At 35.6% G+C, this 72,089-nt stretch overlaps 4 protein-coding genes and 1 pseudogene across 11 annotated transcripts; 3 read left to right on the top strand and 2 right to left on the bottom strand.

Moving 5' to 3' along the window:
• Positions 1 to 45,068: 45,068 nt before the first annotated feature.
• LOC140864756 (2-hydroxyisoflavanone dehydratase-like) lies at positions 45,069 to 47,842 on the bottom strand. Of its 6 annotated transcripts, none has more exons than XR_012144339.1 (3): positions 46,844 to 47,842; positions 45,563 to 45,646; positions 45,069 to 45,344 (listed from the first exon to the last, which is right to left on the bottom strand). XR_012144339.1 is itself a non-coding variant. In XM_073269101.1 (2 exons), the coding sequence occupies exon 1, from the start codon at positions 47,775 to 47,777 to the stop codon at positions 46,857 to 46,859; it is 921 nt and encodes a 306-aa protein (XP_073125202.1). In that variant the 5' UTR covers positions 47,778 to 47,842; the 3' UTR covers positions 45,069 to 45,344; positions 46,844 to 46,856. The 6 variants fall into 6 exon arrangements, 2 of the variants coding, with proteins under 2 accessions (XP_073125202.1, XP_073125203.1); XR_012144341.1 differs by having other exon boundaries at positions 45,069 to 45,260; XR_012144338.1 differs by having other exon boundaries at positions 45,563 to 45,639.
• A 994-nt stretch (positions 47,843 to 48,836) lies between these two features.
• On the top strand, positions 48,837 to 52,841 carry LOC140864010 (uncharacterized). Of its 2 annotated transcripts, none has more exons than XM_073267872.1 (6): positions 48,837 to 49,203; positions 49,734 to 49,969; positions 50,059 to 50,317; positions 51,491 to 51,670; positions 51,909 to 52,064; positions 52,186 to 52,348. In XM_073267872.1, exons 1-6 carry the CDS (start codon positions 49,174 to 49,176, stop codon positions 52,201 to 52,203), a joined length of 879 nt encoding a protein of 292 aa, XP_073123973.1. In that variant the 5' UTR covers positions 48,837 to 49,173; the 3' UTR covers positions 52,204 to 52,348. The 2 variants fall into 2 exon arrangements, with proteins under 2 accessions (XP_073123973.1, XP_073123972.1); XM_073267871.1 differs by having other exon boundaries at positions 48,838 to 49,203; positions 52,176 to 52,841.
• Positions 52,842 to 54,157: 1,316 nt separating this feature from the next.
• Positions 54,158 to 58,372, top strand: LOC140863681 (polyadenylate-binding protein RBP47-like). Of its 2 annotated transcripts, none has more exons than XM_073267275.1 (6): positions 54,158 to 54,613; positions 55,564 to 56,041; positions 56,444 to 56,523; positions 56,601 to 56,731; positions 57,397 to 57,493; positions 58,047 to 58,372. In XM_073267275.1, the coding sequence occupies exons 1-6, from the start codon at positions 54,254 to 54,256 to the stop codon at positions 58,185 to 58,187; spliced, it is 1,287 nt and encodes a 428-aa protein (XP_073123376.1). In that variant the 5' UTR covers positions 54,158 to 54,253; the 3' UTR covers positions 58,188 to 58,372. The 2 variants fall into 2 exon arrangements, with proteins under 2 accessions (XP_073123376.1, XP_073123377.1); XM_073267276.1 differs by having other exon boundaries at positions 54,159 to 54,613; positions 58,050 to 58,372.
• Positions 58,373 to 61,010: 2,638 nt separating this feature from the next.
• On the top strand, positions 61,011 to 63,402 carry LOC140863682 (serine carboxypeptidase 1-like). The gene is made up of 8 exons (XM_073267277.1): positions 61,011 to 61,503; positions 61,597 to 61,704; positions 61,889 to 62,154; positions 62,268 to 62,510; positions 62,625 to 62,743; positions 62,849 to 62,944; positions 63,038 to 63,143; positions 63,239 to 63,402. The coding sequence occupies exons 1-8, from the start codon at positions 61,134 to 61,136 to the stop codon at positions 63,380 to 63,382; spliced, it is 1,452 nt and encodes a 483-aa protein (XP_073123378.1). The 5' UTR covers positions 61,011 to 61,133; the 3' UTR covers positions 63,383 to 63,402.
• A 2,618-nt stretch (positions 63,403 to 66,020) lies between these two features.
• LOC140860070 (uncharacterized) lies at positions 66,021 to 69,816 on the bottom strand (annotated as a pseudogene).
• Between the last annotated feature and the right edge of the window lie 2,273 nt (positions 69,817 to 72,089).

Raw genomic sequence — 72,089 nt, 5'->3', positions numbered from 1 at the left:
TTTGATCACGTTTTTCTCATGTGGCTCGGGTCCAGGCTGTTGGCTGTGGTTAGGATCATGTCCTAGGTTCTGTAGGAATGAGTGAGGCAGGGGGTTTGTGCCAAGAAGGGCCGGAACCGAAGCCAAAGAAGTTGGGTGCAGCAGATCGCGCAGATTGCGCAGCGTTGGGAGATTGGCTCATTCTCGGTCCACAGGGCGTGTTTTAGGTTGATTCCAGTGGGGTTATAACCCCAAGACCTTGGGGAAGATATTACAGGTGGTTCTCCGGCCGGTGCTTGCCAGAGATGGGCGGCTGAACGGCCTGAAGTTTCTGGTCACGTTCTGCGCGTGAGCAGAAACTAGGGGTAGGTTGTTTTGGTTCGTTCTCCTTCTACAAAGCTCCGTTTGAGGTAAGATTTGTTGGGTTAGAACTGTCTGGATGTTGGCTAAGTATGGGCAGTGGTTTCATGGCCAAAGAGTGCCGGAGTAGGCGGCACGATCAGTTTTTCCAAAGTTGCTCAGGGCTGCCGTGAGTTAGGATTAAGGAAAGAAAGGCTAAGGTTGTGTCTAGGCTTTAGGCGGGCCGGGCTTGGTGTTTTGGGTACGGGTCGGGTTCGTTGGGTCACGGTCATGTTAGTCGGGTCCGGGTCTGGGTTATATTAGTTGGGCTCGAGTATTTTTTATTTTTAAGTTAATTATTAAGTTGTGCTGTAAATGGGCCTAGGCTAGTTCAATTAATTAATTGGGCCACATGTGAATTAAGTTATTGGGATTTAGTAATTATTTAAGTGAGTCTATTAATTTTTATGGGCCTTGGGGCCCATGGAAATTATTGGGCCAGTCTTTAGGTTTTTGGGTCATTGGGTCAGACTAAGTAATTAATGGGCTTGGGTTTTGTTATTGGGCCAGATATGTCATATTGGGCTTGAATAAATTATTTGGGTTTAAATGTAAGTTAATGGGCTTAAGTTGAATTATTGGGCCAGTCTTAGAATTTAAGGGTTTAAGTCTAAGGGACCAGCAGTCTGACCAACCCGTAAAAATTAACTAAGTCCGGAATATATATTTAATTCTTTTTTATTGCATGAAGTTTATTTTAAGTATAAGTATATTTATTATTAAAATTAATTAAATATATATTACGGACATATTTTAAGTGCATGTATACATGAAATATTTTATGATGTGTTTATGATTAAGAATTGAGCATGAAAAATATTTTTATGGAAATTGAAGTGATGTGACAGCACAGAGGTGGTTTACCACCTGCACAGAGGTAGTTCTACTACCGGCATAGAAGTGGTTTTATTACTGGCACAGAGGTAGTTTACTACCAGCATAGAGGTGGATTTATCCACCGCCACGTACGATGGTTCTTAGACTGATCAGTCGCTCATTATTACGAGCCACACTCATGGATATGACCTACACAGTTTTTATGATTATGACATGCTCAATTTATTCTATGTATGATTAGTTATGATGTATGTATGATGATCATAATTATGGCTAGCAAGAATTCATGGTGCATTATTTTACGAGCATGCATGCATATTCATGATGATTATATGTATTAGTATGATTATGTGATGCATTATTTTAACCATTGTTACAAAGGTTTAGACATGTTGAGCCTCTAGGCTCACTATGCTTATATGGTGCAGGTGAGTACGATAATTCATTTGTAGCTCCTACCGATGGTGAGGATGTATGAGCAAGCATGGCAGTGGCCCCGTGAAAGTCGCATGGAAGAGTTATTATTATATTTAGATACTTTATTAGGGTCTTTAAAACATATTTCAAAGTTTTATTTATGTTTATTTTCGCATGCATGAGTTTGAATTTTTGGGTTACGGATTTTTATTAATATTGCGTGTTTCAAGATTTTTATTTATTTAAGTTATCATTAAAAGAATTTATTTGTTAGTATTATTTTTAATGTTTATGCATATATGTATGGGCATATATGTATAGTATATTTTTATAAAAAAAAAAAAAGTTTTTCCGCATTTATTAGTAGTAGATATTTCAATTGGTATCAGAGGACGGTCCTTGGAGGGGTCTATCTGCCACGTAAAGCTCAGAAATCCTACCACCGGTCTGTAAGTTTTAAATGTTTTATTATGATTTATCAGGAGCATATGTTATGACTTAAGACTTTATGTTAGCAAAGTTTTAAAATACTTAGTTATGCATTGCGATTACGTGACTTTGGGATACTGAAACTTTAGAACTAGATAAGTAATCGTGGAGTTAGTAAACTAGAATTTTGAGGGACTTCGTTATTAGAATTTTATCATTCGAATTTCGAGGACGAAATTCAATTTAAGGGGGGGAGAATTGTAACACCCGGAAATTTTAATACGTAAATTCGCATTGCATAATTAGGAAAAATAATTATTTAAAAATTTATATTTGGGTTAAAAGAAATTTATGTGTTATTATGTGAATTATATGCATGATTTAAATTTATTTTAGCATTTAACCCGTGATTTTAGAATTTCTAAATTTTTCAGAATTTTATTGATTTGATCGCGTAGACGGGACCGTGGACGGATGAGATATCAACTTTTGAGCCAAAAATAATTTATGAGATTTTATGAGCCTTAAAAAAATAATATTTTATGGTATTTTATCAAGAAAATTTTAGTATTTAATTATATATTTATTTAAGGGTTGATGTTTAGCCAAAATAAGTCATTTTAATGACTTTTAATAATTTTTAAAAATAGGCTATTTATTTATTTCGGGATTTTGGTCTATTTATCAGATTGGTAGGTATTTTAAGAGTTTAAAATTTTAAGTTTATGGTATATTATCTTTCTAAATAAATTATATTAGTTATTATCCTAATCTACCCAACATTACACCCAAATTCTCTCCCTACCCTACACTCAAACCCCATCAGCCGCCAACCCCATCTCCTCCACCTCCTCCCTCACGTTTTTCAGCAGATAGCAGCCTCCTTAGCCGAGTTCTTCAAGGATTATTCATGTTTTTGGCCCGTTCGTCGTCCCGGAGCCCCGTATACACATAAATCTTCGTTCTAATTAACAAGGCATGTTTAATTCCTTTCCTTTACCACCATATAAGCTACTACTCACGTTTTTCATCAGACTATATGGATTTGACATGATATTTATTGAACTTCTTCTGAAAAATCTCATAGACTCCTTCACGTGCATGAGTTTTCTTGTTTTCTTCAAGGTTTGATCACGTTTTTCTCATGTGGCTCGGGTCCAGGCTGTTGGCTATGGTTAGGATCGTGTCCTAGGTTCTGTAGGATTGAGTAAGGCAGGGGGTTTGTGCCAAGAAGGGCCGGAACCAAAGCCAAAGAAATTGGGTGCAGCAGATCGCGCAGATTGCGCAGCGTTGGGAGATTGGCTCTTTCTCGGTCCACAGGGCGTGTTTTAGGTTGATTCTAGTGGGGTTAGAACCCCAAGACCTTGGGAAAGATATTACAGGTGGTGCTCCGGTCGTTGGTTGCCGGAGATGTGCGGCCGAATGGCCTGAAGTTTCTGGTCGCGTTCTGCGCGTGAGCAGAAACTAGGGGTAGATTTTTTTGGTTTGTTCTCCTTCTACAGAGCTCCGTTTGAGGTAAGATTTGTTGGGTTAGAACTGTCTGGATGTTGGCTAAGTATGGGCAATGGTTTCACGGCCAAAGGTTGCCGTAGTAGGCGTCACAGTCAGTTTTTCCAAAGTCGCTCAGGGCTGCCGTGAGTTACAATTAATGAAAGAAAGGTTAAGGTTGTGTCTAGGCTTTAGGCGGGCCGGGCTTGGTGTTTTGGGCACGGGTCGGGTCCGTTGGGCCACGGGTCATGTTAGTCGGGTCCGGGTCTGGGTTATATTAGTTGAGCTCGAGTATTTTTTATTTTTAAGTTAATTATTAAGTTGGGCTGTAAATGGGCCAAGGCTAGTTCAATTAATTAATTGGGCCACATGTGAATTAAGTTATTGGGCTTTAGTAATTATTTAAGTGAGACTATTATTTTTTATGGGCCTTGGGGCCCATGGAAATTATTGGACCAGTCTTTAGGTTTTTGGGTCATTGGGCCAGATTAAGTAATTAATGGGCTTGAGTTTTGTTATTGGGCCAGATATGTCATATTGGGCTTGAATAAATTATTTGGGTTTAAATGTAAGTTAATGGGCTTAAGTTGAATTATTGGGCCAGTCTTAGAATTTATGGGTTTAAGTCTAAGGGACCAGCAGTCTGACCAACCCGTAAAAATTAACTAAGTTCGGAATATATATTTAATTCTTTTTTATTGCATGAAGTTTATTTTAAGTATAAATATATTTATTATTAAAATTAATTAAATATATATTACGGACATATTTTAAGTGCATGCATACATTAAATATTTTATGATGTGTTTATGATTAAGAATTGAGCATGAAAAATATTTTTATGGAAATTGAAGTGATGTGGCAGCACAGAGGTGGTTTACCACCGGCACAGAGGTAGTTCTACTACCGGCATAGAGGTGGATTTATCCACCGCCACGTACGATGGTTCTTAGACTGATCAGTCGCTCATGATTACGAGCCACACTCATGGATATGACCTACACAATTTTTATGATTATGACATGCTCAATTTATGCTATGTATGATTAGTTATGATGTATGTATGATGATCATAATTATGGCTAGCAAGAATTCATGGTGCATTATTTTACGAGCATGCATGCATATTCATGATGATTATATGTATTAGTATGATTATGTGATGCATTATTTTAACCATTGTTACAAAGGTTTAGACATGTTGAGCCTCTAGGCTCACTATGCTTATATGGTGCAAGTGAGTACGATAATTCATTTGTAGCTCCTACCGGTGGTGAGGATGTATGAGCAAGCATGGCAGTGACCCCGTGACCGTCGCATGGAAGAGTTATTATTATATTGAGATACTTTATTAGGGTCTTTAAAACATATTTCAAAGTTTTATTTATGTTTATTTTCGCATGCATGAGTTTGAATTTTTGGGTTACGGATTTTTATTAATATTGCGTGTTTCAAGATTTTTATTTATTTAAGTTATCATTAAAATAATTTATTTGTTAGTATTATTTTTAATGTTTATACATATATGTATGGGCATATATGTATAGTATATTTTTATAAAAAAAAAAGTTTTTCCGCATTTATTAGTAGTAGATATTTCAATTGGTATCAGAGGACGGTCCTTGGAGGGGTCTATCTGCCACGTAAAGCTCAGAAATCCTACCACCGGTCTGTAAGTTTTAAATGTTTTATTATGATTTATCAGGAGCATATGTTATGACTTAAGACTTTATGTTAGCAAAGTTTTAAAATACTTAGTTATGCATTGCGATTACGTGACTTTGGGATACTGAAACTTGAGAACTAGATAATTAATCGTGGAGTTAGTAAACTAGAATTTTGAGGGACTTCGTTATTAGAATCTGATCAGTCGAATTTCGAGGACGAAATTCAATTTAAGGGGGGGGGGGGGGGGAGAATTGTAACACCCGGAAATTTTAATACGTAAATTCGCATTGCATAATTAGGAAAAATAATTATTTAAAAATTTATATTTGGGTTAAATGAAATTTATGTGTTATTATGTGAATTATATGCATGATTTAAATTTATTTTAGCATTTAACCCGTGATTTTAAAATTTCTAAATTTTTCAGAATTTTATTGATTTGATCGCGTAGACGGGACCGTGGACGGATGAGATATCAACTTTTGAGCCAAAAATATTTTATGAGATTTTATGAGCCTTAAAAAAATAATATTTTATGGTATTTTGTTAAGAAAATTTTAGTATTTAATTATATATTTATTTAAGGGTTGATTTTTAGCCAAAATAAGTCATTTTAATAACTTTTATTAATTTTTAAAAATAGGCTATTTATTTATTTCGGGATTTTGGTCTATTTATCAGATTGATAGATATTTTAAGAGTTTAAAATTTTAAGTTTATGGTGTATTATCTTTCTAAATAAATTATATTAGTTATTATCCTAATCTACCCAATATTACACCCAAAATCTCTCCCTACCCTACGCTCAAACCCCATCAGCCGCCAACCCCATCTCCTCCACCTCCTCCCTCACGTTTTTCAGCAGATAGCAGCCTCCTTAGCCGAGTTCTTCAAGGATTATTCAAGTTTTTGGCCCGTTCGTCGTCCGGAGCCCCGTATACACATAAATCTTCGTTATAATTAACAAGACACGTTTAATTCATTTCCTTTACCACCATATAAGCTACTACTCACGTTTTTCATCAGACTATATGGATTTGACATGATATTTATTGAACTTCTTCTGAAAAATCTCATAGACTCCTTCACGTGCATGAGTTTTCTTGTTTTCTTCAAGGTTTGATCACGTTTTTCTCATGTGGCTCGGGTCCAGGCTGTTGGCTGTGGTTAGGATCGTGTCCTAGGTTCTGTAGGATTAAGTGAGGCAGGGGGTTTGTGCCAAAAAGGGCCGGAACCGAAGCCAAAGAAGTTGGGTGCAGCAGATTGCGCAGATTGCGCAGCGTTGGGAGATTGGCTCGTTCTCGGTCCACAGGGCGTGTTTTAGGTTGATTCTAGTGGGGTTAGAACCCCAAGACCTTGGGAAAGATATTACAGGTGGTGCTCCGGCAGTTGGTTGCCGGAGATGTGCGGCCGAATGGCCTGAAGTTTCTGGTCGCGTTGTGCGCGTGAGCAGAAGCTAGGGGTAGATTTTTTTGGTTCGTTCTCCTTCTACAGAGCTCCGTTTGAGGTAAGATTTGTTGGGTTAGAACTTTCTGGATGTTGGCTAAGTATGGGCAGTGGTTTCACGGCCAAAGGTTGCCGGAGTAGGCGGCACGGTCAGTTTTTCCAAAGTCACTCAGGGCTGCCGTGAGTTACGATTAAGGAAAGAAAGGCTAAGGTTGTGTCTAGGCTTTAGGCGGGCCGGGCTTGGTGTTTTGGGTACGGGTCGGGTCCGTTGGGCCACGTGTCATGTTAGTCGGGTCCGGGTCTGGGTTATATTAGTTGGGCTCGAGTATTTTTTTATTTTTAAGTTAATTATTAAGTTGGGCTGTAAATGGGCCAATGCTAGTTCAATTAATTAATTGGGCCACATTGAATTAAGTTATTGGGCTTTAGTAATTATTTAAGTGAGTTTATTAATTTTTATGGGCCTTGGGGCCCATAGAAATTATTGGGCAAGTCTTTAGGTTTTTGGGTCATTGGGCCAGACTAAGTAATTAATGGGCTTGGGTTTTGTTATTGGGCCAGATATGTCATATTGGGCTTGAATAAATTATTTGGGCTTAAATGTAAGTTAATGGGCTTAATTTGAATTATTTGGCCAGTCTTAGAATTTATGGGTTTAAGTCTAAGGGACCAGCAGTCTGACCAACCCGTAAAAATTAACTAAGTCCGGAATATATATTTAATTCTTTTTTATTACATGAAGTTTATTTTAAGTATAAGTATATTTATTATTAAAATTAATTAAATATATATTACGGACATATTTTAAGTGCATGCATACATTAAATATTTTATGATGTGTTTATGATTAAGAATTGAGCATGAAAAATATTTTTATGGAAATTGAAGTGATGTGGCAGCACAGAGGTGGTTTACCACCGGCACAGAGGTAGTTCTACTACCGACATAGAGGTGGATTTATCCACCGCCACGTACGATGGTTCTTAGACTGATCAGTCGCTCATGATTACGAGCCACACTCATGGATATGACCTACACAGTTTTTATGATTATGACATGCTCAATTTATGCTATGTATGATTAGTTATGATGTATGTATGATGATCATAATTATGGCTAGCAAGAATTCATGGTGCATTATTTTACGAGCATGCATGCATATTCATGATGATTATATGTATTAGTATGATTATGTGATGCATTATTTTAATCATTGTTACAAAGGTTTAGACATGTTGAGCCTCTAGGCTCACTATGCTTATATGGTGCAAGTGAGTACGATAATTCATTTGTAGCTCCTACCGGTGGTGAGGATGTATGAGCAAGCATGGCAGTGGCCCCGTGACCGTCGCATGGAAGAGTTATTATTATATTGAGATACTTTATTAGGGTCTTTAAAAAATATTTCAAAGTTTTATTTATGTTTATTTTCGCATGCATGAGTTTGAATTTTTGGGTTACGGATTTTTATTAATATTGCGTGTTTCAAGATTTTTATTTATTTAAGTTATCATTAAAATAATTTATTTGTTAGTATTATTTTTAATGTTTATACATATATGTATGGGCATATATGTATAGTATATTTTTATAAAAAAAAAAGTTTTTCCGCATTTATTATTAGTAGATATTTCAATTGGTATCAGAGGACGGTCATTGGAGGGGTCTATCTGCCACGTAAAGCTCAGAAATCCTACCACCGGTCTGTAAGTTTTAAATGTTTTATTATGATTTATCAGGAGCATATGTTATGACTTAAGACTTTATGTTAGCAAAGTTTTAAAATACTTAGTTATGCATTGCGATTACGTGACTTTGGGATACTGAAACTTGAGAACTAGATAAGTAATCGTGGAGTTAGTAAACATGAATTTTGAGGGACTTCGTTATTAGAATTTGATCAGTCGAATTTCGAGGACGAAATTCAATTTAGGGGGGGGGGGGGGGAGAATTGTAACACTCGAAAATTTTAATACGTAAATTCGCATTGCATAATTAGGAAAAATAATTATTTAAAAATTTATATTTGGGTTAAATGAAATTTATGTGTTATTATGTGAATTATATGCATGATTTAAATTTATTTTAGCATTTAACCCGTGATTTTAAAATTTCTAAATTTTTCAAAATTTTATTGATTTGATCGCGTAGACGGGACCGTTGACGGATGAGATATCAACTTTTGAGCCAAAAATATTTTATGAGATTTTATGAGCCTTAAAAAAAATAATATTTTATGATATTTTGTCAAGAAAATTTTAGTATTTAATTATATATTTATTTAAGGGTTGATTTTTAGCCAAAATAAGTCATTTTAATGACTTTTATTAATTTTTAAAAATAGGCTATTTATTTATTTCGGGATTTTGGTCTACTTATCAGATTGGTAGGTATAAAATTTTAAGTTTATGGTATATTATCTTTCTAAATAAATTATATTAGTTATTATCCTAATCTACCCAACATTACACCCAAAATCTCTCCCTACCCTACGCTCAAACCCCATCAGCCGCCAACCCCATCTCCTCCACATCCTCCCTCACGTTTTTCAGCAGATAGCAGCCTCCTTAGCCGAGTTCTTCAAGGATTATTCAAGTTTTTGGCCCGTTCGTCGTCCCGGAGCCCCGTATACACATAAATCTTCGTTATAATTAACAAGGCATGTTTAATTCCTTTCCTTTACCACCATATAAGCTACTACTCACGTTTTTCATCAGACTATATGGATTTGACATGATATTTATTGAACTTCTTCTGAAAAATCTCATAGACTCCTTCACGTGCATGAGTTTTCTTGTTTTCTTCAAGGTTTGATCACGTTTTTCTCATGTGGCTCGGGTCCAGGCTGTTGGCTGTGGTTAGGATCGTGTCCTAGGTTTTGTAGGATTGAGTGAGGCAGGGGGTTTGTGCCAAGAAGGGCCGGAACCGAAGCCAAAGAAGTTGGGTGCAGCAGATCGCGCAGATTGCGCAGCGTTGGGAGATTGGCTCGTTCTCGGTCCACAGGGCGTTTTTTAGGTTGATTCCAGTGGGGTTAGAACCCCAAGACCTTGGGGAAGATATTACAGGTGGTGTTCCAGCCGGTGGTTGCCGGATATGGGCGGCCGAATGGCCTGAAGTTTCTGGTCGCGTTCTGCTCGTGAGCAGAAACTAAGGGTAGATTGTTTTGGTTCGTTCTCCTTCTACAAAGCTCCGTTTGAGGTAAGATTTGTTGGGTTAGAACTGTCTGGATGTTGGCTAAGTATGGGCAGTGGTTTCACGGCCAAAGGTCGCCGGCGTAGGCGGCACGGTCAGTTTTTCCAAAGTCGCTCAGGGCTGCTGTGAGTTACGATTAAGGAAAAAAAGGCTAAGGTTGTGTCTAGGCTTTAGGCGGGCCGGGCTTGGTGTTTTGGGTACGGGTCGGGTCCGTTGGGCCACAGGTCATGTTAGTCGGGTCCGGGTCTGGGTTATATTAGTTGGGCTCGAGTATTTTTTATTTTTAAGTTAATTATTAAGTTGGGCTGTAAATGGGCCAAGGCTAGTTCAATTAATTAATTGGGCCACATGTGAATTAAGTTATTGGGCTTTAGTAATTATTTAAGTGAGTCTATTAATTTTTATGGGCCTTGGGGCCCATGGAAATTATTGGGCCAGTCTTTAGGTTTTTGGGTCATTGGGCCAGACTAAGTGATTAATGGGCTTGAGTTTTGTTATTGGGCCAGATATGTCATATTGGGCTTGAATAAATTATTTGGGCTTAAATGTAAGTTAATGGGCTTAAGTTGAATTATTGGGCCAGTCTTAGAATTTATGGGTTTAAGTCTAAGGGACCAGCAGTCTGACCAACCCGTAAAAATTAACTAAGTCCGAAATATATATTTAATTCTTTTTTATTGCATGAAGTTTATTTAAGTATAAGTATATTTATTATTAAAATTAATTAAATATATATTACGGACATATTTTAAGTGTTTGCATACATGAAATATTTTATGATGTGTTTATGATTAAGAATTGAGCATGAAAAATATTTTTATGGAAATTGAAGTGATGTGGCAGCACAGAGTTGGTTTACCACCGGCACAGAGGTAGTTCTACTACCGGCATAGAAGTGGTTTTATCACTGGCACAGAGGTAGTTTACTACCAGCATAGAAGTGGATTTATCCACCGCCACGTACGATGGTTCTTAGACTGATCAGTCGCTCATGATTACGAGCCACACTCATGGATATGACCTACACAGTTTTTATGATTATGACATGCTCAATTTATGCTATGTATGATTAGTTATGATGTATGTATGATGATCATAATTATGGCTAGCAAGAATTCATGGTGCATTATTTTACGAGCATGCATGCATATTCATGATGATTATATGTATTAGTATGATTATGTGATGCATTATTTTAACCATTGTTACAAAGGTTTAGACATGTTGAGCCTCTAGGCTCACTATGCTTATATGGTGCAGGTGAGTACGATAATTCATTTGTAGCTCCTACCGATGGCGAGGATGTATGAGCAAGCATGACAGTGGCCCCGTGACCGTCGAATGGAAGAGTTATTATTATATTGAGATACTTTATTAGGGTCTTTAAAACATATTTCAAAGTTTTATTTATGTTTATTTTCGCATGCATGAGTTTGAATTTTTGGGTTACGGATTTTTATTAATATTTCGTGTTTCAAGATTTTTATTTATTTAAGTTATCATTAAAAGAATTTATTTGTTAGTATTATTTTTAATGTTTATACATATATGTATGGGCATATATGTATAGTATATTTTTATAAAAAAAAAAGTTTTTCCGCATTTATTAGTAGTAGATATTTCACTATCACTCTTGATCCTGTCTATCCCAGTATGTTTCTCATTTTGCATATGTTTGAAAATTTTTATCAGGTGAGTAGCAGTTTGATTTTTGGATGATAAGAAAATTACCCAAGTAAACCGAGAGTAATCATCCACAATCACTAAAGTATATCTCATTCCCCCTAAGCTCCTGATCGGTATAGGACCAAACAGATCCATATGTAACAGATCCAAGCATTTGGAAGAAGATGAGAATCATTTGTTTTTAAAAGAGGCTCTCACCTGTTTTCCCTGCTGACAAGCGGAACAAACTCTATCTATTTTAAAATCACCTTTGGGCAAGCCAAGAACCAACTCATGTTTACTCAGATGCTTAATGGACTTGAAATTTAAATGGTTGAGCCAGTTATGCCATAACCACTGCTTATCATTCTGAGAAACAAAACAAGTAGGAACTATCGGTTGTTTACTTTGCCAATTCAGCCTATACGTGTTTTGTTCTCTTAGTCCGGTTAGCATAATATCGTCGTTGCTAGATTTGATCATGCAAAAATGTTTAAGAAATTCAACAATATAACCATTGTCACATAGTTGACTTATGTTGATCAGATTATAACATAAGTTATCAACGAGCAATACACCATTAATGATAAAGTTACCATGAGTAATCTTACCCTTACCCACGGTCTTACCCTTCGAGTTATCGCCAAAAATAATCTTAGGCCTTTTGTAATGTATGATATTGGATAGTAATTCTTTGTTTCCAGTCATGTGTCTGGAGCATCCGCTATCAAGATACCACGTTGACCTTTCTGTTGCACTATTCTTCTCGACTGATTTTACTGATAGTACCTGTAAGAAGAATGTACAACCATGGTACCCTTTTCTATTTGGGTCCAAATTGGATTAGACCTTTTGGAACCCACACCTGAATTACTCTAACGATTTTACCCGTGTGAGTGTTTACAAAGTGAGTCGGTCGAGGTACACGATGTGAATTTGTGTGTGATCTAGGATTTTACAGTGTACTATTTGAACTTCTGATTTGTGTTATTCAGTCTATATCGTTTTTGAATAGGTTTACAATTGAAGTGTTGGTTATGTGTCACCCGATGATTCCTGTACTTGAGTTGACTTGGTTCAAACCTTGATTGTTTGAACTTAGTTTGGTTTCCCATTCTTTGTTTATTTAATCTTGGTTTATTCCATGTCTCTTCTTTCCTTGGGATCTTAGGTTTCACATATCCTAGTCCTTCATGCTTACCTTTACCATAGCGACTTGGCTGTTTAACATCTATATCTGGTTCAGCGTGTTCATATATCGTACTAGATCGAACAAATCTCATCACATTGGGATTGTTCCCACTAGAGTACGATTGAGTATTTTCTTTTGAGCCAGTACATTCATTTGATCCATATCCAAGACCGATTTTATCACCTGCTTGTTTCTGGTTCTCATGTCCACGCATTGATTATTTTAAGCAACTTTTGATTTTCAAATAGAGTAGCTTGGAATACTCATTTTATACTATCATTCTCAGTAGCTAACAGATTTAGCTTAGTTTTTAGACCATCAAGTTCTTTTTGCTGTAAACAGCTAGATTCCCTTGATTTATCAATGAGATATGCTTTTTCTGTTTTTGCTTCCTCGAATGATATAGAAAGCTTCTTATACTCAGTGACCATATTATTCAGTGCCTGAATGAGTTCCTCTTGTGTAAAGTCAGATGAGTTGAAGTCAAATACCTCAGTGTCATCTTCTTCATGTATGGAGTTAGCCATGAGACATTGAACTCGCTCTTCCTCGCTTTCCTCGGATGAGTTATCTGTATCGGTTGAGTCGGATTCTGTTTCAGCCCATTTGCTTTTCCCTTCGTCTGCAACTAGTACCTTTTGCTCCTTCTTCTTTTGATATGTTATTCTTCCTTCTTTACCTTTCTTCTTCTCATAGTGCTGTTTTCTTTCTTCATTCTTGGGTTTAGTACAATCTGCAATAAAATGGCCTTGCTTGCCACAGTTAAAGCATGCGGAACCATCCTCTGTATGGTCTTGTTTGTAGTAAGGTTTAAATTTTTTATTATTACGCATAAATTTCCCAAACCTTTTGATAAAGAGAGACATAGCTTCTCCAATCATTTGTTCGGCTGTCTTCTTTGTTGTATCCTCGATCGGTTGAGATAGGATAGTTGTCGTTAGTGCCTTGGTGGGGTTTGAAACTGATGGTTCTTCCTCTGTTCGGATTCCAAGTTCAAACTCATATGCTTTGAGATCTGCAAACAGATCATGAAGCTCTAGCTTGTTCAGATCTTTTGATTCCCTCATGGCTATGGTCTTGACATCCCATTCTCTGGGTAGTGCTCGCATAACCTTCAAAGCAATTTCACGATTAGTGTATATCTTTCCAAGAGCAATTAATTCACAAATAATATTGCTGAATCTTTCGTCAAACTCAGTCATTGTTTCTCCTGGTTTCATCTTGACGTTGTCAAACATCTGTATTGCTACAGTGAGTTTGTTTTCTTTGGTTTGGTCGTTTCCTTCGCACAGTTGAGTGAGTTTCTCCCAAATTTCTTTGGTAGTTGAGCACGCCTTGATTTTGCTAAACATATTTTTGTCCAGCATTTTGTAAAGCATGTCTTTGGCTACGTTATCAAGATTTGCTTTCTTTTTATCCTCATTAGTCCACTCCATTCTGGGTTTCTCGACCATCTGTGATTCTCCTCCAGTTATGGCTACAACATTGTTGACATTGAGAATCTTCATGGGTCCGTCAGTGATAACGTACCACATATCATCATCTTGAGCAGAAAGATGTGTCTGCATACGAATTTTCCAGTCATCATAATCTTCTTTAGAGAACATAAGAATTTTATTTAAAGAAGTCATGATGAATATCAGTAGCTAAATAGAAAAACCCTCTCTGATACCACTTGTTGGGGATCGATATACTGTGTAGAGGGGGGGTGAATACACAATATTGATAGTCTTTAAAATCTAATGCAATATGGTTGAGTAAATGTTAGTTCACTCGACCGGTTTTCTTTTAGTCTGCTAGAAATATAAGAGCAACTATGATTAGTGCGGAAATAGCTCTCAATATGCTAGATGATATCCATGGAATGATGCAATGCAATAACATAAGTAGACACAGATATGTTTTTTGGATGTTCGGAGCTTAATCTCCTACGTCACCTGTGAGGACTCGGGCACCAATCGCTCAAATCATAACGATTAATCCAAGATCAAGTAATAACATATAATCCAATACATGAATTAAGATCAAGCAATCAAAGGCTAAATTTTTTTTTTTTAACAAATATTGGGCCGCGCTCGAGCGGCTAAAAAGCACCGCTCAAGCGCACCCTGTATTTTCCCAAACAGAACGCACAGCTCAGGGCTGCGCTCGGGCTGCTCTTTTTTGCAGCTCGGGCGCTGCCCTGGGCAGAAACTGACTTCTATTTTTCCACTCCTTATCTGAGTCTTGAAGTCACTACAAACATCTCATAAGTCAAGCCTATGCTAACATAATCATATCCCAGAGAATATAAACAAGTTCATGCTAACTCCACCAAGATATATCAAAGCTAAATGCATAAATTGAACAAGTATTTTTATAACCAAGAGAGCATGATGATACAAGAAGTAGAGTTCCAACTCTTGACATAAACAATCTCAAGTTTACATGTAGAACCTACAAAAAGTAACTCAACTAGATTTCAAGGTAGTAACATCATAAACATCTAGATTAAAGTCTATTCTCAAACCTTTAATACAAACATCAAACATGAAAGGATAAACTAAACCAATGAATTTAACATATCAACATTGGATTCTAATCTAACATGCTTGACATTACAAAAGAACATAGACTTCTATCACCCGAGTCTCCACTCTAATCTCTCAATCTCTCGCTTCCATGTCAAGTCCGACTCGCTACTCTTCAAACTGATGCAATGCACACATACAAGCAAAACAACAGCCGGATAACTTCGGTGAGAATAAATCTCAGTATGAAAGACATCTATATAAATCCAGTAGATATAATTCAAATAAGAAATCACTATCACAATCATCATTTCCTTATACCCTTACCTGTCGAATATATTTCAAAGAAAATTCATTCAATAACATAAAGACTCAAAGACAAGTCGAGGGTTAAAGGATTCAAGTCTCACAGAATCGATATTTTTAAAAATCATTTCGTTGGGATCCCGGGAATATAATAAGGCCAAAAATCAAGCCTTCCACCTACGCTCCCGCTCGAGGTGGTCAATCTCGTATTCCCTGGACTGTGAACACTATACTGAGAACCGTGGCAAAAGAAATCAAGTCAGATATCTAGCCTCTCATATAAAAGTTCACCACGTCCAATATTTTCTTTTCGATTCTGTTTTCAAGGTTTCGAAAGAATTATGGCTCAAGAGGTTTACTCTCAATTCTATAACCAATCTACCATAACTCAACAATTCAGAATAATCTAAACTCATCAATCTCAAATAAATATTCAATCATCAATATCAACAAGTAATCATATTTAAATCAAACAACTCATATATCAACCAAATCAACTAAGTCAAGTAATTCATTTAGATCATATAAGATTAAGTAAAACAACTAATCATGCATGTATGTGATTTAATAAAATCGAAAACCACCACGTTCTCGAGTTATTCTACCTGTAAAGGTTAATGTCGAATCATACCTTGATCTTGATCTTTACTTCTCAAAACTCTTGTAACTTCTAAACAACAACAACAAGCTTCTCAAAATTCTGCTCACTTCACTTCTTGTTCATTCTTCTTTAGTTGTGTCCAACTTGAAGCTCATTTCAAATCAATTCCGGACTCGTCGACTCGACTTCGATACTTTCCAACTTAAATCTGAATTACATTGTTTAAAACTCAACATCAGCTTCAAAACATCATTACAATTCATCAAGCAGCCACGACAATTCTTGATCGATTGACTGGAATTTAAACCGACGGCGCAACGATTCAAATTCGATAAATCCAAAGGCTTACACATCATCTAAAAATTGATCTAAATCTAATATCAACCTCAATATATAAGTCATAATTCGAAAATAGCATCCCAATAATTTCAGAATTTCATATCAATTCAAAATCTTCTACCGACGGCACAACGGACCGGAATCGGAAATTTTAAAAGCATTAACATCATCTTCTCAATCATCTAAACACATATTCATATCAATTCCCATCAGCCATACACGAATTCAGCAGCATAATATTTCCAGAAATTCAGAAAATATTCAAAAATTGATAAACATGCCCGAACGACGATCTTTTCACGATTCGACTTAGATATGCTATCGTCGTATATACTAGAACACGTTTATACAATCAAATCTTAATTCTAACAACATCTTAAAATTCAAACACGGTAGAATTGAGCCAAAATTACGTCAAAATGTAGCACTCGAAGCCGTGATTGCAAATATACGATCTATTTGAAATTCTACCGGGCGGATTGATTTCTATAGAAATTGGAATATTGAAATCAGCTTTGGAACCCTCTTTCTCAACTTCTCTGTTGCAATTGCTAAATATTACATGAATGAATACATGAAATATTATATAAGAAGCCCACGTGTGATTCCACTTAGCATTAGGAAAATTGCACTTTGGTCCTTAATTTCCTTTGAAATTGAAATTTAATATTAAATCAATCCTCAACCTTGGAGCTGAAATTCTGATACCTTTTCACCATTATACACGTATATATATCTATATACATGCCACCTTTCCAATAAAATAAGGTATGTAGTAGCCCGTAACCAAAATCAGTAATTAAAAAATTAATCATAATTACTTGAATAGAGTTCGGAGGCTCCGAAGGTAGGTTCGGAAGTTTTGAACAGGATCGGAAGCTCCGATGCAGGATCGGAAGCTCCGATCATATTATGTCAGGCATGAAGATTGGCTAGATCGGAAGCTCCGATCAGGATCGGAAGCTTCGATCACCCCTATCCGAAGTCAACCAGTGATATTTTGACATGTGGCAGATCAGGATCTTCGGAAGCTTCGATGGCAGGATCGGACGTTCCGATCGAGGTTCGGACGTTCCGATCGAGGTTCGGACGTTTCGATCGAGGATCGGAAGTTCCGATCGTTGTCTATAAATAGAGGGCCGGGGCTTCAATTCCAATTGCCAATTCCGAGTATTTTCCTCTCCTTTCTAGTCTATTCGAGTTGTTCTAGCCTTCCTAGGCTTGACCCAGCGGTCGGCGAGGCGTTCGGAAGTCGTAGCAGAGTTGTGCCCAAGTTCTGGAGGCATCGACATCAAAAGGCTAACGACGGACGAAGGTATAGCTTTTGCTTCCTATAAATATTTAGGAGTATGCAATAGCTTAGTTAAGGCTTTTAGAGCACTTTAATGATAGTAGTATCATTTGGCAGTGTAGAGCATACTATAGGCATGGACCTAGAGTTGGTAGAGCTTGCACTGTTTTGAGGTACGAAAGTACTGTTCGAGATATCCTGACTGAGTATGCATGTATTGTATGACTGCATGATTTATATGTCATTGATTTATGCTGCATTCATTTGCATACTGAGCTATCTCCTTCGAGATGTCTGTTAGTAGGGTTTTTCCCTATCCTTTTAGTGGTTGGACTTCCATCGATTTGGGTCCGGCATTTCCACTGGTATTATGGTATGGGAGCCACCTCCTGAAGCAACGGCACAGCGTGCTACATACCAGGGCCCGGTCTGTCTCTGTTATCTGATCCTTGACCTCGAGTTTATAGGGAGTTCATTTTGCATGCATGTATACTCATACTCTCGTACTGAGCATTTTATGCTCACGTCTCGTACTCTGTGTTTCTGGACACCCTATTCCATGGGGCAGGTTTTCGATTGGACGAGGCGGGTGGATCCAAGAGGGGCTAGGCAGTGGTTGGTCAGCTGGAGCTTCGTCTAGGTTTTATTTCTGTTGTTTTGAGGTTGATACAGCTATTCGATTTGGTTGTATATTATTTGGATAAATTACAGATTCCTTTACTTGGGATTGTATAATGTTTATGGTTTCCGCAGTTTATTCTGATATCTGTTTTATTAAGTTAATTGCATGCCTAAGTTCTGTTAGTAGGTGATCCGGGTAAGGGTCACTACATTTATGGTATCAGAGCATGCATAGTATTCTTGGGATTTAGACTCTGCGTAAGGTAACTGTGAGGTACTTTTGTAGATGGCAGATCGTGACGACCGGAGTTCTCATGTCAGTATTGGTGGGCGTTGGGGTGATGCCGACCGGGAGCCTCATCGAGAATGGCGTCATCGTCATCATTACGACGAGCGTTTCACTGTGCATCGATTCTTAGCTATGGGTCCTAAGCCCTTAGTTGGAGGTGAGTCTCCGAAGGATGCGGAGAATTGGTTAGACCGCATGGAGACGACTTTTCATACTTTCCAATGCACCGAGGAGCAGAAGATGGAGACCCTGGGTTATCTTCTGGATGGACGTGCGCGCAGGTGGTGGAGGTTTACTTCTGCACCTTTTGTTGCGGCGAGAGGAGTGGCCACCTGGGCCGAGTTCTGCACAGCTTTTCAGAAGCTGTATTTTCCTCCTGCACTCCGTCAGTCGAAGGCAGGCGAGCTTCTGAGTCTGCGACAGGGAGCCATGTCTATTGATGAGTATCAGCAGAAGTTCTTTGATCTCCTATCCTATTGCCCCGAGATTGCTGACAGCTCTGGGATGAAGTATAATCTGTTCCTTCAGGGCCTTAACCCTGAGATCCATGACCGTGTGGAGGTTGGCGACGACATGTCCTACGAGGGTTTGGTGAGCCGTTTTCACCAGGCGGAGGACAACATTTGGCGGAACAGGTCTTTTCCTCAGTCGAGGCCTGCTAGTTCTTTGGGTCCCTGATAAGTGCAGTTAGTATGCATTATTTTATAGCATTTTGTGTTTAGTTTGCATGCATTTAAGTTATTTTTCGTTAGTTTTATTAGTGTTTTATGTTATGTGTTTGAATTAGACTCACCTGGTTGAATTTTTTAAGTTAAATCCGCGCGCGCGCGAGCCTCTTTCTTGCGCGTGCGCAGAAGGGATGACCAGAGAGCTTACAGGGAAGCCGCGCGCGCGCGCGCGAGTTGATTGAGAATTCGCTGTTTTTTAATACTACGCGCGCGCAAGATGTCCTAGGCGCGCGCGCGCGTGTCCGCATGACCTAAGTTTCGAGATTTTTAGTTTGAATTGGATTCCAATTGGCGCGGCCTTATAAATAGAATTTTTATGCTCTTTTTCCGGACTTTTGGATCTTTTGGGAGCACAGGCGGCGGCTAGGAGGGAGTTCTTCAGATTTTCTGCTATTCTAGTATTTTTATTTTATGTTTTTAATTTTGGATTATTGAATTATGTTTATTAGTGAGTAGTTTCTTTATTTCGATCAAGGCCACGTGATTGGGCCAGACAGTTTATGTAAAAACTTGATTTATTTATTTGAGATTTTCAGACTTAATTGAGTTTATTGATTATCAGATTTATCTTTGCCTTACAAATTTCTTGGCCAGTTATTTGTTTGCTTGTTAATCGATTCCAATTTGTACAGAGGAGGTTTCGAATTCGATCACTTTGGTTTTCAACATAGTGTAAAACTGACTAGAAATAGAATCCGGTTTCATTATGCGGTTTAGGTGTTTACTGAATTTTCATAGTGTTTATGCATTTGGATTTGATTAGAATTATGAAATATTAATCCGTCAAATTTGAATAGGTTTGATTGTTCTAGAAATAGTCTTTCGAACAATTTAGGAAAATTCCCGTAAATTATAATTAAGTCTGATATCTTAGATAGATTGCTTGTTGTGTGAATTTTCTGGTACCTACGTGTGTCCTTGATCGAAGTTTTTCCCAAATTTTAAGTAATAAAAAATATTCCAGCTTTATTTTAATTAATTTGAGTTTTATTGCAATTTTAGTTATTAGTTTAAAAACCTGAAATCGCTCTTTTTAATTATCCTAGATTAAGTAGAAATAAATATATTTTGGTAATCATATTTTTACAGTCCCTGTGGGTTCGACATCTAGACCGTTGTCCACTTTATTATAATTTGACCTGGTTCGCTTGCCAGTAGAATTTTATTCATACCGAAATAGCCGGTCAGTCCCCGTGCCCAATCTTTCAAGAAGTCTGGATCTACTTCTTCCTCTGGTTCTGGAGGTGTTGTCTGTTTCGGTAAGAAGGACAAGTGTGATCACTGTGGGAAGAACCATCCATCCGACAAGTGTCGTAGAGCTTCTGGAGCTTGTTTCCGTTGTGGAGAGACTGGTCATATTCGGAGAGATTGTCCACTATCTGGGGGAGGTGGTTCTGGTTCTGGTTCAGGATCTGGTTCTCAGGCCACCGTTCAGCAGAGGTCGCAGGGACAGCCTGCTGGGAGTTCTCATTTGAGGCCACGAGCTTCTGGCCAGGTGTTTGCCCTGAGACATGATCAGGCAGTGGAGGAGAATGAGAAAGTCATCGCAGGTACATTTCTGCTTTATGGTATACCTGCTCTTGTACTTATTGACACTGGTGCATCTCATTCCTTCATTTCTGCACGTTTTGTTAAGAGGCATAAGTTACCATGCATTGCACTAGACGTAGTGATGTCTGTTTCTACTCCGACGGGCCAATCTGCTTTGGCTAAGCGTCTAGTGATGGGTTGTTCTTTAGAGTTCGAAGGAACATTCTGTTAGTGAATCTCATTGTCCTGGCGATGGACGACTTTGATTGCATTCTGGGAATAGATATGTTGACTACCTATCGAGCTTCAGTGGACTGCTATCAGAGATTAGTACGCTTTCATCCGGAGGGGAGTGAGAGCTGGTTTTTCTATGGTGAGGGAGCGCGACCTCCGATGCCTTTGGTATCAGCTTTGAGATCCTGTCGAGCTCTAGAGTATGGCGGGGAAGGCTACCTTATCTATGCAGTTGATTTGTCCGCTGAGAGCATTGGGAAAGAGAGCATTCCTATTGTGGATGAATTTCCAGATGTATTTCCTGATGAGATTCTGGGTTTTCCTCCTGCTAGGGAAGTCGAGTTTTGCATAGAGTTGATGCCGGGTACTTCACCTATTTCTAGAGCACCGTATCGTCTGGCTCCGTCAGAGATGCGTGAATTGAAGAATCAGCTACAGGATCTTTTGGACAAGGGGTACATTCGTCCTAGTGTATCTTCTTGAGGAGCTCCTGTTCTTTTTGTAAAGAAAAAGGATGGGTCGATGCGGCTGTGCATTGACTATCGGCAGCTGAATCGAGTCACTGTGAAGAACAAGTATCCGTTGCCTCGTATTGATGACTTGTTTGATCAGCTGCAGGGCACGTTAGTTTACTCCAAGATTGACTTGAGATCTGGGTATCATCAGTTGAGAGTCCGTGATCAGGACGTAGTTTTAGAACCTAATGGGGGGGATTTAGGTTCTATTGGCAACTTTAGCAATTTAAAGCGATTATGCAAGTACGCAAGCGGAAGACTTAAGCAATCAAATAATAAGTGCGGTAAATAAATGCGTAATGTAAATAAAGCAGTAAAAGGGATAAGAGATGTTTATGGAAGTTCGACGATAAATCATCTACGTCTCCCCTTCTTGGTTAAGTCGATTAACCAAGAATCCACTAGCACTTCGAACGTCTTGGCCTTGATGGCTCCAAGGATAGCCTTACAACTTGACACGATCACCGCGCCGATACAACTCAACACTCTTGGCCTTAAGGGCTCCAAGGATAGCCTCAACACAACACTTGGCTTCACACTCAAGTGCTTACAATGATAGCACAACACACTTGGCTTCACACTCAAGTGTTTACAACAATAGCACAACCAACTCACAAACTATTTTTACAAACACTCTCAAATATATCACACAAACACTTTGATAGTGAGAAATTGCTTGCAAGGGAGAGAAGAGATGAGTTGGGATGTCTCCAAATGACCTTGGATGGCCTCTATTTATAGTTGGCAAAGATTTGAATCTGATTTGAGTGCTTGGAGCGTGTGTTAAGAAGTCAAGGAGAGACAAAAAGTGTTCGGCGCCGCTGCCTTCTTTTTTCCAGCACTGAGCGGATTTTGTGGAAAAATCATATCTTCTAATCTAACCGTTGGATTGATCTGAAATTTAAACTGAAGCTTTAAACATCCAGATCTTCATTCTGAATGGTGAAGATTTGATTTGAACAGTCAAACATTTCCGGTAATTTTCTGAAGTCACTTCATCATGTTTTCAAACCTGTTCTGTGCAATAGATTTGAAAAATTCATATCTCTTAATCCATCCGTTGGATTAACCTAAAATTTGGAAAGAAGCTTTATAACATCATAATACGGAATCTGACTAGTGGAGATTTGATTTGGATTTCTCAAACATTCCCAGTTATTTTCTGAAGTCGAATCTTCATGGTTTCATTCCTTGTAGAAGTGGGTACTGTGCAGCATATATGGAAAAATTCATATCTCTCATTCTAGCCGTTGGATTGCTCTCAAATTTGGACAGTACTTGTAACACGTCTTTATCTAGATTATGACTGGTAGAGATCCGATTTGGAGTCATAGAAAATTTCCAATAATTTTCGGAAGTTGCTGCTCCATACTTTGGCTTCTTCTTGTCTTTTTCTTCATATCTCTTGACAATGTTCCATCCATTCAATGAGCAATACAAGACTTTATAAATACATGTATAGCTTCAAAATAACTTCCAATAATTTATTTTTCAATAAATCTAATCTGCAAAATCTCACTTTAAATGGTTAGTAACAATTAACCGAGTTTTGTAATCATCAAAACATAATATTATGAGACTTGTTAATGCATTAAAAACATTAATCTCATAACACGAGATTTGTATGCGTTTAAGGCGTAACAATCTCCCCCTTTTTGATGATCACAAAACTTGGTTAAATAGGAGAAATAAATGTATAATATTAAATAAATAATTTAAATTTGCACAATATAATTGCATGAATAAAACTCCCCCTAAATTAAACAATTAGTGAAGAAGAGTTTTTTTTATCAAATAACCGATTTTATTCTTCATGCATTTAACCATACTAACTCTCCCCTTTAGTTAAAGTATTTAACCAAACTAATTCTCCCCTTTTTTGTGATAATCAAAAAGACTGGAAAAGTATGCAAAAACATGAGAATTGAAATACGATTTCTAAAATGCAACACATAAATTTCACATAAATAACAAAATATGAGCGTATAATATTGAATAAATACAATTAATTTGTATTATCCAAAATTAAGTTGCTCGAATTTTATATTAAGCTCCCCCTTAATATGTCATTATCTTTAGAATATGTCAACAAGTGATTACAACTCAATCATGCCAAGTTCATCACGCAAACGAATAAAAGTATTTTCATCTAGTGGTTTTGTAAAAATATCGGCAATTTGATTTGTCGTGTCAACATATTGAAGTTCAACTTCATTTCGTTCGATGTGGTCACGAATAAAATGATGACGAATGTCAATATGTTTGTTGCGCGAATGTTGAATCGGATTCTTTGTTAGACATATGGCGCTAGTGTTGTCACAGAAAATAGGAACTTTTGAAAAAGATACACCATAGTCGAGCAATTGATGCTTCATCCAAAGAATTTGCGCACAACAACTACCGGCAGCCATATATTCGGCTTCGGTTGTTGACAACGCAACACAGTTTTGCTTTTTGGAAAACCAAGAAACTAAACAGTTTCCTAAAAAGAAACAGGTTCCACTAGTGCTTTTTCGGTCCACCTTATATCCACCAAAATCGGCATCACAGTAAGCTTTTAAATCAAAGAAAGAATTTTTCGAATACCACAAGCCGAGATTTGGAGTATTTGAAAGATATTTAAAAATGCGTTTTAAGGCGAACAAATGTGATTCCTTTGGACATGATTGAAATCGTGCACACAGGCAAACACTAAACATAATGTCTGGTCTACTAGCAGTAGCATATAATAAGGAGCCAATCATACTACGAAAGGAAGATTGATCTACAGATTTACCATTTTCATCCTTGTCGAGTCTGATTGCTGTGCTCATCGGTGTAGATGATGATTTTGTGTTCTCCATTCCAAACTTCTTTAGAATCTCCTTGATGTATTTGCTTTGGTTCACAAAGAACCCATCCTTGCACTGTTTGATTTGTAATCCGAGGAAATAGTTAAGTTTTCCCATCATACTCATCTCGAAGTGTTCCTGCATCAACTTAGAGAATTCTTGACAAAGAGTTTCATTAGTAGAACCAAAAATTATGTCATCAACATAAATTTGCACAATCAAAAGATCATTTTTGACATTCTTGGTAAATAAGGCAATGTCGATCTTTCCTCTTGAAAAACCATTCGAAAGCAAGAAAGTAGACAGTTTATCATACCAAGCTCGAGGAGCTTGTTTCAAACCATACAATGCTTTGTTTAGTCTAAACACATGATCAGGCAAAGAAAGATCAACAAAGCCATCAGGTTGCTCAATATAAATCTCTTCTTTCAATTCACCATTAAGAAAGGCACTTTTGACATCCATTTGAAATAACTTAAAATTTTTAGAGCAAGCAAAAGCAAGTAGCATGCGAATAGATTCTAGTCTAGCAACAGGCGCATAAGTTTCATCATAATCTATGCCTTCTTCTTGACTATATCATTTCGCTACAAGCCTAGCTTTATTTCTAGTGATAGTACCATGCTCGTCAAGTTTATTCCTAAACACCCAAATGAGAGATCTATCATGCGGCCTAGGAACAAGAAACCAAAAATCATTGCGTTTAAACTCATTCAACTCATCTTGCATCGCAATTATCCATGCATCATCTAATAAAGCATCATCTATGCATTTAGGTTCAACATGCGAAACAAAGGCAAGATGATTACAAATATTATTAAGAGAAGAACGAGTGGCTACTCCCTTCGAAGGACTTCCGATGATAAGATCCATTGGGTGATCTTTGTGAAGCGTCCAATCCTTCGAAAGTGGTGTTTCCTCAACGGAAACATCTATATCATTTAGGCTTGAGGAAGCCAACTCTTCTTCGAGTAATTCTACATCATCAATGTTAGTGCGAACAATAGTAGACATAGATTCATCAAAAATAACATGCATAGATTGTTGGAAAACTGGCGAGTTCCCAGACCAATTACGATTGATACCCGGTGCAGCGGAAGTTTAAAAATTTTTCATGGAACGTTTCCATGGTATGGGTATCAACCGTTCATCGATTGAATTACGTGTGTGTAAAATTTAAATAACAATTAAATAAATTTTACCTCAAATCTCGCAACGAGATTAATGGACACCAACAGAACAATTCTGCTCTTGTTGTCTCTCCCTGGAACCGATGAACGCCTTCAATCAGGTCCACGAACAGAGGTTTAATCCCTCTGATAGATTGCACTAGAAAATCTATCAGAAGTTTTTCTGCGAAGAGAATACACGAATTTGATTCGCTATTCCAGACTGCAATTCAAAATCACAGACCGGAATTTCTCAGTCAGAGAGGGAGGGGGGGCGACGGCCAAGCTTGAGAGAGGGGGCTAGGGTTTCGATTTTTTCTCTCAAAATTATGAGCTATCGTGTGTAATTTCTGTACTGAAATAACTTATTTATAATGCAGGCCACTAACACCTTAGGGCCCATTAGTCATAAGTTAGGGCCCGACAAGCAAAGCCCGCACGTTCAGAAATTAATATAAAATTCATCGTGACTCCGATTGATGAACCGATTTCACCAATGTGCACAGAAACCATTTCTGCACATTTTAAAGTCAAAATAAATTTTCCTGAATCCGAATTCAGTGGTTTCCAAAAATGTACATCCCTATGTCATTTTAGGAAATCCTACTCCCTTACTCTTAAGAAGTCCAACTTCTTTATTCATTAAATTTAACTCTTTAAATTTAACTATCTCAACGGGGATTAAAACTCCATTACACTGTGTGACCCTCAATGGTTCAGGGATACAGCTAGCCGTGGGCTCACAACTCCTTGTGACTCGGAACAACACTTTCCGACTTGCCCAACGAATCATGGTAAAGCGCCTAGCAACATCGCCCCATGATTCCCTAGGTATCACTGATAGTGCCTACAAGAACCAGTAGATTTTGGTTAGCGTACAGTACGGTCCCTTCATCCATATATCCCGATCGAATCAACAACCATTGGTATATCGAGAGTCGCTCAAGATTCGATAACTATGCAATACATCTTGAAGATCAAATTAGTGACATCGCATGTGCTACTAAGAAACCATTTCTTAAATCACATCAAGTACTCTGGCCAGAGATTTGTCACACTAATATCTCCTCAGATCGCATAGGATATCCACACTCGCAAGTATGTGGTGAATCCTTGACAACAATGCATTGACTCCTATATGTGTCGTAACTGTACCCAATCTCGACACCTGATGACCCCCTCAGAGTCGATAAACGAGTCAAAGCACAGTACTAGCATATAGAGTCTCCATGATGTTTCAAGTCGTAAGGACTAATGGTGTACAACCAAAACCGCGGACTTTATCCACTCGATAAGTGATAACCACTTGGAAAGTCCGGATAGGGTAGTTCGACTATTCATCCTATGAATATCCATTTGCATGCTTCGAACATCTCCATGTTCCCTACCAATGAAACGTGGTACTCCGCATCGCAAATGCTAGTCTCAAACTCGAGCGATCCTTATCCTTATTATCGGACGGCTCAATCGACTAGGAACGGTTTTAGAATATACAGTGACTATAAGATGTATTTCATGATAGACATCTCCATGTTCTACCACATCTTACATACACTATAGTATATTCAAGGTCTTTATCAAAACAACAATAGTATATCACAATATAACAATATGAAGTAATATAAAGTCATTGCCATAAAAGTGTAAATAATATTAAACAAAAGATTGTTTATACAAAGAGTCAACAAAGCCCATAGCCACACAGTTGGCTCACTGGGCACCCACTCTTACAATCTCCCACTTGCCCTATAGCCAACTAGTCATACTACGTAGACCCATTGCTTCGCGATGTTTGTCAAACAATGGTCCTGGCAAAGGCTTAGTAAGTGGATCAGCGATATTGTCTGCAGAGGCCACTCGTTCGACACTGATGTCTCCTCTTTCCACAATCTCCCGGATTATGTGGTATTTCCTCAGTACGTGTTTGGATCTTTGATGAGACCTTGGTTCCTTTGCTTGAGCAACGGCACCCGTGTTGTCGCAGTACACCGGGACTGGACCAACAAATTCAGGAATGACGCCCAACTCTTGGACGAAATTCCTCATCCAAACGGCCTCTTTAGCAGCAGCTGATGCTGCAATGTATTCAGCCTCAGTGGTGGAATCCGCTGTGGTGTCCTGCTTGGAACTCTTCCAAGAGACAGCACCACCATTGAGCATGAACACAAATCCAGAGGTTGACTTCGAGTCATCCACATCACTTTGGAAGCTAGAGTCGGTATAGCCTTCCAGTTTGAGTTCTCGTCCTCCATAAACCATGAACATATTCTTAGTCCTTCGCAAGTACTTAAGAATGTCCTTCACGGCTTTCCAATGCATCTGACCAGGATTAGACTGATATCTGCTCGTGACACTCAGAGCAAATGCTACATCCGGTCTGGTAGATATCATCCCATACATGATACTACCTATAGCTGACGCATATGGTACATGTGTCATATTCTCTATCTCTGCATCAGTCTTGGGACACATAGACTTGGATAGAGAAACTCCATGACACATGGGTAGATGTCCTCTCTTGGACCCATCCATTGAAAACCGTTTCAATATGGTATCGATGTAGGTTGATTGAGTGAGTCCTATCATTCTCTTAGATCTATCCCTATAGATCTGTATCCCAAGAATGTAGGATGCCTCACCCAAATCCTTCATCGAAAATCTACCTGATAACCATATCTTTGTTGACTGCAACATCCCTACATCATTCCCAATGAGTAGGATGTCATCAACATAAAGTACTAAGAATGTCACCGCATCCTTAACTACTTTCTTGTACACGCACGGTTCCTCCGGGTTCTTGATGAAACCAAAGTCTTTAATTGTTTCATCAAATTTCTGGTTCCAACTTCTTGATGCTTGTTTTAGACCATAAATTGATCTCTGAAGCTTGCATACCTTATGCTCGCTTCCCATGGATGTGTACCCCTCAGGCTGCTTCATATAGATTTCTTCCTTAATGTCTCCATTAAGAAAAGCAGTCTTCACATCCATTTGCCATATCTCATAGTCATACCATGCAGCTATGGCAATAAGGATTCTTATGGACTTGAACATTGCAACTGGTGAAAAGGTTTCGTCATAGTCAACTCCTTGCCTTTGAGTATAACCTTTAGCCACCAATCGCGCCTTGTAGGTCAATACCTTACCATCAGGCCCAAGCTTTCTTTTGTAGATCCATTTACACCCTATTGGAACAATTCCATCGGGAGGATCCACTAAAGTCCAGACTTGGTTAGTATGCATCGAATCCAATTCTGATTGCATAGCTTCAAGCCATAAATTCGAATCCGCATCAGAAATTGCTTCCTTGAAGCTTCTTGGATCACATCCAATGTCGGGCTCATCTTGACCCTCTTCAAGAAGAAGACCATATCGAACTGGAGGTCTAGAAGTCCTCTCGGATCTTCTAGGTGCAGGCGTGTCCAGCAATGGTTCCTGAGGTGTGGGATCGTTATTTTGTATTTCGGGTTCTTCTCGAACTTCTTCGAGTTCCATCATCTCGCCTTTCTTATCCAATAAGAACTCCTTCTCCAAGAAGGTGGCATTCCGTGAAACAAACACCTTTGTTTCAGCAGGATAATAGAAATAATATCCGATTGAATTCTTCGGATACCCCACAAAATAACACAAGCTGGATCGACTATCCAACTTATCTCCCACTGTCCGCTTCACGTAAGCAGGACATCCCCAAATCCTCAAGTATGAATACTTAGGAGCTTTGCCATTCCATAACTCGTATGGTGTTTTGTCCACTGCTTTAGTGTGGACGTTATTCAACAACAATACCGCCGTTTCAAGCGCATAGCCCCAAAACGAAGGTGGAAGCTCAGTGAAGCTCATCATGGATCGAACCATGTCCAACAAAGTTCGATTACGACGCTCCGATACACCATTAAGCTGTGGTGTCATAGGAGGAGTCCACTGAGAGAGAATCCCATTCTCTTTCAGATAGTCCAAAAACTCGGTACTTAAGTATTCTCCACCTCGATCCGATCGAAGTGCTTTAATACTTTTACCTAGCTTGTTTTCTACTTCAGCCTTGAATTCTTTGAACTTTTCAAATGCTTCAGACTTATATTTCATTAAATATAAATACCCATACCTTGAATAATCGTCAGTAAAGGTAATGAAGTAGGTGTGGCCATATTGAGTCCCAACTCTAAATGGTCCACAAACATCTGTATGGATCAAATCCAACAGATTTTGACTACGCTCAGGTTTCCCCTTAAAAGGAGATTTAGTCATTTTTCCTTTTTGGCAGGATTCACAAGTAGGTAGAGAGTTAATATCAGACATATCAAACATGCCCTCTCCCACTAGCTTGTTCATCCTCCTTGAGGAAATATGACCTAGTCTAGCGTGCCAAAGGTTTGCCGGGTTTTGACTATCGATTTTCCTTTTGTTTGTTGTCGCCGGTTTGTCAATACAATTCACTGGAACGTTTTTTAGTTTTAAATTGTATAGATCGTTTTCAAGTTGTCCATTTCCAATTAAACATTCATTCTTGTAAATATTGCAAATCTCATTCACAAAATTGCAAGAATAACCATCTCTATCTAGCATAGAAACAGAAATAATGTTTTAATTAAATCTGGAACAAATAAAACATCTATCAAAAGTAACTTAAAACCGTTCTGCAAAAAATAAATATTTCCCATAGCTATGGATTTAACTCTGGAACCATTCCCGAGCCTTGACTGGGTCTCACCCATCCTTAGCCTATTACTTCTTATCATCATTTGCAACTCATTGCAAATATGAGATCTACATCTGGTATCCAATACCCAAGAAGTAGTATTAAAAATATTTATTTCAATGTATAACATACCCTTTGCAGTTCGCAACTGCTCGAGGTATTCCTTGCAGTTACGTTTCCAATAACCGGGTTTCTTGCAGTGATGGCAAACTTGTTTAGACTTGTCCAATTTTGTATGTAACATTTTGCCTTGAGATCATGGTCCAACCATTTCTCTAGTTACATCAGCCGGGGCTGTTTTCGGAGAAGCCTTTTCTAACACTTAGAAAATCTTTTTCCGAACTTAGGACAATCTTAACTTATGGAATCATTCTGTATTGTTTGCGTCAATAAGTTTGTTTTGTTGGAGAACAGAAACATGTGGATTACTGAGATAAAACAGACAATTATCGATGATTGTTTAAATAATTTACTAAGACATAAAATTGGCGAATTTTATTTTATGAATCTCACTCCCACTATTTTAACGATTTCACTACCCTCTAGTGAAAACGGGAAACTTTTTCCTTAGTGAGAACATGGAGTCCAATTGACAAACTTATGGTCCCGAATAATATCAGCCAACCATAATTCTCAAAAGGTAGAGCCCAATTGCTTCCAAAGCAACCCCCATGTATTTACCTCATGTCCAATAAGGGCCCAATAATATGACGCCGTTTAAAGTGACATGTCAAGATGACCCATCAATATTAAGTTGTGATGGACGGTCGCCATGTGGATCCCCCAATAATATGAGCCGATCCCATGGGAGTTCCACCCAACTTACAACATTTGTCGATCCAATGTACAGCTTTCCGACGGACGGGCCCCCCCAATAATATGAGCCGGACCGTATCCGCGGGTAGCATCACATACATTGACCGTTGATGGAAGGTAGGAACATTTAAACAATATTTAAATTTCCTTTATTTATCTTGATATAAATTTTAAATCATATTTAAATGAGGGATTTTATTTATAAAAATATTTGTCTCATCATATTTAATTTATTGCATGCATTGCCGGATTCACGCAATTTATGTCTAAACATGCATACAATCATAATATCACATATTATATAGGATGATCGATTCCATTTCTAATTGACCCGTGGTTGCCAATCACGGGTCTTAGTCCAATCCTAGGTAATATGCAGTATGCAAATGCAATCCTATTACATATGCTTCCAATTTACATTTCTTCAGTCTTCATTGTCTGCTGGGCCCACCATCTTCAAATCTTGATCTCCCACTAAATCTAATGTATTTACAATAAATAACAATGACAAGTAGGGGATACATTTTTAGGGGGTGGGAACGGGCTATAAACCAAGCCCACTTTTATTACATATGACATTCATATCGGGCCATAAACCAGGCCCATTAATAAAACCAACAACAATAAAGACAAAATGTAAATTCCTAACATACACCTACAAAATTGGTCATGGCAATCGATCATCCTTATCCAATAACATTTAATTCAAAATTAATTTATTGGATAACATGCTGTGGCAATTCAAATTTAAACAAGATAAAATCATATTTTATATATAAAATCACATTTCACATATAAAATCATATTTTATCTCCATATTAAATAAAATCATATTTTATCTATAAAATCCAATTTTACAAATAAAATCATATTTTACTCAATATATCATAAGATCATATCTTATCATCAATTGTACCAAAATAATTGATTTCAAAATTCAATTTACGGATAAAATATTAAAATTTTCCAAAAATTCAAATTTATCCAAAATCAATTTTAAAATTTACGGACTCGAACAATTCGATCCGAAATCTCGTGAACCAATCAAAAACAATTTTTGACCGGACCAAAAATAAAATTTTAACATATTAAAATTAATTTTTAATAAAATATTAATTTTTCCCGCGGGCCACCCGGGACACTCCCGGGTTGGCCCGCACCCGGGGCGCGGGCCGGGGCAGCCCGGCTGCCCCCTTAGGGCAGCAACGCTTGCTGCCCTGGCGGCGCCTGGCGCCGCCGCTGGGCGGCGCCGAGTGCTGCCCTGCGCAGCGCCCAGCGCTGCGCTGGGCAGCGCCGTGCGCCGCCCTGGGCGGCGACGGTCGCCGCCCTGGGCGGCGCCGTGCGCCGCCCCTGGGGGCAGCGACCATCGCTGCCCCTTCCGGGCAGCGATCCAATCGCTGCCCGGGTTTCGCCCCCGAAAAAAAAAATTTTTTTATTAAAAATATTTATTTTGTTTCAAAAACCGAGACTCAAAAATTTTGTACAATTGATTAATTCAATCGATTGATCTGAGCAACCTGGCTCTGATACCACTGTTGGAAAACTGGCGAGTTTCCAGACCAATTACGATTGATACCCGGTGCAGCGGAAGTTTAAAAATTTTTCATGGAACGTTTCCATGGTATGGGTATCAACCGTTCATCGATTGAATTACGTGTGTGTAAAATTTAAATAACAATTAAATAAATTTTACCTCAAATCTCGCAACGAGATTAATGGACACCAACAGAACAATTCTGCTCTTGTTGTCTCTCCCTGGAACCGATGAACGCCTTCAATCAGGTCCACGAACAGAGGTTTAATCCCTCTGATAGATTGCACTAGAAAATCTATCAGAAGTTTTTCTGCGAAGAGAATACACGAATTTGATTCGCTATTCCAGACTGCAATTCAAAATCACAGACCGGAATTTCTCAGTCAGAGAGGGAGGGGGGGCGACGGCCAAGCTTGAGAGAGGGGGCTAGGGTTTCGATTTTTTCTCTCAAAATTATGAGCTATCGTGTGTAATTTCTGTACTGAAATAACTTATTTATAATGCAGGCCACTAACACCTTAGGGCCCATTAGTCATAAGTTAGGGCCCGACAAGCAAAGCCCGCACGTTCAGAAATTAATATAAAATTCATCGTGACTCCGATTGATGAACCGATTTCACCAATGTGCACAGAAACCATTTCTGCACATTTTAAAGTCAAAATAAATTTTCCTGAATCCGAATTCAGTGGTTTCCAAAAATGTACATCCCTATGTCATTTTAGGAAATCCTACTCCCTTACTCTTAAGAAGTCCAACTTCTTTATTCATTAAATTTAACTCTTTAAATTTAACTATCTCAACGGGGATTAAAACTCCATTACACTGTGTGACCCTCAATGGTTCAGGGATACAGCTAGCCGTGGGCTCACAACTCCTTGTGACTCGGAACAACACTTTCCGACTTGCCCAACGAATCATGGTAAAGCGCCTAGCAACATCGCCCCATGATTCCCTAGGTATCACTGATAGTGCCTACAAGAACCAGTAGATTTTGGTTAGCGTACAGTACGGTCCCTTCATCCATATATCCCGATCGAATCAACAACCATTGGTATATCGAGAGTCGCTCAAGATTCGATAACTATGCAATACATCTTGAAGATCAAATTAGTGACATCGCATGTGCTACTAAGAAACCATTTCTTAAATCACATCAAGTACTCTGGCCAGAGATTTGTCACACTAATATCTCCTCAGATCGCATAGGATATCCACACTCGCAAGTATGTGGTGAATCCTTGACAACAATGCATTGACTCCTATATGTGTCGTAACTGTACCCAATCTCGACACCTGATGACCCCCTCAGAGTCGGTAAACGAGTCAAAGCACAGTACTAGCATATAGAGTCTCCATGATGTTTCAAGTCGTAAGGACTAATGGTGTACAACCAAAACCGCGGACTTTATCCACTCGATAAGTGATAACCACTTGGAAAGTCCGGATAGGGTAGTTCGACTATTCATCCTATGAATATCCATTTGCATGCTTCGAACATCTCCATGTTCCCTACCAATGAAACGTGGTACTCCGCATCGCAAATGCTAGTCTCAAACTCGAGCGATCCTTATCCTTATTATCGGACGGCTCAATCGACTAGGAACGGTTTTAGAATATACAGTGACTATAAGATGTATTTCATGATAGACATCTCCATGTTCTACCACATCTTACATACACTATAGTATATTCAAGGTCTTTATCAAAACAACAATAGTATATCACAATATAACAATATGAAGTAATATAAAGTCATTGCCATAAAAGTGTAAATAATATTAAACAAAAGATTGTTTATACAAAGAGTCAACAAAGCCCATAGCCACACAGTTGGCTCACTGGGCACCCACTCTTACATAGATTCTTCAACAAGTAAAGTGCGTTTATTAAAAACTCTAAAGGCCTTACTTGAGGTAGAATATCCGAGAAAGATACCTTTGTCGGATTTGGCATCAAATTTGCCAAGGTTGTCCTTACCATTGTTATGTATGTAGCATTTGGAATCGAAAGCTCGAAAGTAAGAAATGTTAGGCTTTCTCCCTCTCCATAATTCATATGGAGTTTTCTTGAGAATTAGCCTTATTGATACGCGATTGATAATGTAACAGGCAGTGTTCATTGCTTCAGCCCAAAAATATTTTGGTAGAGAATGCTCACATATCATGGTCCTCGCAATCTCCACAAGTGTCCTATTTTTCCTCTCAACGACCCCGTTTTGTTGAGGAGTCCTAGGACAAGAAAAATTATGACCGATGCCTTTCTCTTCACAAAAGTTTGAAAAACTCTCATTTTGAAATTCAGTTCCGTGGTCACTACGGATATGCTTTATTGAAAGATTTTTCTCATTCTCAACACGTTTCACAAAAGTTTTAAAATAATCAAAGGCATCATTTTTGTGGGCTAAAAACAATGTCCACGTGAATCGTGAGAAATCATCCACAATGACAAATGCATAAAGCTTCCCTCCTAGGCTAGCGTTCCTCGAGGGACCACATAGATCTAGGTGAAGAAGTTCAAGGGGCATAGAAGTTGATATAAAATTTTTGCTTTTAAAAGATTCCCTTGTATGTTTGCCAAGTTGACATGCATCACAAATAGAATCTAATTTTAAATTGAGTTTTGGCATACCAACAACTAAATCAAGTTTAAAAAGTTTTTCTATGGTACTAGGACCAACATGACCTAGTCGTCTATGCCAAAGAATGTTGTCATCAACATTCAAAGATACAAGGCTTTTAATATTTGATAAAGATAAATTATTTAAAGAAACCTTGTATACATTTTCACTTCTATAACCTTTGAAATTTATGGATTTGTCAGTCATGAGTGATATGGTGCAGTGTTGGGGAGTGAATTTGACTTCATAACCTCTATCGCACAATTGACTTATGCTTAGTAGATTATGTTTAAGCTCATTCACTAGGAGTACATCATCAATCAAGCAAGATTCAGATATACCTATTGAGCCGATTCCTTCGACAACTCCTTTGCTGTTGTCTCCAAAGGTGACAGTTCCCTTCTCCTTTGGTTTGATGGATTGTAGAAGCTCCTTGTTTCCCGTCATATGTCTAGAACATCCACTGTCTAGATACCATATGCTATGGAGAACATTTTTCCTATTTCCCTACAAAAAATTTATTTTGGTACCCTTTAGTTCTTTTGGGTCCACAGTGTTAGAAAAGAGAGATACAAAATAGACTTCTTAGAGTTCAGTCTCTCATAGCAACATCATCGTCACTTTATAAGAGTGCTCCCAGTAGTAGGTAGGGCTATGCCTCTTTAAAAACCTATTTTCTTGGACAGAGCAGCGTTCATCAGGAAGACCAGTCACATCAAGGCAATTTAAACCGGTCTATGATGAACTCCCTTAGATCATGATCTCATAATGCCAACTGATGAGTTGTTAAGTACTCTTAGGCCTCCATTTCATATAGCTCTTTTGATTATATTGAAATTTTAAAGATCTACATTTATGTCTAACATGTCCTATTTTACAACAATAAGAGCATGTAGGGGGTAATCTCATTTTTGCCTTTGCAATTAGGCTAGTAAAGTCAATTGATTTCTTACCATACCCTATTCCACCCTTATCAAAACTACATTTTTGCATGCTTAGTAAATTATTCAAGTTATTACTACTTACATTGAATTTACCAAAAGATTTCTCTAAGTGAGCTATGTCATCCTTTAATCTTAGGTTTTCATGCTCCTTAGTTTCTAATTCATGTTTGAGCTTTCTATTTTCTTTTCTAAGAGATTTAGCCATATCAAACATGTTTTTATATGCATGTAGTAGTTCGTCATAGGAAGGTACCTCATCATCGTCGTCGAAGACGATGTCATCACTTTTATCCATGAGGCAGATGTTGGCTTCCTCCTCGTCATCGTCGCTATCGCTCCAAGTGGCTAGAAGTGCTTTCTTCTTTCCCTTGTCAACTTTCTTCTTAAGAGGACACTCATTTGCATAGTGGCCTTGTTGTTGACAGTTGTAGCAAGTAACTTCCTTATCCGGCTTCTTTTGAAATTTGTTTCCTCGCATGAATCGTTTGAACTTTCTTGCGAAGAGCGCTATCATCATCATCATCATCTTCTTTGGATTGGCTAGATAGAGCAATCCCCTTTGCCTTGGTATCTTCTTTCTTTAATTCTTTCCTTGTTGATAATTCCAGCTCATGGGTTTTTAGAGTCCCATGTAATTGATCAAGATCGTAGGATGCGGTGTCGCCTTTGTTTGACTCGATGATGGCCGTTTTCTTGGCATCCCACTCCTTGGGTAAGGCGCGTAGAGCTCTCCTCCACACTTGTTTGGTTGGATATTGTTCCCCGAGTTGGGCTAGCTCATTGATAATTTGAGTAAGCCTTCGGAACATAGTATCTACATCTTCGTTTGATTCCATCTCGAATGTTTCATATTTGAGTTGAAGTAGATCGATCTTCGTCTCTTTGACTTGATTAGTCCCTTCATGGCATATCTCCAACTTGTCCCATATCTCTTTAGCGGATGAGCACATTGAGATCCGGTTGTACTCATTCATATCTAAGGAACAATGAAGAATATTCATGGCTTTAGCATTTTGAGAAATTAATCGCATGTCCTCCTTGGAAAAGTCGTCCATTCCCTTAGGAATTTTGACACCCTCAACCTCTTTAGTAGGTATGTAGGGACCTTTCACAGTAACCTTCCAAAGGTCATAGTCTACGGATTGGATATATAGGGACATTCGGTTTTTCCAATACCCGTAGTTTATGCCATTGAAAAGAGGAGGACGATTTGTTGATTGCCCTTGAGCATAGTCGCTCGCTAGATTTGTCATAGAGCCTTTTTGAAAATATTTTGTAAAAAGGTGGCTCTGATACCACTTGTTAGAACCTAATGGGGGGGATTTAGGTTCTATTGGCAACTTTAGAAATTTAAAGCGATTATGCAAGTACGCAAGCGGAAGATTTAAGCAATCAAATAATAAGTGCGGTAAATAAATGCGTAATGTAAATAAAGCAGTAAAAGGGATAAGAGATGTTTATGGAAGTTCAACGATAAATCGTCTACGTTTCCCCTTCTTGGTTAAGTCGATTAACCAAGGATCCACTAGCACTTCGAACGTCTTGGCCTTGATGGCTCCAAGGATAGCCTTACAACTTGACACGATCACCGCGCCGATACAACTCAACACTCTTGGCCTTAAGGGCTCCAAGGATAGCCTCAACACAACACTTGGCTTCACACTCAAGTGCTTACAACGATAGCACAACACACTTGGCTTCACACTCAAGTGTTTACAACAATAGCACAACCAACTCACAAACTATTTTTACAAACACTCTCAAATATATCACACAAACACTTTGATAGTGAGAAATTGCTTGCAAAGGAGAGAAGAGATGAGTTGGGATGTCTCCAAATGACCTTGGATGACCTCTATTTATAGTTGGTAAAGATTTGAATCTGATTTGAGTGCTTAGAGCGTGTGTTAAGAAGTCAAGGAGAGACAAAAAGTGTTCGGCACCGCTGCCTTCTTTTTTCCAACACTGAGCGGATTTTGTGAAAAAATCATATCTTCTAATCTAACCGTTGGATTGATCTGAAATTTGAACTGAAGCTTTAAAACATCCAGATTTTCATTCTGAACGGTGAAGATTTGATTTGAACGAGTCAAACATTTCCAGTAATTTTCTGAAGTCACTTCATCATGTTTTCAAACCTGTTCTGTGCAATAGATTTAAAAAATTCATATCTCTTAATCCATCCGTTGGATTAACCTGAAATTTGGACATAAGCTTTATAACATCATAATACGGAATCTGACTAGTGGATATTTGATTTGGATTTCTCAAACATTTCCAGTTATTTTCTGAAGTCGAATCTTCATGGTTTCATTCCTTGTAGAAGTGGGTATTGTGCAGCATATATGGAAAAATTCATATCTCTCATTCTAGCCGTTGGATTGCTCTCAAATTTGGACAGTACTTGTAACACTTCTTTATCTAATTATGACTGGTGGAGATCCGATTTGGAGTCATAGAAAATTTTCAGTAATTTTCGGAAGTTGCTGCTCCATACTTTGTCTTCTTCTTGTCTTTTTCTTCATATCTCTTAACAATGTTCCATCCATTCAATGAGCAATACAAAACTTTATAAATACATGTATAGCTTCAAAATAACTTCCAATAATTTATTTTTCAATAAATCTAATCTGCAAAATCTCACTTTAAATGGTTAGTAACAATTAACCGAGTTTTGTAATCATCAAAACATAATATTATGAGACTTGTTAATGCATTAAAAATATTAATCTCATAACACGAGATTTGTATGCGTTTAAGGCGTAACACGTAGCCAAGACTGCATTCCGTACTCGCTATGGGCATTACGAGTTTCTAGTAATGCCATTTGGTTTGACTAATGGGCCGGCTATATTCATGGATCTGATGAACCGTGTCTTCAGGGAGTATTTGGACAAGTTTGTCGTGGTCTTCATTGACGACATCTTGGTGTATTCGCGTAATACGGAAGAGCATGTTTCTCACTTGCGGTTGGTACTACAGACTCTTCGAGATGAGCAGTTGTACGCCAAGCTGAGCAAGTGTGAGTTCTGGATGGATAGAGTGGTCTTTCTTGGCCATATCATATCCAGGGAGGGGATTTCTGTTGATCCAAGCAAGATTGAAGCGGTACTTAATTGTTCGCGTCCATCATTTCTATAAATTCTCAAATCAATATTAGCCTATAATACGGAATTTAATTCTCAAATCCCATAATTAATAATTTAATATTTTTGGGCCTTACACAATTGCTGAATATTACATGAATGAATACATGAAATATTATATAAGAAGCCCACGTGTGATTCCACTTAGCATTAGGAAAATTGCACTTTGGTCCTTAATTTCCTTTGAAATTGAAATTTAATATTAAATCAATCCTCAACCTTGGAGCTGAAATTCTGATACCTTTCCACCATTATACACGTATATATATCTATATACATGCCACCTTTCCAATAAAATAAGGTATTTGCATTATAGTCCCTAAAAATTTGATATTTGCAATTCAGTCCCTGCTCGAGTTTCTTCTTCAAATTAAATCCTCTTTAATTCCCACGACTCGGAATTTCAATCTTAATCCCATAATATTCAATTCAAATATTTTATTCTTTTAATTTAAGAATTCAGGAATTTAATTCTCATGATCCGTAAATTCTCAAATTAAATATTTTCGGCTCGGAAATTAAATCTCTAATTTCCATAAATTTCCAATTGAATATTTTCCAAATACGAAATTTAAATCTCTAATTCCGTAATTAATATTCATATTTTCAGGGCCTTACATCACCCCTTCTTCCACCTCGGAAGGATTCACTAGAAGACTTTGGTTATTACAACATCTTGCAATACACCCGATCCAAGTTAGGACTTATCCGATGCCTAATATGGAACTCCTAGATTCACAGTGATAAGATTTAAAGCTCTTATCAAGCTTTTCTTCAGATGGTGATGATGATTGTCTTAGTCTCTCGAGGACTTAAGACTTCTCAAATCCTTGCATCAGGTAGCGTTCTTCAAACGATATCTGGATTTGAGCAACCCTTGAAAAAAATCTCTTTGAAGATCGGAAAAGGATGTTAAAGCTAAGGGTTTTCTCTTTGAGCGGTTGAGTATTCAAGATGGGTTCGAGAGCTCAGATAGACAGATTTTCAATAAGCATTGTTGTGTTGTGTTTTGTCGTATGTTCTGTCTAGATAGACTTTGATATATATAGCCTTAGTCTTCAACGTCTTTCTTCTTTGTCCAACGGTAGGATTTCCCTACTGACAAAGCTTTCTGAATATTTCGTACTGGGAGCACCTTTAATTGTCTATTCAATGTATCGCTCACATTAAATGCTATTTAAGGCTTTCTCACTTTATCAGATGAATCATTAAATGCTTCGTCCTTTTGCTTTTCAGTTGTCTTGTCACTTTCTGAGATCTGGAAAACTGTAACTTCGAGATGTATCGTATAGCTTTCTGTATTTGAAGTTCGGTAGATATCTTAGTCGGTAGATATGTCTTTGTTCCGTTTGACATACAACTGCTTTGCATGCTTTGGCTGACGTCAATAGATATGTCTTTGTTCGGTTGACGTAGCTGCTTTGCATGCTTTGGCTGACGTCGGTAGATATGTCTTTGTTCGATTGACATAGCTGCTTATACAAATAAATGGCGGCCGACTGAACAACAAAGTATTATTTTGTTATCACCAAAAGTCAGGATTCAACAAACACAACTAGGGAGGTGTCTTCTTAACAACTCGTGTAATGTCGTCCAGTATATATCTATGAGACGATTGTTCTATATGGTTCTATCTGGAGGTTCGAAAAGCTATGCACCTGAGAGTTTTTAGAGCTCTCTTTTAGTCCTTTTTCTCTGTCGTAGCATTACTTGAGAGTTGAGATACTTTTCTTCTGTTCTGAAATGAGTCCGTTTGTAAAATTGATTTTTTTAATGATATTTTTATTATGGATGAAAAACAAATAATCTTATATATGTGAGACGGAGGACATATATAAAAATATTTATATATATAAAAAATATATCAGGTCTATTATTTCAAATTCATTACGTTTTGTAATTGTCTTTGTCACGTCTAGTTACCTTCCCTCACCAGGAATATGGGTCCACTCATAGAAGCTATAGCTAGAGTTGAAGAAAGACAAAACAATACCAAAGTACCAATCGAACTGAAATTGAATCTTGAGAATTTCACACATCACGGTAAAATATAGTCAAATGGGGGATGAGTCTATACGATTTGACCTGCAGAAGAAATTGGACAGTTAGATATGGCAGATGGGTACTACCCATCTGCCATCATAGACTCACCCCAAATGGGGATGCAAGCAAGAACAATATCGCGACTCACCTAGGGATGCAAATGAACCAAACATGTTCGTGAGCTTTACGAGTCTGCTCGATAAATATTTGATTCGTATTCGAGCTTATCGAACTCGAGCCGAATTCGAACATGTTCAAACTTTTTTTCGAGCCGAGCTCGAGCCGTAATTACCATGTTCGATAGTTCGCGAGCCTTGATATTTAATTAATATAATATAATTATATAATAAATATATATACATTTCGAATTTTTTTGAACATTTCGAGCTTTTCGAACCATAATATCCGAATAGTTCACGAATAGATTCAAATATTTCGAACCGAACTCGAACTTCATTTCGAGCCGAGCTCGAGCCAAAATATTTGAAATTATCGAACTTCGAATCGAGCTCGAACTCGAATATACTCTTATCGAGCTGAATTCGAGCTTTAAAATTTTATCATTATTCGGCTCAATTCGGTTCGTTTGCACCCCTAGACTCACCCCATGGCATAACAAACTAGCTAGCTATAGCGTACGGGTCGAATACTAATATCATTTATGCAATAAGACACACATAAACTCTCAGTGCAACTATATTCTTTTTTATGCACTCGATCTTATATTTCATATTGCAGTTAAATTGCATGTTAGATTCTATTCATACGATGAAACAACATTTGAGAAGATACTAGACCATTAAGGTAGTGTTTGGAAAAGCTATTAGGAAACATTTCTCAGCTTCTCGTCAACAAAATTTTCACAAAATTTTAAAATTTTGTTAATAAAAAGCTGAGAAATGATTCCTAGAAGCTCTCCTAAACATACCTATACTGATACTAATGAACTTGCTTCTATCTTACTAAAAATAAAACGCCACTTAATAGATAATATAAGCACAATTTGTTAAATTCTTAGTTGAAACCAAAATTATAGTACATTTTTATCGAATAAGGTACCGTTTGGTACAAGTACTAATAGTACTTGTATAACTTATCCTATCCAATACGCGTTCTTCTCATCATATTATTTATCCATCTATTAATTATTTATTTTATATCAATCAAATCATTAATCATTTTTATTACATCAATCAAATCATTGAACTTAAATTACTATATTATCCTTATAAATAATATTATTCATATTTAATTTATTCCCAAAAGGACAAAATGGTAATTTATATTTTTAATATAAAATTCAATCAATCAAATCAAATAAACTATAATCTATCAATCAAATTAAATACTAAATTAACTATCATTTTTTATTTATTTTATATTACATTATATTACTTATTCAAATATTATTTATCCTCTCCTCGAACCAAACGGTGTTTAAGTAAATTTTATATTAAAAAGCAAGCCTTCCGATCTAAGTATGAATATGATTGAGTTAACATAATATCTATCTACAAATAAATAAATAAATAAATAAATTTATGTCAATCACTCGGAAAAATTTATATAATCTTGCTTTAGCCTTCCGATCTAATTAAGTCCCCTCATAAACTTCAGAAATGTTCTTGTAAACCATCCATATATTCAGCCTCACCTTCTTAAAAATATTTTTGAAATATTTACTTTAATTTGTTTTAAAAAATGTTTTCTAAATTGACTTTTGTAATAAAAAGGTGATCGAATACTCAAATAATTAATAAATTTAATCAAACCATAAAATTTTTTGGTTGCAGATATTATACAATTACATTAACGCTAAATAAATCAAATTAAACACATATGAAAATAATTTATTTTATTGTATTAAATTTATAATCGAAGTTCCAACTAATTAATTTCAGATATTGAGGATAAAGTATATGTATCATGCAATGACACATTTTTAAAATTTGAGAAACCATTTTAACATTTACTCTCAGAAAAAAAAAAAACATTTTAACACGTGTATAGATTATGTGGGCCTTTGAGATTAGGGGTGGAATCGGGTCGGGACCCGTCCCGTAACCCCCTTACCCGATTCCCGTTCCGATAAAAATTGGGATATATTTTTTCTTCCGATCCCGCACCCGATAAATATCGGGACCCGAATGTTCGGGATCCCGAACATTCGGGATCCCGTCGGGTCGGGAGAGGGTAATCCCGAATAATATTTTTTTAAAAATAAATTTATGAAATATTTTTTAAAAAAAATTATGAAAAAAATCAAACAATTTTTTTTAATACATTACAAATAAACTAAAATTTTTTTTTATATATAACCATTAAAAAAACTAAAACATATTTTTAGTACATTACAAATAAACTAAAACAACTACTTAATTAATAAAAAAAACATATAATTATTCATAATAATAAAAAAAACAAAATAAAAATTTATAACTCAATGTTAATATTTAAAAAGATAAATATAAAAAAAATTATATGGTATATAATTATAAAAACATTAATATTAAAACATAAAAATTTTTTAAAAAAATATTTTTTTAATTAAAAAATATTATTAAAAAAATATTATTTTTATATTCGGGTCGGGTCGGAAATCCTGTCGGGAAGAGTAGCCTATCCCGATCCCGATCCCGAAATTAATCGGATTGGAAAAAATCCCGACCACTCGGGTCGAGAAAATTTCGGGCCGGGAAACTTTTGGGACGGGATCGGATTGAGAATCGGGACGGGTCGGAATTTATATAAAATTTGCCACCCCTATTTGAGATTGCAAAGCTTTTTGGTTCTAAAACTAAATGTTTGTCGGTCTCTTATTTCTTTGTGGCCTTTCTCAATATATGATTATCTTTTTAAAACCCATAACCAAAATTTCATAAAGAGACCATAAATTAAATTAAATTCAGATTACACTAACACTGTTCTGATTCACGATATTAAATGGCGAATGGTCTATAATATAGAAATAATAAGGAGGTGTTTGCAATAGATTGTGCTTTTGTAGAAGTGATTAATTTATAGGTTATAAAAAAGTTAAGAAAAATCAAAAGTTGGTAATGTTTGAAAACAAATGTGAAAATCTAAAAATCAAAGTTGGTAGTGTTTGATAAATAAGTGATTAGAGTGATTTTAACAATGATCTTCTTATTAGAATCATTTTTGAAGAATCATATAATCACCACATGACTAGCTTTTGGATTTCAATTAAGTTAAACATAAGTTAACACATAATCTAAGTTTAAGAAACACACAAAAAATGATTTTTTTAAGCCAAAAGCTAAGCACTCTCTAAATAACGTATATGAATATATAATATAATGATGTAAATTTTAATAGTTCGTAGAATAATTGAGTCAACGATTCAATGAAGATGCATGTATTATCCTTCGAATCAAACATTTTTCTTATGCCATTTATATTTTATCCTAATAAATATGGATTGTTAACCAGAGCAGCAATGCTAGAACTTGTTAATTACGATAATGTGATTAATTATGAGTCAAATGCCTGGTTACTAGATAAGATTTCCATGATCACTTTTAAATCATTTTCACGCATTGACAACAATTTTATAAGGTCGATCCAACAAATATTGAGTAGGTGAAATTTAATTCAAAAGATGAATAATGCATCCAAGCTATTGTTCCAATATTACATGGAAAAATATAAATAATTGTTTTAAAAAAAACAAGAAAAAAACCTTAAGCATAAATCAGGCTGTCATTACTGGAACGTCCCGTGAATATAATTGAGAGAGATGGGATGATCCCCAGTCCCCTCTGCCCTGTTAGGAGAAGAAGATTAATCCATTATGGCTGTGTATAATTGCCTCGGTACAAATTAAATCATTTGCCAAGTAGAAGAGTTCCTGTAACAAAAATGACTACATGTCATGCATGTTATGCGGTCTCGAACATCTATATTTGTCAGATGGATTGATCTGATCTATAACTGTAGTAAAAAATAATTCTTTCGACATAAAAATTAATTATTTTTTATTGGTTCAGACTTGTCAGAAATTCGTCTCTGATGAGTTTTGTGAACAATAATAATACTACGATGCACGAGTAATTATAAAATACGTACCTAGATCGAATCACGGAGTTGGGGTTTGAGTCCCTCCTCACCCACAATCGACCCTTCAGTGCATTTTCAACCCAATTCTTTATCCTCCAAAATAAAGATTTATATTTTTTATTTTAAAATTCTTCTCCAACTCATATTCTCTCAAATGTTATAAAATTCTCTATTTTTTTCATTCCCAATCATTAAGTAAATACATATTAAAATCAATAATTACCTCATATATTATAATACAGAACTCAATTAAATGCGACTTGATTTTTAAAAAATAATGCGTTTATTTTGTGCAATTTTCTATGTTCTAAATTCTAATGTGCTCGCATGCTAGTTAACTTAATTCTATCTGTGTTCGTAATAAAATATGTTTGTATTTTTTTTTGTTTGTTGATTATTTCCTTTTGTTTTTTCTCCCCCGAATAGTGTGATAATTAAAAAAAAAGAGAAAAATAGAAAAAAAACTTCAAATCAATTAAAATACCAAAAACCAGCTTAATTAAAGAAAGAAATTGACAAAAACAAAATATAAGTCAAAATGAAACAAAAAAATCAAAATAAAAAAGAGAGTTTGAAACAGTGATTCTCCTACTCTTTAAAGTAGGAGAGAGTGTAAATACTAAATACTAAATACTAAATAGAGATGGTTGGAGGAATTTCTTTCCAAAATAGAGAATGGTTGGAGATGGCCTCATAATTATAGGAAATTTTATGTACTATACATGTTTATAATTATTATATATATTTAAAAAAAATTAACTTACATATTCCAAATTATTATTAAAATGCTATTGGACCATTAAGAATAGTAAAAGAACCGGAGTCTCCAAACTTGACCAATGTCCATGGCCTCATTGTGCATACGTATACGTGATCTTTATTTAAACAAGTAATGGTTGTGAGAAACAAACATTCTGAGAAATAAAAAAGTTTTGTTCATTCAGCAATTTAAAATTTGGGTCGATTATTTTTTTGACTTTCGGTTTTGGCCTTATGGAAGGATATAGTTTATTTATTTTTCAATAGACTTAACATGCATATACAATTAAATACATCTTCACATGTCATATATGAATTTAACAATCACCTCGTCTTTAGATAATACCAAGCCCGCGCCAATCAAGTCTTAGTTGGGCTAAGGTTGAGATCTAAGATCAACTAGTTTTAGGTAGTGTTTCGTCGGCTTTTTCGTTAACAAAAATTTGAAATTTTGTGAAATTTTATTAACGAAAAGTTATCCAAAAAAATAAATAAATAAACAGAGCCAGATAATCATAATATGAATATTACCTGGCAGAATGATCTAAGGACGATTGAAGAAGGCAACGAGTCGATCCATGAGAGCCACAGCATTGTGAGTATTGGGATGGAACAAATGGAAGCAGTGGCCTTCTCCTTGGCTCTCCATCACCTCCACCTCTCCGCCCCACGAGCTCTTCTTCAGCTCTTCGCAGTAACCCATTCCCCTGTTCCTCAACCAATCCTTCTCCGCCAAGCAGAACAGCACCCGCCGCCCCGCCATCGTCCCTATCCTCGGGTCCACCGCCGGGTTCACCCGCGGATCGTCGTCCCGGCCGCTGCTCGTCGGGCATAGCATCTTGTACAGTTTGTCCACCTCTTTCCCTCCGAACCAAGGATGCATCAGGAATATCCCTTCCACTCCCACACCCGCCGGGAGCTTGCTGTCTCCGGCCCTGACCGCGACGTCGTTCGCTATGTTGCCTCCGGCGCTGTCTCCCCCGAGGAACACGCGGCGGAAGTCGGCGTGCTCGTTCAGCCATGGATCCGGGCCTCCGGAGCTGCTGCTGGCGTGCGAAATCACCCACTGGAAAGCAGCCCACGAGTCGTCGAACGCGATCGGAAGAGGGTGCTCGGGAGCCAACCTGTACTGAACCGAGACGGCGACGACGTTCGCCTTGTCGACTAAATCGGCGACGTAATTGTGATACGTAGGGCCCGTGACCGACCCGATACAGAACGCCCCGCCGTGAATGTACACGACGAGGGGGATTTTCTGAGTTGCATCGCGGCGGCCCGGCATGAAAATACGGACGGAAAGGCCGGTTTCGGAGTCGATCACGACGTCTTTGGATCGGACGGCGGCGCTCGGGTCGTCGTCGGACGGGGGGATAAACTGATTGGGGAGGAATCTTTTGACGGTTCCGTCGGTGTACATGTGGAAAAACTGCATATCGATGGCGATTTCCTTGGAATCGGAAGCCATTGAAGCGCAGGAAGAGCAGAGGAGAGTGTGTGTGCGTTTTTTTGTCGGTTCTTCACTCACGGAATGGTCAAGGAAGATGCACTTGAATTCAAATAATGACCCATTAATTAATTAATTAATTAACAATACTCACAACTAACTCACTCTGTCCACACGTGTAAAAGATTAGATTTCTTTTTATTTTTCTTTTTATTAATCTGTCAAATATTCGATCAATCTCATTTATTTAAGCAGAATTTGTTCCTTCTTTCAGTCACGTTATATAGTCCAGTTTTTATATTATATGTTTAAATTTTTTAATCGATTTATTCATATTAATTAATATCATTAACTATTTATAAAATTATTTTACCTTATTAAAATATTTGTTAAATAATAACAAAATTATTAATTATTTTATAAAATTTACAAAAAAACACACTTTCTCTGTCTCATATATATTGTCCTCTTTTATTTTTCACACAAATTAAAAAAAAGTTATTGGAAAAGAAACATGGATAATATAATTGGGACGTAGAGAGTGTTTCATGACATAGGTACAACTTCATTTCTTTCGGTTTTTTTTTTTCCAGAAAAGCTATGGAATTTAAAAGTTTCAACTTTTCCCATCTTTTTGATAAACAATTTTTTTTAAAAAAATAATATTTAATTAAAACAATTTTTTTTTACTAAATATACAATTTTCTTTTATGAAACTATAATTAGTAATTATTAATTTATTATTATTAATTTTTGAAAGAATGAAACTACAACTCTATGCAGGGGGTGGAGTGGAGTGAAAGCTAGGATACCAGTTTTGTAGTATTGTTCTTTCCTTGTTTTATGTGAATATTATTATTATATAACACAAGAAGTTGTGCAAACCATAAATTCGTTTATCAGAGCTTCTAGATCTCTCTTTGAAAAACAAATTAGATATGAGACCCAAATAAATAGATTGACCCGTTACCCACATGGGCCGTCAGAAGTCATACCACTGGGCCGTAGCTTTATCTAATGTGTGGACCCGTTCCAATTGCTTCCTCGGAGCCTGGGACGAAGTTTCCACATCAGAGGAAGAAAAAAGGATCTAGAGAGAGAGAGAGTGAGAAAAAAGCGGCATCATCATTAAAGAAAGAGCCCAAAATTCTGATGAAAATCTTGAGAGATTAGATTTACAAGGAAAAAAAGGAGCGGGGCAATGGGTCTTTTGAAGCACCCCCGTAGTGTTATTATTCTTCACGAGAATATCCGCAGATACACATACACGTGTTGTTGCATGTAAAATTCTACGCCAAAAAAGGGAAAAATTTACCCATTGTAGTGAATTATGATAATAAAGCCAAAAATAGAAAAGGGTGAGCAATTCTTGAATGTCTGCTCGCTTCTTCTCGGCTGAGAAAACAGGAAACAAATCATGGCGGACGATCTCTGTTTCTTCGCCAAGGTATACCCCTTCCTTTTTTTTTTGGCCTTTCTGCAATTTGTGTTTCTTATAAAATAGCTGTTTTGAGGTTAATTTATTGTTTAGAGGTAAGATTATGGAATGCCTTCCCTAATGGAATCTAGATAAAGTTTCTCTCTGGATAGCTTTATTTATTTAATTTTTTTTTATGGGTTGGTGTTTTCTTGATCGGGGTATGTTGGAAATTAAAGCACTTTTGTTTTTGTTGTTTTTGGTTTTTATCATAATTTTGGCATACATACGAGACTCTGATTGGCGAGTGGCTTGCATAAATCTAATTGACTTTCTTTAAAATTCAAGGGTGGAATCTTGTCCATTATGCATAGACTAGTTCTTGTATTTATGTATGTTGTTCAATTAAAATTTGACATTTCATTTAATTTTTCGAAGGTAAGTTCCCTAATCTTTTTTGCCTGAGATTTCTTGTTACCCCTACTGAGTACTCCCGAAGCTCAATTCAGCTGCTATTTGATTCTTCTTTCCTGACATTCTGATGTCTATTTGAGTTTCAGGATAACTTAATCATAAAAACTCCAAAGAAAAATCCACTGTTATTGAGGATGGCGGTGTTGATTTTTGTGATGGTGTGTGGTGTATATATATGTTCGGTCTGTCTTAGGCAAATTGGGGGACGGTCGCTTGAACGTTTATCGAACGTTGAAGTGGTAGAGAGACCATGTGAATTGACTAATGTCGAACCCTTGGAAAAACTTTTTCTGCATTTTCCAAAGCCAAAGTCTTTTAGCCGGTAAGATTGTTTTATGAACCTTTGTTTCTTGAATAATTTGATTTTGAAGTTTGATTTGAATTAGCTGAAATGTTTTTGGTGATTACTAGGGGAGAATGTGCATGCAATCCGGTACGATATTTTGCAATTTTGTCTACGCAGAGGTCTGGGAGTGGATGGTTCGAAACACTATTGAACAGTCATGTTAACATTAGCTCTAATGGGGAAATATTCTCGGTTAAGGTTCGGAGAAGTAACATAACGACTATTGTGGACACTTTGGACAAAATCTATAATTTAGACTGGTTCACAAGTGCCTCTAAGAATGAGTGCACAGCTGCTGTTGGATTGAAATGGATGCTTAATCAGGTAAACAGGATCTTGCATCCTATATGTCTGTGAAATTCCATTGACTTTGAAATGATTATAATATTGTATCTTATGTTGACCTAATTGGCACGCCACCTTCACATAATCAAGATTCGAGATTTTTAGCGTATTATGAAAGAATAATCCTTTGGTAACAATATGTTTTATTTTAATCAGGGGTTGTGGTTTTCGTAATTGCTCTAATCCTGTAGAAACGAGACTAGAACTTGCCAACCCGAAGGATAAAAACGGTGTCTTGATGTGCACTCACCTAATGGCATTATCAATAACATAAGTGTTTAGAAGAAAGATGATCCATTTAGGTAGTTTATTATTGATGCATTATTTAAGAAACTTGGAGCAAACTATGGTCGAATATTTAATTCATGTTTGTGTGCAATACTTATTTATGTCAAGTTGTCAACTTGATGTACTTGTACCTTGTTGCTGGTAATCCCTTTGTTATTGTTTTTGTTTCCCCACAAATCTTTCATATACGCATTATAGTGTAAATATTTTAAACTTCTACATTTTGTTTAATGGGTAAACTAGTCAATGCTTTATTTATTTTATTGTTCTATGTTGTAATTTTCTTAGCATTTTTTCCTTTATGTCATCCACTATACTGAATTGGAATTTTTTTTAAAATGGTTTCCATGTGGACATCTTAAATAAATGTCAAATCTAAGCTAATCTGTTAATGTGTACTGGAGAAGAATGAAAATGGAATATAGATTGTTTGAAATTTGTATTCGTGAGTCGTGACCAACTATATCGATTAAATAAGGTTCATCACTTGTTATGTAACATTTGATTTTTTTTATATAAGAATAAGGCAATTATATCCTTTCTATATCTTATCTGGTCTATTATTTCTTGAAAGAAGACCTGTACACATCCCTTTTTTCTAGTTCACACATTTGTACAAGTCGTCAAATAAATTTTCACAAATTCGGCAGGAACTTTGTCTTGGGTTTTATTTGGCACACATGTTCAATTTTCATTTGCATGTCAAACTTGTGAGTAAGGCTCATGTTGAGATGTTGATAAATTGTATAATTTCTATAATAATTCATCCTGTAATTTGCCCACAAGGTAGTTGATTCAAAGGCAAATACCTTATTCTTGTGCTCTTATGTCTTGTTTCTTGCATTCTTTTTTCTCTCTCTGTAGGGCTTAACGCAACATCATGAAGAAATAGTGAATTACTTCAATGCCAAAGGAGTTTCAGCAATTTTTCTTTTCAGAAGGAACCTATTGCGCAGAATGATTTCGGTTCTCGCAAATTCTTACGATCAAAATGCCAAACCACTGAATGGGACTCACAAATCTCATGTGCATTCACACGAGGAGGTCTTCTAGCTCCCTCCTCTTTTTCTTGTTTTCTCATTCGTGTAAATATCAAAGAAAGAGTTGTTAGCATGAGCAAGCAAACCCAGGATTTCCTATGGGGGCTAAAATGGTTTGAAAAAATAAAATAAACTGATGGGAGGATCGTCCTCCTTTCGCTGCTGCTGGGTCTGCGTAGGTGGTTATGAAAACAGAATGAAGACCTTATGCAGGCTCTTAATTTATTTTTTTAACCGTGCAGGCTGAAATACTAGCTAAATACAAGCCAACAGTCGACACAACTACACTTATACCAAGTCTAAAGCAACTAGAAGACTTGGTTACCAAATCCTTGGAATATTTCAAGAACACTCGGCATATCATCCTCTACTATGAGGACATTCTAAAAAAACGAAAAGTAAGATATTCAACACTCAGCATCCAAGAAGCTTGCATCCTATTTTCTTTGCCACTCAGTTCTTCACCTTTTGGTTCGTCTTTTTTTTTTTCCTTCATTTTTTCCCCCAAGATATTGGCAGACGTTCAAGATTTTTTGAGGGTGCCGCAAATGGAGTTGCGTAGTCGGCAAGTGAAGATTCACAAAGGGTCTTTGTCTTCACAAGTAGAAAACTGGGAGGATGTAAAGAAGACTCTCCAAGGAACATCTTATGAGAAGTTTTTAGATCAAGATTACAAGTTGTAAATGAGCCCGGTTTTGTTTGTATAGCTAGCATAGGTTACCTATTCATTGATTCTTTTTCCACCACAATAGCAAATTGAAATTTTGGTGGCCTTGGTACATTGAAATTCCTGGTCTTACTAGCCCGGGGCCGTGTTGTAGGCTAGCTAGATCATTCGACATGTTTTAGGCTGATGGTCATAATGGAATTTACAGCTTGAACTTGGGAAATTTTTTCCAGTTCCTAAACTGATAACTTGTTTCAGGGAGATCCGACCGATGCTTTCAGTTGCAGTATATCTGTAGTACAACGGTCCGGAATTGCTGCAAGTGGTGTGTTTCCCTTGTCTTTTGTTTCGTTATTTGGTTATACATAATACATAGTATGTTAGAATGTATGATGGTTTGAAAATGATGTACTGGTCTCATCCGGCCAAGGATTGATCCAAGAGGGTCAATTTTGACTGATGAGATTTAGAGTACCCGAGGTCCCGAAGTTTTGTGGTGGCATTGAAACATACATCAAACATGTGATTTGAGGTTATTGATTGAGGCCGTGTTTGGAAAGAGTAAAAAACAATGATTAATTATGAAATTTTTTTTACAAAATTTTCTGAGTAGACACCGTTGAAGTTATATTATATATCGATACTTTTTCCAGTAATTTATGTATCGAGTCAGCAAGCAAGGGCCCAAATAAAATCAGTCAAGTATCTCAGAAATCTTTGAGTAGATACTACAACATAGGATCTGGACGAATTAATAAGCAATGATGATATCACAAAGCATTATATCTTCTCTAAAAAATATGACAGGTCATTGGCTCATATCATAAAACAAAGACTGCATTCAAATTAGATGTTATTTCCATGACATGGCTCAATTATAATTCTCTCTCTTTTATAAATATTTGAGTTAACGAGACACTAGCGAGAGTACACCATTCAATAGTCCAATTTTATTTTGGTTATGTGAAATCTATATGTTTTTAATGGAGTTCATGGCTCCAAATCAATTTTGAACACTTCGATTTTACCTTAAAATAATATTTTATCAATTTAATGTGCGTTGGTTCATTACGTGGCACACATATGACGTTGACCACTAGTTTAAATCAATAATGGGCATATTAGTAGTTAATTTGACACACGTAATTAATATGTTTTTTTGACCAAAATCGAACCGACTTTTCTCTAATTCTTGGAAACCAGCTTCCATCAAGTAGCCTAACTTGGGACATGGTGGCCACCATGATTCCAAAATTAAACCCCTTAATTTTGACTTGGACCAAGTCTAAGTCTCCTTTGGCACAGTATCTACAGCTCCTCCTCGTGCTAAATTATTAAAATATCAATCTCAACCTATAATTCTAATCTATTTTTTTTCAACTGAAAAAGAAAATTTATAGAGGTTATTATTAGAATACACTTTTATTTAAAATCATTATAATTATTCGTTTTTAATTCGGGGAGGGATTTAATTACAAATTATAATTTCTCAATCATGTGCAAATTGCAAGAGAGTATTCAAATCAAACTGACTTTTAATAGACTCCTACACACACCAAACACCCTCTTAAATATCAAATACCTCTATACGAGAAAACGAATCCCAGCCGTCGATTTCAATCGAGAGAACCAAACGCAACGGCCAAGATCTGAAATCAAAAATGGGTCCCGCGAAAATTCCGCGTATTTCTCTCTGGATGGACGGCTGTAAGTGGATCCCGATCGTACATCTACGGTCCACATTGAATGCCGTCAAATTCGATGGCACACGTTGAATCCACCCTAGATCCTTGATACAATCCATATAAATCCCCAAACAGCCGGCTTCGGAAAACCTCTCTCCTTTTACTCTCTCTGAATCCCTGCTCTCGCGAAGATTCAACCAGTTTCGAGGGTAAGGTGATTTCGAGAGAGCCAAAAATGAACGGCGGAGATTTGAACCAACAGCAGCAGATGCAGCAGCAGCAACAACAGCAGCAGCAACAGCAGCAGTGGGCGGCGATGCAGCAGTACCAGCAGCAGCAGTGGATGGCGATGCATTATCCGGCGATGGCGATGCAGCAGCAGATGATGTATCAACAGCAGTACTTGCCGTACTACCAGCAGCAGCAGCAACAACAACAGCAGCAGCAGTATCAGCAGCAACAGCCAGCGCAGCAGCCGAAGCAGAATCACCAGATTCAGAGTTCTGGAGAAGATAACAGGACGATCTGGATTGGGGATCTTCAGCAGTGGATGGATGACAGTTATCTTCAATCTTGCTTTTCGCAGGCCGGAGAGGTAGACGAGTTTACTTATCTATTGACCTCTTGTTCCGTCTTGTTTTTTTTTTAATTATTGTTTTCTTTCCTATTTCTACCATGATTTAGCCTTGGAGTTTCGAATTCTAACTTTGTTGAAGTAAATATTTGATTTTTTTGAGCAATTGTGGCGATCCGTCATGTTTTTTCCCTTCCTGTGAATTCTTTGTTTCTATTTCTTTGGAAAAGTAATTTAGGAGAATTGGATCTTATGTAAAGTTGAATACACGAGGAAAAATAATTAGCACTATCTTCAGAATAGAAATAATGGAAATAACTCAAGTATAGGTTAATACTCAGGCATCATTATTCGTGATTCCCACATATCTGTACAGGCGTCAGGACAAGTTGCTTCAAACAAACAAGATGTGCCATCATCAACATTATTAAAAAAGAAAATGGGAATCCAATATTGAAAGCAGTAATAAAAAAGACTGTTGAGTCCAACAAGATAATTTAAGCTAAAAGAGTGGTGCTTGAGCCTAGTTTTATTACCAACAATAACTTTCGTTTAAAAATAACAAATTCTTATTTTGTTTGACATCGCATTTGCGTTGAATAATGGGTAATCCAGAGCAGTGAATGATGGCCTGTGGTTCCTAAGTTTTTTTACAGCATAATGATGCTAACTTTTACTGGGCACCTTTCAGTTAGTTCGCCATGTAATAGTTTGTCAAAGATTAAGCACGAACAATAATGTTGGTAGCCTCACCGTTAATTATGATCTCAACATTCATACAACAATCTTTAGATACTGGCTAATATACCTATATCGACTGTTTAAGATGGGATTTTTTATTTATTGCCCAGAGGTCAGGTGAAATTGCAATTTTGTCGGTGATATTTCTTTGTTGTGTCAAGGACTTTTGTGCTGTGCAGCTGTTGTTTTGTCTACATCAGCTGTGAATATTATCTGGATATGACATGCAGGTTGTTTCTGTTAAGATTATTCGCAATAAGCAGACTGGTCAGTCGGAGAGATATGGATTCGTTGAGTTCGGTTCTCATGCAGCGGCTGAGAAAGTTCTCCAGACTTACAATGGAACCACGATGCCAAATACGGAGCAACCGTTCCGCTTGAACTGGGCAGGATTCAGCACTGGTGATAGACGCCCTGAATCTGGTTCTGATTTGTCAATTTTTGTCGGAGATTTGGCAGCTGATGTTACTGATGCAATGTTGCAAGATGCCTTTGCCACTAGATATTCTTCTGTCAGAGGTGCTAAAGTTGTAGTCGATCCAAATAGTGGCCGTTCAAAAGGCTATGGCTTCGTCAGATTTGGTGATGAAAGTGAGAGGTCTCAAGCTATGACTGAAATGAATGGTGTGTATTGTTCTAGTAGACCTATGCGAGTTGGTGTTGCAACTCCTAAGAAACCTTCTCTACAGCAACAATATTCTTCTCAAGGTAAGTGCAAATTATTCCTACCATTCTGCAGTGGGGTAAATAAGTTATGGTCTATCACGCAAGTGCATACGTGCACATGTTAATATACAAGTATATCATTTATCTGTATGCTACATGACCGATCTTAGGTTACATTTTTCATCGTGTTTTTGAGGCTTTAAACTTTATGCAAAAGTTAACTGGAGCATCCATTTTATCTGAAGCCCATGTCTTTGGTTCTCTTCTTGTGGTTCCTGTTATCTGCCAAGAAAATTCCTACAGATTATTAAAGTTTTCCTGATTTAGCCTTCCTCTTTGCATCCTTCCTTCATAGTTCTTTTGGTTTTCTGTGCTGGCAACTATGGTTTGATAGTATCCAGTTTATCATGTATTCTCCATTATTACTTGTTTTCTTTGGTTTAGCTGTGGTATTGGCTGGTGGATATCCGCCAAATGGTGCTGTGCCCCAAGTTCAATCAGATAGTGATTCATCTAACACAACAGTGAGCCCTCATCCTTTACAAAGTTCATTATCAGGAATTTTATTAGCTGAAATCCATGTCACCCTTTTTTGTAATAGATATTTGTGGGAGGGCTTGATTCTGATGTCACCGATGAAGAGCTCAGGCAGCATTTCGCTCCATTTGGCGATGTTCTCTCCGTTAAAATTCCAGCGGGCAAGGGATGCGGTTTCGTCCAGTTTACAAACAGGTAATTCTGAATGTATTCATGCGGAAATATAGAAACGTTTCTGTCCTCGTTTTGGAGGAGATGGCTTTTGTTGTTTGTGCCTAACAATATAAGATTTTGATTGATAGATATCATTACCATTTGAGTTGATATTTGTGTGGGTGATGATTAGAGTGGGTTATTTTAAAATTTGAAATATAATATTGGGTTTAAAGATTATGAAATAATAATTGTTTCGAGAACGATAAAAATTGAATTAAATATGATGATTGTGTTTGGAGTTGCAGAAATGAATAGAAACAGATTTTTGGAAAATAAACTAAAATAATATGATGATTATTAGTATTTAATATATAAATATATTATATCTATATGATTAGACCTTGAATCAAACTTCTTTCATTCTTTATCGAAGTTCAATTTCGAACTTTTGTCATTTTTACTTGTTAGGTAGAAAATTTGTTCCTGATTTTCCTAGACAGGTCTGATCGCAGAATCTCACCATGCATACATGTTATATTTAATTATGGGAATTTACGGTGACTTTCCTTATCTATGCCTTATGTCATACATTTGGGGATGAGTAGTATCCAACTGAAATATCGTGGATGCATGTTAAGAAAACTGATGATGTTTAGACATTTGGTCACATTATGCACGAATATTTGAATTTTCCATTTAAACAGAAGCAATGCAGAGGATGCAATTCAGAGATTAAGTGGCACAGTTATTGGAAAGCAGACAGTTCGTCTTTCCTGGGGCCGGAATCTGGGAAACAAGCAGGTAATATTCAAATTTTGTGTTGGTTCTGCGCAATTTAAATATATCCACCAGGTTGTAATTTCGTAGTCATTTTGAAGGAAGTAGCTATTTTTTACCCTATCTTCTATACTCTGTGAAATAGTTTGCTCATCTGTTCTGGTGCTATATGTTGCTGAACTTACGTTCATCAAGTTATCTTACAGTTCACTGCCGGTTTAGGCAAATGTAAGACAATGGAGTGCAATAAACTTAATACGTTGTAAAAGATGCAACCTAGTGTATATAAAATGGAAAAATCTACATATTTTAGAAAATGATATAAGAAATTTAAAGATTTTTTGTTTAAAGGTTGCCTAATCATGCTTGCCCTTATTTGGTCCACCTGTGCATTCAGAGATGGAACTTCAATTATTGTATGCGAAACAATGAATAATTGACACAATATTGTGTCAGGACTAAGATGAAGAGTTCAGCACCTCAAAACCACTGCTAGATGGAATGCTGCTATCCTTTTTTTCTCCAAGAATGATATTATCCTTATCATTTAACTTTTTCGCCCATCCTATTTGTTTAGCAGATGAGATCCGATCATAACAACCAGTGGAATGGATCTTACTATGGAAGACAAGGCTACAATGGATATGGATACTCTGCAAATTCAGGGTACGGGGCTCCTTCCAACGGTCACGTGAACCACCAGCAACCAGTAAGTTAATGCACTCAACCTGGGGTGTGTTTGTGCTCTGAGAGATTAGTGGGAGGTATTGTATGAACTTGAGACACCGATGTCTGTGGCATGATGAGCTCGATTGAGCGTTACGGAAGACCATAAATTTTTTTCTTGGAAACTTGTGTTCGAAATTTTGACGATGGATTTAATTTTATTTTTTTTTTCACTCTCCTTGATATGTTCCTATTCTTTTACTTGTCATTTATTTATTCTTTTGCGATTTCTCTCTCTGTGTCTTTCTATCTATCAGGGGTTTGGAAAATTATTTTGGTACATTTGGAATTAGAATAGTCGCAACTTTGTTACCTTTTGATGATGTAACTTTTTAAGCTTCAAAGTTGCTCTTTTTTTATACCTTGGCTATTAAATTTGGTCGTATATACTATATCCGCTAGATTAGGCTTTGAATTATGTTTCCTATATCTACATTCCGATAAACAGGGGTTCTATGTATGAAAAATTATTAGTCATGAACGTTTAAATTTCCCAAGTTATTAGTCAAATAACTTTTAATTTATTATTTATTATTATTATTATTATTATTATTATTATTATTATTATTATTTTTATTATTATTATTATTATCTTTTTAAAATCAATACATGAGCCCTTTCCATTATTTTTAATGGGATGGATGTTTCCATAAAATTTTATGTAATTTATAATTACAATGTTTTATATTTATCCATGAATGAATCACTGTATTTTACTATTAAAATGTTACTTTAGTGTGATCATGTTCTTATTAACATTAACATTGTTTAATGTTTAATTTTCCACGTCCTAAACTAATATTATAGTGAAAAATATTAAAGTTTATATGTGATTCAACATGAAAAATTTAAAAAATTTGTGAAAATTAAGATAATTAATAACAGAATTTCATGCACTAAAACATTTAAAATCAAATAATTTTGATTTTATATTTGATCAAATAGGTCCATATTATGTGGAAACAATGTAGACATTTGATTTGAAATGTAAGAGTAAAGATTTTCAAATTAGACACAAATTACACAACCAAATTAATCAGTGGTCCATATGTGAATTAGTCAATGCTCCCTCTCTCTCTCTCTCTCTCTCTCTCTCTCTCTCTCTCTCTCTCTCTCTCTCTCTCTCTCTCTCTACACAGTAGTACATGGACACACGTTGTATGTATAAAATTAATTATCATACACGAAGAAATAAGTTTTATTTTATACTTATGGGTTTTTGGTCTCAGGCCAATTAACGTGATATGAGTTAATTTAGTTTGATGTAAACAAGTCGAACCAAATTCACTTATTAAAGGGGACTGAAATTTCATTAAACAGTATAGAATCATAGCTAAATTACACACCCACGATGTTACAATTTTAATTCTCGAATATTACGATCATTAGTTACTGAAGCCTTAAATGAACAAAAAAATATATATGTATATTTATTCTCAAGAGACAACATTGTCTTCACTTTATTGTTTTCATCCCTGGTGCAATCTAGATAAGGTTTAGGTCGTTAAGTAAAATAATTCATTGAATCAAACTTTTATTTTAAGAAAAAATATATATAAGCGCATCTTAGACTCTTAGTCCACTCCTCTCATTTACTTTGGCACATATATTTTCATGAAATGATCTCACGAGTCAATTTCGTGACACAAAACTTCTACTCGATCTGATCCATGAAAACATATTATTTTTATATTAAATTATAATTTTTTATTGTAAATATAGATCATGTCGACCCATCTTAAATCCAGATGAAATTAGTTCCAAGGACAAACTTGTAGTATTAAATATAGATATGATTGGAAATGTAGGGCAATGGCTTTGATGATGATCCATTTCGAGCCGACAGCAAAAATAAAACAAAGCCGGCTTCTCATCTTCTTTTTTAAAGAACGGAGAAAATATTAGTTCATTTGGATAAGTATTTGTAAGATGTTTTTTTTAAAAGTTTTTTTTTTATAAAATATTTTAAAAGTTATTTTTTATTATAAATGTGCGTTTGAACAGCTGTTATATCAAAATATTTTTAGAGTTGATGAGAGATGTTTGGTTATTCTAAAAACATAAAAAACACCTTTACATTGTTTTTTAAAAATTATAAGTAGATAACACTTCCTTAAAAATATTTTTCAATTTTTTTGTTTTTACAAAAATCTTAATTGATCGCATGCTTTGAGTTTTTTTTCCACTTACAAAACATTAAAAATATTTTTAAAATACTTGTATAAACGGAGAAAAATACTTGTATAAACGGAGAATCAATAACCTTGGTCTCATGATTTCTGAAAGAAAAACTTAGTACCACACTCTTAAGACTTTCCATAATTAGCCATCCACATGAAAATATTCAGTCGCAAATTGGAGGCCGAATATAAGTAATTCGTCAGAATAAATATATTATTTTATAAGTTACGCTATGTATATAATTGAGAATTATATTTGAAATTATATAACTATCTCAAATACAATTTTAAAGTGTTTTCCAAATAAAATGTATAGAAAATTTTGTAATTTCAAAATAAATGTGTAACATTTTATAACATACATACCATTTTTCTTATTTTATTTTTGAGAAAGGAAACATTTAAAGACAGAAGATAATATATCGATCCTCTTGTAGTGCCATAAGCCCGAATCCAAAAATTTTTCATGAGAACTTTCCATATTTCAAGGCACAAAAGATCATGAATGCAACATGAAATTGTTAAATTGTTAGGTGGCCGGAGACAATCTGCTTGATCCAAAGAAATTAGTGTTGACTCTGTAAAAACAAAGCTCGATTGGTGGGACCAAAAGATTATGGATCCTATCATTTGAATCGATTCCCACAAAACAAACAAAAGAAAATGAATCAATCATTTTATTAAGTTTCACATACATGTATATAATGTTCCACTGATATTGGAACTAAGACATAAGTTGGCTTAGCTTCACTTCAAGAATGAAGTGTGCACTCAGCTTCTTCTTCCTTTCACTTTCATCCCTTTTGGCCTCGACTCGTGGCTACTATGGTGGGATTGGAATCGATCCCATTGAAAAATTTATCAAGTCGCGACGTTTGAGATCATGGGTTAGTTCTTCATCTACGGAGGATGATATATCGACTGAATATCCATCGGTCTACATGTCACCTCAAGTGGGGTTGAAAGAAGCCAACAAGATTTTAAGGTTGCCGGGACAACCAAAAGTCGAATTCGATCATTATTCAGGTTATGTTACAGTTGATCCTAATCCAGGAAGAGCACTTTTTTACTATTTCGCCGAGGCTGTTGATTCTTCTACCAAGCCTTTGGTGCTATGGCTGAATGGAGGTAAGTTGAGTACAGTTATAGTATATATTAAGTTTTTACCATATGACATTTTTTGTGTCTTTATTTGATTTTTGGCTCTATCGCTGCTTGCAGGGCCAGGCTGCTCTTCATTAGCCGGTGGGGCGATGATCGAACTAGGGCCGTTTCGAGTGAATCCTGATGGGAAAACATTGTGGCGTAATAAGTATGCTTGGAATAAGTGTAAGTGTTTCTGTACGTACCGAATACCAATATGCAAATATCCAGTTAGTGCAATGGTTTATGTTCTGCACCAATGTATTGCAAAAGATTTCCACTGAAAACCCATTGAAAAAAGTTTGGGATTATATATGGATTGATTACAAAGTGCAAGACTTGTGATTTCTTCATTGTGCAAATGTTGAAGTGGCAAATATCCTTTTCTTGGAATCTCCAGCTGGTGTTGGATTTTCATACTCAAACTCAACAGTTGAATATGGAGATAAGTTCACAGCAGCAGATTCTTACACCTTTTTAATGAACTGGTTTGAAAGGTTTCCAGAGTACAAAACCCGCGATTTCTACGTAATTGGGGAGAGTTACGCCGGTCACTACGTACCTCAACTCGCTGCATTTATCCTTAAAAACAACAAAATCACAAGAAATACAGTCATAAACTTGAAAGGCATAGCTGTGAGTTTTCGTTATTGTATTAGGACAGATTCAATATTAGAGTGAACATGGTTCATCATAATTTATTAGTAGTATGTATGTCAAAATTTCTCTCATGATTCAGTATTTTTCAGATCGGCAACGCAGAAATACATGCCGAAGATGAGTGGGGCGGATTTTATGAATATTTTTGGACACATTCTTTTATCTCTGATGAAGTTCACAAGGCCATCAAATCAAACTGCAATTTTTCTACTCTGCCTTCTCTATCTTCAGCATGTAATGCAGTTCTTGATGAAGCAGATTCAGCTATTGCGAATATCTTCATTTACAATGTTTATGCTCCCTTATGTTTGCCAACTTCCAATGCTTCCTCGGTACTCATTTTTGTATGCTCGACTTGATTCTATAGGCCTTCAAAATAGCATACTCTGTCATACCTCAAGTTGCTGAGTCGATTCCGTAAAAACTCCATTTCTTGGCTAAAACAGGTATCTGGATTTGATCCATGCTCAAGCAACTATGTTTTCAACTACTTAAACACACCTGAAGTACAAAAGGAGCTTCATGCAAACATCACTGGGATTCCAGGGCCTTGGAACACTTGCAAGTACTATAACATTTTCATTCTCTTCTTTTTTATAATTCCAGGTTCATTTTACAATGTTTCCTAGTATGATTATTATCACTAAGATATACTGATTTCCCCTCTCAGCAACACCATTTTTACGAACTGGAAAGACATGCCGGTTTCTATATTACCTACCATTAAAGAGCTGATGGCCAATGGAATTCGAGTTTGGATCTATAGGTAAGTACTTCATGAGCAGGGCAAACCTCCATATATGTTGAAAATTGCTTTTTCCCGAAAATTCGAGCTCATCTGATTGTACTGAACGTGCAGCGGCGACATAGATGGGAGAGTACCGGTGACATCGACTAGATATTCAATGGCTAAGATTGGTGCAGAAATTTTAACTCCATGGTATCCTTGGTATTCTAATGGGGAGGTGAGAAAAGGGATTGAGTGATTCATTTCTTATGATGCACAGTATGTTAAATTCTGATGTTTACTATTTTTGATGTTACCATTGATTCTAATTAGGTTGGAGGATATGCGGTTGAATATAAAAATGTGACATTTGTGAGCATAAGAGGAGCCGGACATTTTGTTCCAAGTTATCAGCCCGAACGTGCTCTCGAATTATTTTCATCCTTCTTGAAGGGAAAGCTTAATTCCTCCAAATAAATGAACTTAATTCATGTGTTTGATGACTGAGAGGAACCTTGTCAATTTTCTTGATTAAGATTGAACCATAATTGTTGTCTCATTCAGAAATTGTTGTGTCATTCAATGATTCAGAGGATGTTTGACTAATTAAAAACAAAATACAATCTCCTACATCTTTTAAAGTTATTATTACGAATAACAATATTAATTATAATTGGAATAGTATAATTAATTTAGTAGTAATGAACAGTAATTATTACTGTAATTATATTATGTTCATATTTATAATAACAAAATATTATAATTGGAATAGTATAATTAATTTAGTAGTAATGAACAGTAATTATATTATGTTCATATTTATAATAACAAAATATTACTGTGAAGTATAATAAATCGATTATAAATATATTAATAAAAATTAAAAAACATTATTTTGACTAGTACCTTTTTTAATCCATTATTTTTAAAAATTATATAATAGTAATGCTATTATCACGATCATTATATTTATAATCATCATCATATTTTTACTATTATTTGTTATTTGTTATAATAATATTGATATGTAATTTATTATAGTTATATTTTTATTTATAATAGTTAATTATAATACTTATTCCTATATATAATGATAATGACATAATAATATTTATTATTATTACTACTACTACTACTATAATCATCAGAATTAATGTAATACTACTATTATATTAATCATCATCATCAATAATATTATTATTGAGAATAATATTGGCAATAATTAAATTAATTAAGGTTAATCTAATTATAACTCTATGTATAATATATATTACACTTAATCATAATTATTATTTGTTATCATGATAACAATAACGATCGTTATATAATTATAATAACTATTATTATATATATATAATAGTATATATTGTAATAATTATTATAATTATATATTAATAAAATTAATGTTATAAAAATAGTATTCAAAAAACAATATATTATAATTATATATTAATAAAATTAATGTTATAAAATTAGTATTAAAAAATAATAATAATTAAATTAATTGTAATAATAATTATTAATTGGAGTAGTAATAATAAGAATAATAAATAAATTTATAATTATTAAAATATTTGTTAACACTATTATTGTTGTTTTTATTATCACTAGATAAATGCACGGTGTAGAACATTTAACATACAACTAAGTAATTATTTGGTTTGGAATGAAATGATCACATTTTCTCTTTGATATAAGAGCACCATCAATCTTTTTGCACTTTCCGTTTTTGATCTTTTTAGCTCTTTTGTTTTAATCAGCAAATGTCTCGCAGTCTTGAATCTCTATTGTATATCTTGTCTTCATGGATTATTCATATTTTCATCCATTTTTTTATTCAGGTGATTTTTCTACCTTTGGTGGATTTTTGCCTTGTTAAGTTGTCTTAATAATATTTCGAGATCTTCGTTTTTGATATTGACATTTCTTGTTGGACAATCGCCAAGTTTATCAATAGCTTCTGCTACGATCTTCAACACGCCATAACGTTTTTTTATCGATCTATCCAACTTGAAGAAGAATGTATGGAGCTTGGTCATTTAACAAATCTTCGTATCGGTTATTTGCTTGGCACATTTAACTTTGTAAATTTGTAAGTTTAGATGCAATATTGCGATATTCTATTTTGATAGTATTTGAAAGAACTTTTAGGAAATATTTCTGCTTTTATTTATCAAAATTTTCAAAATTTTGAAACAAATTCCAAGAAGACAATTTTATAACTTTTATTTTTTATTTTGAGAAACTTGAGGTAATAGGAAAAGGAAAAGGAAAAGGAAGAGGAAAAGGAAGTTATTGTTGCAGCTGAAGGCAACATCACAATGACACATTTAACCTCGTGGGCGGAGGAGGAGGTTGTGAAAACTGAAAAGGAAGTCATTCTATGCGACATCGAGTGTAGAGGTATCAGAACTTAACCTAATCCGTCAATCTGACACGAATCGACTCGAAAAATATCGGGTTAGGATTGGGGGTTTTTGGGTTTGAGTTGAAATGGGTTGACCCGAAAGCTAACCCGAAAAAATTAATTGGGTTTGGGTTGGGTACGGGTCAACCCGGGTTGACTCGACATGACCCAAAAATTGTAATTATTATTATTATTTTTATATAAAATTAAGAAAAATTTGCTATATTTTTATACATTGTATGTTTGAAAAAAAATATATTGTATATTGATATAATATATTTTCATCATTTAATGTTTATTTTGTACAATTTTTAATTTTAAAATAATTTTATTTTTTGTAATAAGTATACTTTAAATTTTTTACAACTAAACTTTCAATTTAAACTAGTATTCCACCCGTGCGATGCACGGATTATATCTCGAGTGTAGTATGATTAAATTGGTGGATAGTGTGAAAGATTTTGACTATGAAATTAAAATGTAAACAACTCTAATTTTACAATGAATAATAAGAATAACGTGAAAAAAAATTTTAAAACTATAAAAGACAATATTTAAATAAATCATATGTCATGTGCGCATTGTAAGTGATGTTATTTTATATAATTAATTATGAAAAAATGTATGAATGAACATTTTAACAAATACTTGAAATTCAAATTGACTAAATGAATTATATATCATACAATTGAAAAACAAACAATTATCTTATAAATTCTGGAAAACTTTCTTAAAAACAACATTTGTTGTTGAATTTTTCTGGTTGATTTTACCATCACAGATCAAGATTTTGAGACTCTTAGGATTGGTAACCCTAGACACAGCAACATACAACTGATCATGACTAAACACGGGATTCCTCAGAAAAAGTCCTACATGAGACAATGATTGATCCTGACTTTTGTTGATTTTCATTGCATATGATACAATCAAGGGATACTGTCTTCTTTGAAATTTAAAAGGAAGTCTCGGATCAGAAAGTGTCAAAGACATTCTTGGAATAAGCACTTTGTGACCCGCATTACTTTCAGTCAGAATTTGTCCTTCCAAAACATGGTTTCCAAGCCTCGTCGCTATCAATCTAGTGCCATTGCATAAACCAAGAGAATGATCTATGTTCCGCAGCAACATAACCGGAGTTCCAACTTTCAAGTTCAACTCGTGATTTGGTACTCCAGAACATTTTATCTCATTCAAGTATTCAGTGGTATGTACATTATGCAATAAACCAAAGCTTTTATCCGAGTGGCATGCTGTATCAGAACTTAAATACAATCTTCCCTCAGAATGATTAAGAGATATCATGTATTCATTTATGGATTGAACGACATCAAGAGTCGGTGGAAAAATAGCTCTCTGCTGAAAATATGCAGTATTACCAATAGAAATGTCCGATGATGGAAATGTACTCTCGACTATCGATGCAATAGGATCATTACAATATTTCAGCAAAAGGTCATCAGGAATATCGATTGTCGCATAACCATCATTTTGTTCTCTGATTTTTTCATCTCATATATTAGCAATCCAATCAGAAAATTGCTTTGTTTTAGCACATTCTTCATCAGAACCTAAATTTTGTAGTCGCATGTTTTTCGTCAATCTCAAAACCGTGCAGTGCCTCCAGATATACGAATAATTTATGGTCGCGAGAACAATATATTGCCTACTACCTCTTGGAATAACAGGTAATATTTGATGAAAATCGCCACCCAAAACAATAGTTTTTCCCCCAAATGGCAACTGAAGGCTTGAAGGATTGACAAATCGCATTATATCTTTCATGCTTTTATCTAAAGCATCAAAACAGAACTTATGCATCATTGAAGATTCATCCCAAATGATAAGCTTAGATTTTTCAATAAGCTCCGCAAGAGGACTTCCTTGTTTGATATTGCATGTTGATTTTTCATTGGGATTAAATGGAATCGCAAAGCGTGAATGAGTTGTTCTTCCACCAGGCAGAAGAAGAGACACAATACCACTGGATGCCACATTCAACACAATCTCTCCCTTCAATCTCAAGAATGCAGATAGACTATTCCAGACAAATGTTTTTCCAGTACCTCCATATCCATATACAAAAAAAACCCCTCCCTTATTTGAATGAACTGCATTCATCATCGTATCATATACATGACGTTGCTCAGAGTTCAAGTTATTAAGGAGATTATCATGTTCTTCTGATAAAAATCTTCTATCAAACCGCAACTCATCATGTATTAATCTGTTCCGTGAAGTATGAAAATATTGATCGCTCGGAAATGGCATTGACTGGAATTCACTTAAACTCTTTCCATAGCTTCGCAATAATTTTTCAATTTCAGCCAAGGCATAATTTCTAATTTCATTTTCACTTAATATCAATTCTACAAAAATATATATAAATATGTTACGCACACAAATATATATTTTACAAAAATAACAAATATAACAAAAAAAAATTTATTGATGCATGCATACCTTGATGTTGCAGCAAGTTACGTTGTCTGTATAAAACATCATCTGACAAATATGTCCAACATGAATCCCAAAGTACTTCAGGTCGGCTGATGCAGTTCGTTGACAATAGAGTAGCAAGTAAAACTCTCAAATATTGTGCTGAAGCCCAATGACTTGCCTCAATAATGCCATCAATATACTCTTTGTCATCATTCAACAACCCCAATACATAGCAAGCATCGCGAAATGAATGATGTTGAACACCATTAACACGAGTTATATCATCATAGCAAGTGGCACCATGATTTAAATTCAGACATCTTAAATAATACATGTCTCCACAGCCCGGAGGAACGTAAAAAATGCGTCCGATCGAAAATCTCTGCTTTCTGGGAACGAATTCTCGGGTATCTTGCTTCCAAACATATTTCATTGGAAATTCAGCATATGTCAATTCCCTTGCCTCTGGATATTTTTTATTAGCTTCCATCCATGCTAGAAACATGCTCTGGTTAATAGTGGATCGGTCGAGAATATTACTGATTTCATCTGCATCTGAAAAAATGATATTTTGTTCATTCGGAAGATGAAAGCTCAAACGCTCAACAGGTGGATCTCTATAATGAATATTAAATCCAAAAATTCTCTATGCAGTCGTAATACATTTCAACTTCATCGACATTTTTTTCCAAACTTTCAGCAACCGAGCTCTGATATAATGATGCCGTCACACGATCGTGTCCTTTATTAATATATTTGAACAAATATTTAATAGCACGAGATTGGTTGCACCACTCAACATTCATATGAGCTCTGTATCTAATCAACAAATAACGATTGTGGGGAACAACAAATCCATTGTCCAGCTCAACACCATTTTTGAGAACTCTTCTCCCATTATCTCTGCGTCGATAAATTGGGTATCCATCTTCATCAATTGATGTCAATTCAACAAATTTTTTAGGAAAATGTTTTGTGCAACGACCGTCAGACATGAATGGAGAATTTTTTTCTTGCCTCACCGCATGGACCGTGCATCATCAGATCCCGTACTGATTCATGATAAACAGGATCATGATTTTCATCCGAAATTTTGGCAAAAATCATACGATCGATTATCTCTGCTATTGGACATTGTTCTTCTTTGCATAGAAAGAGCAGAATATGGGCGTGTGGCAATCCTCTCTTTTGGAATTCAACGGTATATATAACTGAAACAATTTAAAATATATATTTATTAGTATGTACTGAAAGATATTAATTATTATGATAAAATAAAAAATAGTAGTACCTTATAATTAAAAAAACGGTTTACTTGCTTTAACAGTTCCAAATATTTTTTTCTTTCGGACATCTTTAATCAAGACATCCAACTTGATTTTAAAGATTCTGGAGACAATATCTGGACGGTCTTCGGCCCTCAATCCTCGAGGTTCGATAAATCTCATAATTTCTGGCCATTTTGGGTTACATGTAAATGTAATAAACAAATTTGGGTATCCGGCCCATTTACATATTGCCATTGCATCTTGGTAATTCTGAATCATATATCTTGCACCCCCAGTAAAAGACGAAGGCAATATAATACGTTTTTCTTGGGTAGATGCATTTGTTTCACCACGCACAAGTGCATCATGAAGACCTTTATACATTTCACATCTCAATTGTTTTTGATGCATACGAACATATGTCAACCTTCCAGATTCAACCATTGTGTATGCATCAACAATAAATTGTTGAAAAAGTCTTCTCGAAGACAAAATACTTGAAAATTCAAAGTCTCTATCATGTAGTCGATAAGAAAAAATTCTCTTACACTCACTTTTTTTATACCTCCAATAATTGACTTGGATTCCGAGAATGGAATATCTTCTCGATAACCATCCTCATCATAGGGGAAAAAAATAGGATACTGGAGAGAGAGATATGCAGGATTCAACTCATTGATACGTTTAAATCGACCCGTTTGTGTTTCTACTAAAATATCTCTGTCGCCCAAAGACTCATTGAAATCTCCCACAATTAATGCAGCAACCTCAGAAGTAGAAGGAAGATTATATCGTCGTCCGATTTATGGAAAATCTATACACCAAATATTCAAGATGACATTTTTTAAAAAGTTCAAAAACGTAACATTATAAAAATATATATTTATTTAATATGATAAAGAGTAGTAATGATTAAATATAAAAAAGCAATACAAAAACTCAAAATTATGATTGAAATTAAATGAAATAATATAATCAATATAGATATTTAATTATAGTTTATATTTTTAGGTTAGTCGAGCCATAATATCGGTTAAGTTAGGCAAAAATTACATTATCATATATATATATATATATATAAACACACAAAAATTTAGTGAAATTAAACAATAATGATAACATGCATTCTAACAAATTTCAAATGTTGAATTGAAAATTGATACAACATCATTTATAGATTTATAAATGTCTTCAAATCAATATTGAAAATGTTTTGTGTGCTAGTTAAATTTTAGAATTAGAATTTTTAATTGTGCAAATCACGATTGATTTTTTTGACTTTTTAAAGGTGGAATTTTCAATTTTTGGAAAGCACATATTACGGAATGATATATATGATATAAATGTATGCAAATTTACCAAATATATATATATATATACATTTATATTTAATTTAAATTGGTATATAATATCTTTAAAGATAGTGTTAAATTTTCTAATTTCGGCTATTTGATACTTATTGTATATAAATATATGCATACATATATGGTAAGTTAATTGAATAAAGAATAATTTTTAAATTTTTTGTAAAGCAAATCATGGATATATATATATAGTATTATGGATATTTTTCACATATATGAAAATACAAAAATTAAATGAAATTAAAAAGTAATGATAAAATCTGATCAAATCTCAAATTTTTTCCCGCCAAAATGTCATTACAAAAAAGGAAATAATGATAATTAATTTTATATATTATTTCCTTTTTTGTAATGATATTTTCTACTAAAATATCTCTGTCACCCAAAGACTCAATGAAATCTCCCACAATTAATGCAGCAACCTCAGAAGTAGAAGGAAGATTATATCGTCGTCCGATTTATGGAAAGTCTATATACCAAATATTCAAGATGACACTTTATAAAAAGTTCAAAAACGTAACATTATAAAAATATATATTTATTTAATATGATAAAGAGTAGTAATGATTAAATATAAAAAAGCAATACAAAAACTCAAAATTATGATCGAAATTAAATGAAATAATATAATCAATATAGATATTTAATTATAGTTTATATTTTTAGGTTAGTCGAGCCATAATATCGGTTAAGTTAGGCAAAAATTACATTATCATATATATATATAAACACACAGTGAAATTAAACAGTAATGATAACATGCATTCTAACAAATTTCAAATGTTGAATTGAAAATTGATACAACATCATTTATAGATTTATAAATGTCTTCAAATCAATACTGAAAATGTTTTGTGTGCTACTTAAGTTTTAGAATTAGAATTTTTAATTGTGCAAATCACGATTGATTTTTTTGACTTTTTAAAGGTGGAATTTTCAATTTTTGGAAAGCACATATTACGGAATGATATATATGATATAAATGTATGCAAATTTACCAAATATATATATATATATATACATTTATATTTAATTTAAATTGGTATATAATATCTTTAAAGATAGTGTTAAATTTTCTAATTTCGGCTATTTGATACATATTGTATATAAATATATGCATACATATATGGTAAGTTAATTGAATAAAGAATGATTTTTAAATTTTTTGTGAAGCAAATCATGGACGGAATGCTGAAATCATGGAATTTTCTGTAATATAGCAACACATATACATGGACACAAAAATTAAATGAAATTTAAAAATAATGATAACATTCGAGCAAATTTCAAATTTTAAACTGAAATTTGAAATAATATTATATATATATATATATATATATAGTATTATGGATATTTTTCACATATATGAAAATAAAAAAATTAAATGAAATTAAAAAGTAATGATAAAATCTGATCAAATCTCAAATTGTTAAACGAAAATTTGTACAGTTATCATATATAGCATTTATGGATATTTTTTTACGCACAAAAAAAACTAATGTTAAAAAATAGTTATAGTATCCAATTAAATTTTAAATTTTGAATAAAAAATCATTATCATTTTCATCGTTATTATATATAAAATTAATCATCATTATTTCCTTTTTTGTAATGACATTTTAGCGGGAAACTACTATTTTTAGTAAAAACTCTGCTTTTATATAGATATATAGATTATGTATAAGATTAGATTTTATTATTAT

The sequence above is a fragment of the Henckelia pumila genome, chromosome 4 (genome assembly GCF_033568475.1).
Source record: "Henckelia pumila isolate YLH828 chromosome 4, ASM3356847v2, whole genome shotgun sequence".
In the NCBI taxonomy this organism is placed as follows: domain Eukaryota; kingdom Viridiplantae; phylum Streptophyta; class Magnoliopsida; order Lamiales; family Gesneriaceae; genus Henckelia; species Henckelia pumila.
The sequence above is the reverse complement of the archived record's forward strand: the minus strand, read 5'-3'. Positions and strand labels throughout refer to the sequence as shown.

Coding starts and splice junctions, on each gene's coding strand:
- LOC140864756 (XM_073269101.1), bottom strand. CDS start 47,777: ATGGCTTCCGATTCCAAGGAAATCGCCATCGATATGCAGTTTTTCCAC.
- LOC140864010 (XM_073267871.1), top strand. CDS start 49,174: ATGGCGGACGATCTCTGTTTCTTCGCCAAG. Junction 49,204..49,733: donor ATCTCTGTTTCTTCGCCAAG/GTATACCCCTTC, acceptor TTTGAGTTTCAG/GATAACTTAATCATAAAAAC. Junction 50,318..51,490: donor TGAAATGGATGCTTAATCAG/GTAAACAGGATC, acceptor CTCTCTCTGTAG/GGCTTAACGCAACATCATGA.
- LOC140863681 (XM_073267275.1), top strand. CDS start 54,254: ATGAACGGCGGAGATTTGAACCAACAGCAGCAGATGCAGCAGCAGCAA. Junction 56,524..56,600: donor GTGATTCATCTAACACAACA/GTGAGCCCTCAT, acceptor TTTTTGTAATAG/ATATTTGTGGGAGGGCTTGA. Junction 56,732..57,396: donor TTCGTCCAGTTTACAAACAG/GTAATTCTGAAT, acceptor CCATTTAAACAG/AAGCAATGCAGAGGATGCAA.
- LOC140863682 (XM_073267277.1), top strand. CDS start 61,134: ATGAAGTGTGCACTCAGCTTCTTCTTCCTTTCACTTTCATCCCTTTTG. Junction 61,504..61,596: donor GGTGCTATGGCTGAATGGAG/GTAAGTTGAGTA, acceptor CGCTGCTTGCAG/GGCCAGGCTGCTCTTCATTA. Junction 62,155..62,267: donor TAAACTTGAAAGGCATAGCT/GTGAGTTTTCGT, acceptor AGTATTTTTCAG/ATCGGCAACGCAGAAATACA.